Source organism: Populus trichocarpa, chromosome 12 (genome assembly GCF_000002775.5).
Source record: "Populus trichocarpa isolate Nisqually-1 chromosome 12, P.trichocarpa_v4.1, whole genome shotgun sequence".
NCBI classification, from domain to species: Eukaryota; Viridiplantae; Streptophyta; class Magnoliopsida; order Malpighiales; family Salicaceae; genus Populus; species Populus trichocarpa.
In genome coordinates, this window is record NC_037296.2 from 4,025,608 (window position 1) to 4,097,696 (window position 72,089).

At 31.7% G+C, this 72,089-nt stretch overlaps 4 protein-coding genes across 9 annotated transcripts in view; 2 read left to right on the forward strand and 2 right to left on the reverse strand.

The window, feature by feature from the left end:
* Positions 1–8,220: 8,220 nt before the first annotated feature.
* LOC7486714 (probable serine/threonine protein kinase IREH1) lies at positions 8,221–21,697 on the reverse strand. 3 transcript variants are annotated; one of them, XM_024582226.2, is made up of 18 exons: positions 20,720–21,696; positions 18,345–18,409; positions 18,056–18,235; positions 16,567–17,964; positions 15,580–15,752; positions 15,148–15,394; positions 14,353–14,445; positions 14,129–14,269; positions 13,955–14,047; positions 13,576–13,780; positions 13,305–13,390; positions 10,345–10,433; positions 9,980–10,031; positions 9,814–9,870; positions 9,544–9,717; positions 9,367–9,444; positions 8,544–8,734; positions 8,221–8,447 (listed from the first exon to the last, which is right to left on the reverse strand). In XM_024582226.2, exons 1-17 carry the CDS (start codon positions 21,462–21,464, stop codon positions 8,654–8,656), a joined length of 3,957 nt encoding a protein of 1,318 aa, XP_024437994.2. In that variant the 5' UTR covers positions 21,465–21,696; the 3' UTR covers positions 8,221–8,447; positions 8,544–8,653. The 3 variants fall into 3 exon arrangements, with proteins under 3 accessions (XP_024437994.2, XP_052301810.1, XP_052301811.1); XM_052445850.1 differs by having other exon boundaries at positions 8,532–8,734; XM_052445851.1 differs by lacking the exons at positions 8,221–8,447; positions 8,544–8,734; positions 9,367–9,444; positions 10,345–10,433 and having other exon boundaries at positions 9,625–9,717; positions 20,720–21,697.
* Positions 21,698–57,428: 35,731 nt separating this feature from the next.
* Positions 57,429–61,611, forward strand: LOC7493480 (protein TIFY 6B). Of its 2 annotated transcripts, none has more exons than XM_006376647.3 (7): positions 57,429–57,701; positions 59,404–59,606; positions 59,773–60,077; positions 60,177–60,267; positions 60,393–60,699; positions 60,819–60,879; positions 61,207–61,611. In XM_006376647.3, the coding sequence occupies exons 1-7, from the start codon at positions 57,614–57,616 to the stop codon at positions 61,328–61,330; spliced, it is 1,179 nt and encodes a 392-aa protein (XP_006376709.2). In that variant the 5' UTR covers positions 57,429–57,613; the 3' UTR covers positions 61,331–61,611. The 2 variants fall into 2 exon arrangements, with proteins under 2 accessions (XP_006376709.2, XP_024438459.1); XM_024582691.2 differs by lacking the exon at positions 57,429–57,701 and adding an exon at positions 58,867–59,034.
* A 3,804-nt stretch (positions 61,612–65,415) lies between these two features.
* On the forward strand, positions 65,416–69,839 carry LOC7486715 (TPR repeat-containing thioredoxin TDX). 3 transcript variants are annotated; one of them, XM_024581914.2, is made up of 10 exons: positions 65,416–65,529; positions 65,630–65,663; positions 66,443–66,589; positions 66,694–66,781; positions 66,866–66,946; positions 67,079–67,143; positions 67,288–67,428; positions 67,497–67,610; positions 68,355–68,385; positions 69,321–69,839. In XM_024581914.2, exons 3-10 carry the CDS (start codon positions 66,461–66,463, stop codon positions 69,647–69,649), a joined length of 978 nt encoding a protein of 325 aa, XP_024437682.2. In that variant the 5' UTR covers positions 65,416–65,529; positions 65,630–65,663; positions 66,443–66,460; the 3' UTR covers positions 69,650–69,839. The 3 variants fall into 3 exon arrangements, with proteins under 3 accessions (XP_024437682.2, XP_024437683.2, XP_006376711.2); XM_024581915.2 differs by having other exon boundaries at positions 65,418–65,535; positions 65,623–65,663; XM_006376649.3 differs by having other exon boundaries at positions 65,421–65,529; positions 65,630–65,668.
* Positions 69,840–69,949: 110 nt separating this feature from the next.
* The window catches only part of LOC7486716 (ABC transporter G family member STR), a 3,406-nt gene continuing 1,266 nt past the window's right edge, over positions 69,950–72,089 (reverse strand). The window contains exons 3-4 of the mRNA XM_002318473.3: positions 71,985–72,089; positions 69,950–71,874 (exon numbers count right to left, since the gene is read on the reverse strand). The exon at positions 71,985–72,089 is cut by the window's right edge and continues 164 nt beyond it. Coding sequence (XP_002318509.2) covers positions 70,242–71,874; positions 71,985–72,089 — 1,738 coding nt within the window. The 3' untranslated portion in view covers positions 69,950–70,241. The remainder of the gene's footprint in view (positions 71,875–71,984) is intronic.

Genomic DNA, 72,089 nt, shown 5'->3' on the forward strand with positions numbered 1-72,089 from the left:
AATAATAATTGTTATAAATAAAAAAAAAGGTGGGAGTAGGTAGACCTTCCATTTTCTAAAAGGGGATCTGTTTGTCTCGTTGCCTTGTGCTGTCCTATTCTTCCTCGTCTTCATCAGAAGCTGCCCTAGAGTAAGATGAACACACAAATATTTTTATCACATAATACAAAATTTGAACGCTCTACCAAGCAGAACGAGCCCAACATTCACTGCCAGATTTAGTAGAATAATTGTGATTGTTTTTAAAAATAATTTTTATATTAAAATATATTAAAATGATATATTTTTTTATTTTTAAAAATTTATTTTTGATATTAGCACATTAAAACGATTTAAAATACAAAAAAAAATTTGAATTTTCTTGGAAACCTAATCTTCCAGGCTTCATAACGTTACTTGTCTTTGTCACTTAGTGTCAAGCCAAATTAAAATATCTCCACTAATTGAAGGAATTGACTTATGATGACAAAGGTTTTTATTTCTTGATTTTTTAAGTCTCAACTTTGAGATTAAATTTTTTTTTTTTTTTTATTCACGTGAGGTGTCCGGGTCAGCTTACGCGCACCACGACTATTCCCCACGGCCCACTGGACATCCTGCAAGCCCAGGAGCAGGTAAGGCACCGCGAGGGTGACATGCGTGCACATAGAGGGTCCAACCCGGGAGGGGGGGCGGAACAAGTCCACGATGGACCACAGCAGCTAGACCCTCAAGTGCTGGGTACACACGAGAGCTCGAACCAGGGCACTCAGGCAGGGCAAAGCCTGCCAAGGCCACTGAGCTACAAGCCCCGTGTGTTTAAATTTTATTTTATTTTTTTTTGAATGCACTAGAGGATGTGAGGCTTACATATTTAAAATTGTTATGAAAAAAACTATATGGTAAAAAGAACTTCAAAAATAACATCACCATCATGGAAAAAGTCTGTCCTCCCTAGCCCAAATTTTATTGGACCTTCTGTTTAAAAAAATAGCAAAGCCAACTAGCAAGAAAATAGAATTTAAACTCAACAAGTGAGTCGTTTGTATCATTTGTTGTTTCTATTTTTGTTTTCAAATTTTTGGAAACAAAAACAATTTTTTTTAAAAAACAACCAACCATTATCATAGTTTTTAAAGAGAATTTTATTTGGTTTTAAAAAATTATCCACAAGCGATCATCAATTTTTTCTTCGGTTAACAAAACAATAAAAATGATGTTGAAATACCTTTTGGCAACGTGTGTAGACTCATCTGATGGCCAAAATCTTTGGCGAGGTCCATTTCTGCCACCTAACACAACTAGAGCGTGTTTGACAGTGTGGTTGTGGGTGCTTTTCAAATAACTTTTCGTGCCAAAATGCATGCCAATGATGTTTTTTCATTTTTTAAAAATCATTTTTGACATCAGCACATCAAAACAATCCAAAACGTACAAACCATATTAAATTTTAGCAAAAAAAAAAAATACTTTTTCAAATTTTTTGGAAACGCCGGTTGAACCGCGTTTCCAGACGCTTCCCTAATCTTGGTGTCCATATTTTTTTCTTGATTAGGGGAGTTTTATTGGATGCTTAATTTGATTTTTAGAACTTTTGAAATGATTTTTAAGTGTTTTGGATAAAAAAAAAGAGTAAATAAATTGAATTTTAGAAGCCAAAACCTGCATTTTTTTTTTTCAGTTTTCATACAGACCTTTTAATTTCCATACCTTCATATATTTTTATTAGAGATGACAAAAAAACCGAGAAAACCAAGAATTTTTTTTTTATCCGGTCAATTTTCAATGTTTTTTGTTGCTGTTTATCAAATAAATGTCCATATGATTTCTTGTATCTAATTTCTTGTGAATAAAGAACTATAAAAAGATAGAATGTCTTACATATATCTAACAAATATAATCAATGTAATATTTTTTTTAAAAAAGAAACTATGGAAATTATTTTATATATATTGAAAAAATCACAAATTATTTAAAAAACCAAATAAATATTTTAATCTATAAATTCGAATATAAAATCCTATTGATGAATATCATATTCTTTTTTATACTCAAACATGTCAAATATTTTTAATCGTTTTCACCTCCCTCTTCCTAGAACACAAGATCTCTCTTCATTTATCTCCTTCCGATGAATAAAAGAAAATTCCTGACCAAAACATACACAATTTCCATATCTATAACGATTTGTCATAATGATTTTGTTTTCTCTTTTTTATTATCTATTTATTTATTTATTAGATTAAAGCAAATTTTTTTTTTCCTATTCAATTAAAGAAACATGTTTATGCAATATAAGTTCTTAAAAATTTAAAAAAGGGTCTTATTTGATATAAATTGAAAAATAATAAAAGAAATGACCATAAATATTAGATGGACAAACAAGACCCTTATATATTTTTTTTTATAGTAGAAAACTTGGAGAACAACATTTTTAATCTTTTGATAATTGATACATAAATAGTTTTTATTTTCTATTAGTAAAAACTAGTTATGGACCCATGATCTGGTGCAGGCTCAATTGTTTTTCAAAAAAAAAAAAAATGATATTTAGGTGCTGCAAAGGTATTTTAAAGAAGAAACAAAAATCTGTGACTCGGGTTATAAACCCGAGTTGGTCAAATACGTTGTTTTATTTTAATTAGATGATAAAAAAATAGACAATAATAGTAGATGAACTAAATTTAAAAAAAAATATATGATCACAATATCTTATGAAAAAAATTATTTTTTTTCAAAAGACAACAAATAATGTAACTCAATACTCAGCTCATTAAATACGAAATAATAAAATTGGGTAAAAAAATAACCTGAAAAATCAGCCCGAGTCAACCCGAGTTGGCATGACAAATATGTAACCCCGATAATCAAAGCCGAGCCAACCCAAATTATCTCACAAAGCTCGCAACCCAGGTCATGAGATCGGGATAACCCGATAAAAATAAAAAACAAAGAAACCACAAAACCCAGTTTTTTTTAAAAAAAGTCAAATCGCGTTAACTTTTCATACTCATTACCCGAGTCATTAAGTCGAAAGCATCCTATCTGGAAAAACTAAGAGACCCAATTCACAATGAATCAAATGTCGAAGGGTGAAATTGAAAAAATAATTTTAATTATACTAAAGGATTCAAAACAAAAAATAGCAATTAAAAAAATAAGGATCAAGATTGAAATAGAAATAAATTTTATCTTTGATTGAAGGGTAAAATTAAAAAAAAAATCAATTTAACAAATGGACCAAAAACAAAAACAAAAACAAAAAAATCAAAAGAATGACGATCAAAATTGATATAAAAAATACAAACAAATTTTTTATTTAATGGTGAAATTGAAAAGAAAAATGAATTCAACAAAAAATTAAAAAAAAGATCAAAAGAATGAGGAAGAAATTGAAAAAAAATAATATATGATATTTGAGATTGAAAGATAATATTGAAAACAAATAAAACTTCTACAAAAGAACCAAGAACAAAAATGTTAGACGCTTCCAATTGCTAAGGATTGGAATGAAAAACAAACCTACTTTGGGGCAGCTGTCAATTCAAGCAGAAATCAAGTGAGACCGCGTTGGCATGCTCTTGATGTTGATATAGAAATCAAAAGAATAAGAATTGAAATTGAAATATCAACAACAAAAACGATTAAGATGTAATTTTTCAGGGATGAGAGAGAAAAAAAAGGGAAAAAGAAAAAGGTCCACTGACAACAAACCACACCACCACCACCACACACCGCACCAATAAGAAGAGGATGCAGTAGCACTTTAAACGACACAGTGAAATGATATTTTTGGCTGCTTGGAGATCCACATGCTTCTCTTAAAGTGTGCAGGCACTCTCACGCAGCGATGTTTAGGCCACATCTGACAAAACTTTATATATATATAGTCAAATATCAAATTACTTCTAAGTTGACCGAATGATAATGAAAAACCATTATAAAAAGACGAAAAAACCACATGACACCAATTTTAGAATTTTTGCTTGCAAGGAATTTTGATCATTTCACTTAACTTTTTTTTTTTATATATATATTTTTTATATTTCATCAGATATCAAATTGTTTCTCAGCTGAACTGATAGTACTGAAAAAACCATTTTGAAAATACAAAAAAGCTCTTTGACATCAATTTTTTTTTTGTTTTTAATGATATTTTGATTGTTTCACTATATTTTTAATATATAAAAAATGTATTTCTCTTTTAATTTAGTAATGATTAATGAGTTTTGTGAAAAGACTTTAATATCCCCAATATCTAATGTTAATTTTTTTTTATTAAAAGGGTAAATTCATGAAAATACTATGACATGATACAGTGTTTTTTAATGACCAATTATCTTTTGTTAATGTTATCTTTAGTATTCTGTTTGTTTCTGATTTTATTTCCAGAAATTTTGAAAACATTTCCTTAAATAAGCATAACAATGTTGGGAAACATGCACTTTTTATCAATTCGTGTTTCAATAAAATGGCAATTGACAATTAAGAAAAACTCAAGTTAGTTGTGTGTTTTGTCAGTATTGAATATCCGTTCAGAGTATTTGGAAACGCGAGCCAATCCGTGTTTTCAAAAAATTAAAATTTGTTTTTGTTAAAAATTAATTTTTTTATATGTTTTGAATTGTTTTGATGTGCTAATTTTAAAAATAATTTTTTAAAAATAAAAAAAAATATTATTTTGATGCATTTCAGCATAAAAAACACTTTAAAAAGCAACCGTAACCACACTCCAAACAAGCCTGTGCCTGATATTTCTTTCTTGGCAGGTACCCTATCATGTCAGTATGTCTGTAGTAAAAAAAAAAAAAACCAAAAGGGATTAGGGTTTATTGTTTCATTGTACAGAGGAACTCAGTTTATTATGGATAAAACACTAAAATTATCATTAAACTCTTATAAGAAAAAACTCAATAAACTTGGACTTAGGGGTAGAATAGTTTATATATATATATATAGGACTTCACTTATCATCATCAAATTTACTGAGGATAAAAAGATTTATTTTTATTTTTTAGTACACAATAAAATGAGTTAAACACCTTTAAAAAAACAATTATTGAACTTGCTTCTAGAAGCCTTTTGGTACTCTCATTCTAATTTTTTAGTTATAATCAAGTTGGGTTAAAGACAATTTGATATTTTAATAAATAAAAAAAATTGACGTGTGCAATGCTCTTGCCACCGTATAGAGTGCCTATGCTCTTTTCAGGAATGCCAACTTCCGCAATGGTATTGGAAGCACCGCGACGTCTCCTTCTACTTAGGGCAGTAAATGTAGCTATATAAGTGATGGTTTGACATTAACAACCTCTTCTTCCATCTTCTTATCTTTTCTCTTTTCTCCCCTTGAATTTTGCCAAAGTCATTCAAACTTTCAAAGTTGTCCTCTTATTTATTGATATTTCAACTTTGATCCTTACTTTTTATTTCTAATTTTTGTTCTTAGTTTTTTTTTGTCAAATCTTAATTTGTTTTCAATTTCATCCTTGAATCCATAATTATTATTTTTTTTAAATTTGGTCCTCATTCTTTTGATTCTTATTTTTTTCTTTGGATTCTTTTATGAATTTGATTTTTCTTTTCAATTTTCCTTTTAATTTAAAATTCTAGATTGTCTTCTTATTTACTTTTTATTTAAAATTAGGTCCTAATTCTCTTAGTTGTCATTTTTTTATCCTTTTGTATAATTGATTTTTTTTTCTCAATTTCATCCTTCATATTTGATTTATTGAAAGTTGAAATTCATGGTTTTTCTAGCTGAGGTGCTTCTAGTTTAGTGACTTGAGTCACGGATTTGATAAGTTATCATGGGTTGATATTGTTTTTTTTCACTTATTTTTTTTCGATTTCATCCTTCGATGTTGTTTATTTTTTTTCTTTGTTTTTTATTTTCAATCAAGCTATCACGATCTCATAACTTGTGTAGCAAGTTTGGCTGGGTAAATCAAGTTTATTTTTGGGTCGCTTTTTTTATATTTTTTTCGATTTCATCCTTCAAAATTAGATTCTTTTTAAATTAAGCTTAGTTATTTTTTATGTTTTTGTTTCTATTTGGTTATTTTATTTGCATGATCCGGCTCGGGAATTTTAGCAAACTTACTCGGTTTTGCAGTGTTTTGTTTTTTTAAGCTTCTTTCTATGAGGTTGGCTCGACATCACGATCCAGGTTGCGAGTTAGTCATGCTAGCTTGGGTTGACTCAAGAAAATTTATTTTTGTCATTTTTTTTTCAAGTTTCTCCTTTATCATTGAGTTATCTTGGAATTCAACTTTTTAATTTTTTCTCTTTTGGCAAACACTCTGGTTATATTTATTCATTTTAAAAAAAAATTGGTTCATTTACCATTTGTTGTTTTTTCTATTATATAATTGAATGATACCATCTTGTTGGACCTAGTAAGATCTATGACTTCTTAAAGACACTAATAGCACCCGAGCATTTTTTTACGTTATAAAAAAAATTGACTCAACTCACGGCAAAGCACGAACCACAAATATACTATATACCAAATCTTGATCTGAATCTTTACCTAGTTTAGGTTTCAAAATAAACAGTATGGGAGCCTCCAAATGTAACTCAATCAATTTAACGGGTTCAAAGGTAACTCAAAAGACAAGTAAAAACATTGTTTGACTTTAAAAAAAATCTCACATGACATCTTTTTTTAAAAAGAACTATAACATATTGGACCGCCCCCGCCCTTACTTTGTGGCTTATCTAGTCAAAGTCAGATTCCTGATCATAGACTTTACTAGGTTTAATAACTTTTTTAGAAAATAAAACACTACTTTCCACTTAATTGTAGGATAAAAAAAATACTCTCAAAATCATCGGGATATTTGTATTTGTTTAAGACCGCGATAACTCCATAAAAAAACAAATAAAAACCAACAAGATATTTGTTTGAGACCGCATTAACTCCATAAAAAATAAAAAAAACCAGTTATGAAGACCAATTCTCAATCAACCAAAATTAACATATCAAACATGCAATCCAAGTCATGAACGTTTAATAACTTTCTTTTTTAAAACTATTTTTTATTTAATTACACAATAATAAAACTAAACACTTAAAAAATCACATACCGAAATGTTTTCTTGAAACTGTAATAACCTCATAAAAATAAAATCAAAATAAATTATAAATACCAATTTAAAATCTATCAAGTATCGAAGGATAAGATTAAAGAAAACAAGCTTTCAAAAAAAGCAAAAAAAAAAAAAATCAAAGTGAAAAAAAGAAGAGCTTCACTGTTTATATGAACAGTGAAGCACCATTAGCAAAGCCAGATCTTTTAGTGTTTTTTGGGTAACAGAAAATTATTAGATAATAAAACTAAATCACTTGTACAATTAAGCAGTAATTACATACAAGTTTTTTTGTTACATACAAGTTGTCTCTTTAGGTTGTGATAACCTCATAACAAACACCAAATAAATTGTAAAAATCAATTTCAAATCTACCAAATTTCAAGTATAAACTTAGGAAAAAAAAATCTAAGTGTAAAAGAGGACGGGAAGGTGCTTCACTGTTCATATGAACAATGGAAGCACCAATACCAAATCTTTTAGTGTTTTTAGGTAATAGCCTAGCCAGTACAAGATGTAACACCATCATGCAGCATGTAGAATATTGGCCACACAGAACCTCGAATATTTTGTTTTTCTCCCTTCATTTATTTAAAGTGAATGGTGGGGAATCAAACACAAGTTTTCCAAAAACAAAGACCGCAATTTGCCCGCCGTGCATCAAAGATGCAGTAACAGGTCAGGCAACGAGTAGCAAGAGTTTTCATTATAAAAGGATTTGTGAAAACCAAAGGCAAATCAAGGGAAAAGGTGAGGGGAGAAAAGCAGATACGAGAACAGGTAGTACAACAAAAAAGAATCTGACTACTAACAGTAGTAAATACAAGTGTGTATAGTTTTTGCAATTATAATTTAAAAAATAAATAAATTTAAGAAACACTTTTAGTAGCAGTTTTTAAAAAAACTGCTGTGAAATAAAGTAAACAGCGGAAAAAAAATAAATTATTTTAGTTTCTACAAAACCAATGTTTAAAACACAATTATATATGAAATTCAGTATAAAAAGCATAAACTATTTGGCTAACCAAACAAATTTTCCGTTGTGATTGGACAAAAAACAGCAACTGGTCTCTAAACTTCTTACGGTCTTGGATTAAACCACAGGATAACAAAGAATCTTGCAAGTTTGATGATCATATTACACTGAACTTCAAATAGAGGGATGTGTTCTTTCATTGATACGAGGCGAAAATCACAAAAAGTACACCACACATCAAAGAGCGTAGACCAACACTGGGGCATTTAAATAATGGAAAACAATATTCCTCAGCTCAACTAAACAAATAAAATTGAACCCCAACAGTGTGGATGCATTACCTATACTGAACAAAGAGCACATCCCAAAGCAGTTTCAGTCCTCAACTTTTCTTCTATGTCTGCAAGTATCAAAAATGAATTAAATTACCATCTGTAGATCATAGAAGAAATTAAAAGATGTAATGAGGGGAGAAAACACTAACTAGAGTAATTACATGTACAGAGTATATAAACAACACTGGCAAATCAGATGCCCCATATACGTTCAAAATGATTTCAATGCCAAGGAACACGATTCTTCTGGCTTCTGACCGAGGAGAAATGGTCATAAATTAGTTGTTGGTGGATCATCCTTCCAACCCTTAGAGAGAATATCATAGTTGATTGATGCAAGCTGGGAGAGATTCTAAAACCACAGGAAAAAGAAGAAGGTAAGAATGCAGTCATGGACACAACAGAATGGTAAAGGAATAAATATACAGCATAAATTATCCCATAAGAATTAGAGCAATAAATATTGGGGAAAAATATTAAGACGACACACTGCTGTACATATAAGCTATAAGCTAAAGTACATCATGGATCGTATTAAATAAGTTCTGAATTAACTAAGAACAAATGATCCGTGAGCAATACATTGTTTATAAGCATGGAATCATAAATTTTCTTACCTTTTCTTTCCTTTCTTTCCAAACTAGAAAGAAAATCAAGAAAATATTGTTCTTAAAATTTTTATTTGTTCCTGATGATCAAAGAAATATTTTTCTCAATGAAATCTAACAGAATATTTTAAGGTTCTAATATTTTTGTCCTAGCAGACATGAAAATTGTGTTTGGGCTAATAAACATCATTTCTTGATGAGTGTATTAGTTCTTACCCCAATCTAACTTTAGGAACCAAAAATTGAAAGACTGTAAGGAAAAAAGTTCAATAAAGAACAGATAAACAGGACAACTTTACTTGCCAAAAACAAGTCAAACATTCAGATTAGGGAAGAACCAAGGAGTTGTTAATCCAGCTTAGGGGAATGGAAGTACCTTGAATGAAAAATTACTGAAGGAGTAATTGACACCTGAACCAGACTCAAATTCAGCAAGACCTTGACATTCATCTCCCTGTTTATCATTATGGCCCAAGAGTGAGTCACTTTTGCAAAATATGCAGGGGGGGCATAAAAATTTCCCAAGATTGAGAAAAACTTTAGGACATAATACCACTTCATCATGGCGATTGCTTAAGCAGCTACTGCTGCCACTCAAGCTATCTGCATCACTCGAATCCTCAAAGTCACTGGCTGGGTATATTGCATCATCTGAAGTATTCCAAGAGTATCGACTAGTGAAGTAGCTTGTATCAAGTGCACTCTCTGAACTGGGCACAAATGCAGCCTGAAAGATAGCAGATGCAAAAATGATAATTCAATCTACAACCCATTTTGTAAGACTGCATAAAGTCATGCTTATACTCAAGGAAGACAATCACACCTTTTGCCTGGCAAGTGTGTCCCAGTTGATATCTTTAAAGAATACATGCTGCTTTACCTGGATTAAAAGTTCTGCTTTTAGTAGGTTAAAGGTACAATGAAATACATGCATGATCATGAACATGAACAGGCTGGAAAATAAACTAGAAATAAAAGTTAAAGTTCACCTCTGATGCTCCTCCAGCTCCAAGTCTCTGGTAAGGATCTTCAGTTAATAATCTGGAGATGAATAGTATTAGTTCAGACTCAAAAACACATCAATCAATTCACAATCCAAAACTCTACCTCAGGAAATCTAATTTACAGTATATCTTGCAAATTAAGATCCACTAAATACAAAAAAGATAAGAAAGTCTCTAATTCAGGTCTCATAAAATACCAAAGAGATCGCAGGCATTGTATTTTACAGCAAACCAGTTGAAATGGCACCATCCTCATCATAAATGATGACTAAATCAATCAGATCAAATATACATTTCAATAACAACATTAATAGACTAACCATTTATAAGAACTAGGCAAACTCTCTTACCTATCAATTAGATCCTGTGCTTCAGGACTCATTTCCTCAGGCACCCGTGGCCAAGGTATCTTACAGTTGAGAATATTATCAAATATCGTCTAGAAGCAAAAAGGGTAATAAGAATGGAGCAATAGAAACAAAATTGAAAATTAACAAGCCAATAAATAAAAAGAAAAAAAAATCCAAAGCTATTTCAAGCAATCACTAAGAAATAAATAACTTTCCAGAATAGCATTCCAAATCCCACAAGCTTTGTTACAAGATGGTTTGAATGGCTTAATTATACTTGATTAAGAAAAACAGTAAAGGTTAACTTAGTACACCAAACGATCCAAAACACCAGGCACCTGGGTGCCTACTATCATATTTGATATTAATGGTTGTATGACTCGGTGTTTGAAACAATTTTGCAACCAAGTGACCAACCCTGACTAATGTCCACCATGTAAATAGAAGCCAATGCCCTATAGGGACGGTCAGGTAGCAATAGAGGAGCTTGACATAAAAACATGGAGCTATTTAAAAGTATGGAAAACTACATGACTATTCATGCACTATCACCTCAGACCACTCATACACATCCACATGACATGTCACAAACTCACATCTCAGGCCACCCAAGACATTTTGCTGAGCATCATCAACCATTGTAAAGCAACAATTTCTCGCAGCTTCATCAGGAATTTTAAAGTTGGGTATCATTTTTACCCCCATAGATTCATTGATGTTCCACTTCTACCCCTATAATTTAAAGTTTCACAAAATTACCCTTCTAGATCCCAATAAGTTCCATGTTACAATTTAACATTACATGGCCTACTCTTTGAATTTGGTCTTTTGATAGTTTTCTTTTCTTTTTTTTCACTTCACTTTGGGGGGACTATTGTTCTTCTTTGAGAAGGTTTGGCTTCAGCTTATTTTAGTTTGAGGTTTAAGTTTTTTGTGAGATGCTATACATGAATGGGGATTTAGAGAAAATAAGGAAAAAAGAAAAGGTAAGAAAACAGTGAACTTCTCATTAGTAATTTATGGCAAGGGCAAATTGAAACTCTTAAAAACTAAAGGGGTAAAAATGAAAATTTTATAAATTGGGGCTAGAAATGGAAGATTGATGAATCTATTTGTGCAAAAATTAGTTTACCTTTAAAGTTTTTACATTACAGGCTATGGAGCTGTTGCAAATGTAGCACCATCACATAGTGTTAAAAAATTGGAACCAACTGGTCACAGAAAGGACACTAGCACATTGGCTTGGTTTCAGTTAGGTGTTCACATAAGCAGAGCTCCAGATTGTTGAAGGCTACCTACCACCCTCTAAGCTATCTCTTGATATCTAATCTAGAATGCAAACTACCATCCCAAAATTATTGTCCAAGTAAACATCTGTGATATTAACAGCTATAATCATGTCCAATTATCTTTAAGTATAACTCATTGCCTGAGTAGACTGCCTCCATATGTCATAATATCTCACTGAGTCATTTAACCTAAATTATAATACCTCGCACTATCAAGGTCCCTATTGACATCTTAAAAGAATTACCTTGTAATAATCTTTTTTAAGTTTCTGTATTTCCTCGAAATCGAATATAATTGTAAGCGATGATGAAACAAGGTCAGCTATGGAGAACCATTCTAATTCATGTCTTAAAGTAATTATCTGGAAAAAATCAGATTTTCTCAGATTATCTGGCAAAATTCAGATTTTCTCAGAATCTATCTCACGTCTACTGCCTATTTGTAGCTATTCATTCAACAACTTCCTCCCACACTTATCATGAACTGAAGTCTGGAAAGCAAATTAGGAAGTCTCATCCTTTCCTGTTGGTACCAACTCCGAGCAGATTTTAAGCAAATGCTAACCCACAACAGGACATAGAGCATAACTGAATTTCTTTTCCAAGAACATACTATAGCAAGCCAGGGTTTGAAAAATTAGGGATTAATGGGTCTGGGTAAAAGAAGGAGTTCAAATTTTATAAATTGAGTTGAGGATGGATGTATGGTGTTTGGGGGAATACTTGTTTTTGTAAAGATCAAGTCTGGTTACTGAAACTTCTCTGCAGTAATTTAATATTAGAATTTAAAGAAGGTTTAAGGAATAACATCTAGAAATGAAACCTGAGCACCACACCTTGATTCTTAAGAGTTGGACCTAAAATTGATCGCATCTCAAAATCACAAAGGGCATGTTGTCTGGAAATTCTAAAAAAATATTGCATTCCGCCTATTGTAAGATCATATAAGATGTGCATATATAAACCTCTTAAAAACAACTAATTCTAATTTTAGACTTGGAATTCTAAATGAGAATACACTAATATTGTTAATATTAAACAAAAAAACTTAAATCTTCCTATGTAGAAGGTATTTTGTACTTCCCAATTTCAACAATATACACCTATTATGTAGAAAATTATAAAAATTAATGTTTTACTCCTGATACATATTCAACCAAAATTACACTTGCATTGCTCCTAGGCTGTTTCACTGCAAGAAAAAATTAATTAAGAAATGCAGCATATCAACGGGCTAAGAAAATAGGATCAAATGCAACTCTCATTGCTTCAGAGGTGGTTGAGAGAGGAAAGTTCCCATCCCAAAAAACTAACATGTTTAGTAGTATGACAATTATAATATCATCCTGCACTTTCCAGAACCATTTCTTTTAAAACTTTTCCAGCAACTCTCCCTTTCATAAGAGAGGAATACTTCTCATGACCCAAACTAAGCATCTCAAAGTTATCCTTAGTTATTATTGGAGAATACTCTTAGGTTCATAAATCCTAAGCATGAAAATGACTACTCATTGTTTAGAGAATACAATAGAAATATTTTTCAGAAAAAATAAATAAATTAAAGTTCGTAAAAGAAGATAGAAAGAAAAATAATTTATCAGGAGGTAAGTTGAAGAGAGAACATAACAACAAAATTCATAACAATACTGTAGACAGAAGCAAGGAATTAACCTGGGGATGCTCTGCATTAAAGGGTGGAATACCAACAATCAATTCAAATAAAATAACACCCACAGACCACCAATCAGCAGTTGTTCCTGCAGAAAATTATACAGAGTTTATTGTTTCAGGCATTTAAATGCAATTAAGCAATAAGGTTAGCATTACATAAGCTGCTTTAAGGAACGCCAAACATACACTTTTAGTAAACCTAATGTTGCATCACTATACAAATAAAATAAAGGCAATTGTAACACCCTGAGCTAAAACAAGGTATACAAACCATGTCCTGTTCCCAGAAGAATCTCTGGTGCAAGATAATCAGGTGTGCCCACAGCAGAACGTTTTTTCCGCCTTTCTCGCTGATGCTCGGAAGTAGATAGTTGAGGTTCATCATCCACAAGCATGGAAGTCCCGCTAACTGCTGGACCAGATAAATCATCGGTGCTATTGATGAGACCAACCTTGGAAAGACCAAAGTCTGTCAGCTGTTAAAAAGAATGTACACCTTAGTTGGACAAGGGCATCTTGAAATTAAAAAAAAAAATACTGGAACAAGGTCACAGGATAAACAAAATAATGGCAATCAAAAAGTGTAGGTGTTGATAAGAAATAGCAGGACAAGTACAAAAGGATAAGATAAAATAAAATAAAGGAGTTACCTTGATATGTCCATCATGTGCAATCAACAAATTATCTGGCTTCAAATCACGATGAACTACACGCAGTGAGTGCAAATATTCCAAAGCGAGCACCTTAAAAGCAATAATAATTAGATTCTGAAACTGCTCTATATGCAGTATAAGTATTTGTGAGGGAAAAACACTAAAACTTACAACTTCTGCAATGTATACACGAGCAACATCTTCATCTAAGCAGCCCAAATTTCTCAACAATGAATACAGATCGCCACCATTCAAATACTCCATCACAAGATACAAATTCTCACGACAAGTAAATGAATAGAAGAAGCGAACCTGACAAATTACACATACATGTTAGAATGGAAAATGAATTTATGATGACCTGCCAAAATGATATGCAAGCTAGGCATGCTCACCACAAAGGGATTGCGGACTGAAATTAAAATATCTCGTTCTGCTAGTATACTTTCAACAGCATTCTTGCGGATCATATCAGCCTTTTTAAGAACCTGTTGCAAATGCCAAGTATCCAATCAATTCAGACTCAACTTCCTCTTTACTTCCCACTGACAAAAGACGAGCATGGGACACTCAACAACAAGAACCATTAAATTACAGCCTAATATCAGCAACAAACACTGGGTCCACACACACCCACATAAACATATTATCTAAAATTCCATCTATTCAGATAAAATCATAAATTAAGAAACAGGAGTTATATTATTGACTAAAGGGAGATTTGTCATTCCAACTCTTAAAACAAATATCATCATGAATGTCGGCCCTCAAATTCAAACATATAGTTTCCTTAAGATTCCTTGTAAAAAGTGTTTAGACTTCTGAAGGAATTTGATGCATCCTTTGTCTCGTCTTACCCTTTATGTGAACTTGAGGAACTACCATAAAAAATCACAGTTTCTTATTTGACAAAATCCCACTGGGCCTAACTACAGTACCATGACGTCACCCCATTCCATCTTGATCAAAAAATTCTACTTTTGGGGGGCTATTCACGACCTCTTCCTGCATGAGGCACCTAACTTCAAGGCCTCATAAGCCCCAAAATTATAGTTGATTACACACACATTTACATAAATATTGTCTGAACAAAGGAAATTTAAGGAGAAAAAAAAAGCAATCAGTAAAATAAAATGAAGCAAAAGTCAAACTACAAAAGAAATTACAACCACAACATCAAATATTGGTACCTTTATGGCAAAAAGGTCTCCTGTTGCTCTCTTTTTAGCTAAAAACACCCTTCCAAATGCCCCACGACTTATTGGTTTTATTATCTCGAAGTCATCTATGGAGGTACGATCCTTAGAAGAATGTATTGGACTTGTTCTCAAGCTTCGAACAACATCATCTTCCAAAGGTGTATCTTCATGAATTACAGTACTTGCTATATCAACCTTCTCATCTTCCACTAGCTCGCAAAGCTGCAAATATTTCTCCCTGCACAACAAGAAAGAAGAACAAAGTGGCAATCAATTAACTTTCCATAAAAATTCAAAATTGTGAAACTTCTCTAGAAGAAGTGCACACTAAATTTCACTGAAAGCTAAATTCAAACTTCATAATACATGGATGTTCTTTGCATATATAACGAAAACTCCAAAACTTTTCATGCAGATACCCACCGAATAAGCTTCTCAATTCTTGTTCCAAAAGTCTCCACAGTAAGCGCATCAAACTTTCTCCGCTCAATGACAACCCTCAAGTCTCCAAGACAAGTTAGCAAATAGGGAGTGGAGCGATCATCCTCTAGAGGTGTAGTTGCTACACATCTTGCAATATCGGCAAGTTCATTCAGCTGCATCAATACATAGACACCTTCAAAAATAAAACTTAAACAAAAAGTAATCAATTCCAATCAGCAAGAACTGCATTAAGGCCACACCAACTTTCAAGTACTTAATGTTCTTCCAGCTGCCTTAAGAACATTGTATATTACATTTTCTCTTTCTTGTCCCCTCTGAAAGCATGTGCAATTACAAAGAATTTCAGATTGCATTTTTGGAATATGGCCAATATTTAAGATAAAATTCAATTTAAAAATAAGGACAAGTGTTACCGTGCTGATGAGAGACACCCTGTCTATAGTGCAACATTATTTAGTTCTGTAACATCCTAAAGCACAATAGCTAACCCCTTTTTAGGAATGGCAAAATTACCCGCCCTAATGGAAACCCAACAAAACTTGACCCGATAGGAGCAGGTATGGGGGCTTTCCCCTGATATGCAAATGGAAATGGGGGCGGGGTACATGCCCCCGCTCCGTGGAGAACCCGAACCTGATCATATATATCCATATATATTGTTTTTGATCTTTTGTCTGTATATTTCTTGAATAACTCACCTTTTAAAATCAATTTATACTTCAATATTAATGAGAGTTACTATAAAATTCAATATTCATATGAAATTAATATCAATTTTTCATCAGATATTAACTGCCAAGTATTAATTGTACATACAAATATTATACTTTTTTTTATTAATGGGGAATCCCCATAACCTTATGAACTCAATTAATACGGGAAGGGGCCAGAGAAGTATAACCCGCCCCGTTTCAAAGGGATTCATAACCCATTTATCTATAAGAAAACAGAAAAATAGACAACTACCTGAGGAAGATCATCATGCTCGGAAAAAGCACTCTTCCCTGCTAAAAGCAAGTCTATATGACTGGTCTTTGGTGTCAATAATGGAGATCTAGGAGTCATGCTACCAGCTGATGATGTGGCCATTCCTTGATCAGACTTGGGACCAAATCGGGTTTTACATGACATGGAAGGCAACCCTTTCAGGTCATCCATAAAAACAGCATTGTCAGCTTCAGGGAAGCAGTCAAGCATGTCCTCTGACCCTCTATGAGACCAATCACTGAGTTTTGGAGAGAGAACATCAGATTCTTCAGTCACACTAGAATTTGATACTTTAGCAACGTCTGGGCTTCCCACTGCATGATGAATATCCTTCTGGACTATCATCTTCTCAAGTGTTTCGGAAATTCTGATCAAGCGCTCGTTGACACTTAGACCCTTCTGATCACATCGATCTGCAATTGCACAAATTCTTAAATGATCTTCTACATGTAAAGTCGGAACTTCCTCCTCACAAATGCGACAAATTATTGAACTCTCATCAGCAATATTCTGCTGATCGCCCCAGTTTCCCCAAGAAATTTTAGGTTGGTGCTTCGTAGAATTTTCATGCACATCTTTCACCATTGGAAGGTCAGAAACCTTTGCAGCAGCCAGATGCACGTCAGAGGCTCCTCTCCTGTCATTTGAAGTTTTCAAAGGTTCAATCTTACTGTCATTCTGCTCCTCTACAGGAACAACTTCCTTTGTGCTTTTGCCAGGAGGAGATGGGAGTGGCTTCCAAGAAGATATCCGATCCCTGCCTGTGGGAGACTCGTCACTCTTAAGAGCGTTATCAGCAAGAGAGAGCAGTTTTCCTGGCAGTATATCTTGTTCTCTGCTCCAATCACGCTGCTCTTGACTGTATGATTTTCTTACTAATGCAGCCTTATGCTCTTGACTATATGATTTCCTTCCTGAAGCTGCCTTCTTTGCAGCACTAGAAACTTTCCCATCCCTACCAACAAAAGAAGGAATTCGTTTATCTACAGGATGCAAAAGCCTAGATTGACGAAGCCCGAAAACATTTTCATTCTCATCCAGCACCCTTTCCTTGTGGAATTGCAATAATCTGGTACACCTTGTTAGGATGAAAAGCATTCGGGTATGAAGTTGCTTCAAAATTCCTGGGGGAAGTTCTTGGCGTCTATCATCCAGTTCTTGGACTATAACTTCACACTGAAGCCAAAACTCTCCAGGTGATGTCATAGCGCAACTCCGAGCCAAAACCAACAAGTCTTCAATAGTTTCCTGCCACTCAGGATGACTATCCGCATTTTTTTCAAGAATTCCAACCAGATCCGCTGCAAAGATAGCCAGGTCAGAATTCACTTCTTCCTTTGCTTTGTCAAATTTTGCACGTATGACAACCAAGATTTCCTGTACCAAAACTAGAAGATTAATCAGGAGGCAAACTTCATAGAGCACATTGCATCATCTAGAAGAGATATAACGCAATTGAATAAGTTACCTCCAAGTTATTTAGCCCTCGAGGCTTCCAAAATGGGAAAGGCCGTACACCTTTGGAATTTAATTCATGTGAGAAACTTTTTATGTCAGCAGGAAACCTCTTTCTAGGGGCACTTGTCAAACGGAGTATTGCTTGAAACCTGGGAGATTCAGATTCCTTTGGGTTTTCACAATCATAAGTCTAGAAAAACAAACATTTAAAACGCCATTGTGAGGAAAGCTAGCAGAAGAACAATCGACTAGGTAGGAGACAAGTGAGGGAATATCAATAAAAATATCTTGACTAGTACCTCAGGTGTGATAGCATCAGAACTTCGTAAGCCTCCAGAGTGACCCCGTGATGAATTATGTTGACCTGCCATGGTAACAAAATATCAGAAATGTGTTTTTGCGAAGGAAGACATAATGAACATTGCATGCAAGTTAAAACATTCCATGAGCAAAAACCATTTCTACATTGACAAAGTTTAAACTTGTATGAATTTCAGACTTTGTCCCATGGAAAAGGCCTTCTATCTATGCAAATGTAACAAAAAGAAAAGTGAAGGGCATTGCAACTGCACGCACTGTTTTTTTTTTTTTTTTTCCAGCACACAATCACTTCCCAACTATGAAACCATAGCATCCCAGGCCCCCAATATGTACAGCCATCCAACTTCTAAACAACATCAACAGGAATTTAGGCACAATTGTACACTGACCAGATTGATGAAGTTTAACAGCAATTCTGCTACAATTGAATAGTTAAATAAAGAAGACCTCCCTTATTCTTTTTACACATAAAATAAAGACATATAGTGTGACTTCTCACCAAGAATTTTGTCATTACAAAACATGAATTAATTTGCTGTCCAAACATGTTCCTCGCATAATTATCCCTATTAACACAGCGTCCATCTGGTCCCCCACAAATGCATGCAACAAATTCAGTACCTCATGTTGAACAGACCCTGATGTTCTGGCATGATGAAGAACCTGCTAGGATATATCTCTTTCAAACTAGTTTTTTATATAATTTAGTCATCCAAGGCATATTGCTTCATCTCCAATAACTCCACAAATTTTCTTTGCAGAAATTGGAAACTCTTTTGCAAAACCTGTCAACTAAATCACAATTCTGAAAGTTCCACCAAAATTGGACAGCTTTTCCAGAAAGTGTACACTTCTTCATGTAAAATGTTGTGGATACAAATTCATATTAGACATTGTTTCTGTCAAAAAACCATCTCAACCCAAAAACTTAAATTGTTAGGTGAGGTTCCAATATATGATTTATACTATTTCCACACTCCCTCAAGTGAGAGTCTTGGGGTGATGAGATTCGAACTCATGATCACTTAATCAACAAGGCTCTAATACCATGTCAAAAAATCATCTCAACCCAACCCAAAAGCTAAAATTATCAGGTGAGGTCCCAAGATTGACTTATACTATTCTCTAATAGTTTGGATACCATATATCTGGCAAAACAAACATGACTTAGTTAACTACGTCGCGGAGCATATTGCATGATGGAACATCTCAAAAGCAAATACACAAATATGATCCCAATGCAATTTCCAGTCCAATTCTTTCCATCATTCTTAATAAATTGAATGTGAGGTCAGATCCAGGAATACATTAAGCAAAAAAAAAAAAAATTGCAAACGCTTTACCACATAAATATCACCGTTATTATTTCCATACAATCTTGAAAATCCACACATCTTACCAGTACCTGTAATAAAGCTCTTTGAGGAGCCATGCATGATTTAGAAGTTCATTGCTAAAGGTATCATCCTCCTTTCAGATTTAATTGTTATGAAGTTTTAATTATCAGTTCATTGCAGACAACGGATTTGCAATCCAAGGATGAGATTTGAAACCTCTTAGTATTTAAGAACCTTAGCTACTGAAAAAGTGGACTTTTAGTCATCTATCTCCAATGGATGGAAAGCTGGTGCATTGGACAAATTTTGAAATCTGAATATGGTCCCAAAATTATGCCACTTTAGCAAAATTTAAGATTTAAGTTGGAGGCACCCTTCAAGCTATGTTATTTTAGGCAAGATTTCCCAACCATGGAAGTTAAAAAACATCACCTTGTAGTGTTTTCAACAAAAGGATTGAGGGCCTTCTTCCAAGCCTTTGCATGATCTATACAGCAAAGAGTAAAGCTTTTGCATGAACAATATACTTCACCAATCCTTGAGTGGATATGAATAGCTCCTCCAGACAATTCCTTATTAAAATGACCTACCTTTTAGGTTTGAGGATGTAAGGAGCTAGACATTGCTTAAGATTGAGCAAATCCTATTTCAGTTGATTTTATGGAAGAACCAAGCCCTTACTTATTAAACACCTGAAAGGAGCTAGACATTGCTTAAGATTGAGCAAATCCTATTTCAGTTGATTTTATGGAAGAACCAAGCCCTTACTTATTAAACACCTGAAAGGAGCTAGACATTGCTTAAGATTGAGCAAATCCTATTTCAGTTGATTTTATGGAAGAACCAAGCCCTTATTAAACACCTGAAAGGATGTCACACTTTAACAAATTTTCCAATAGTCAACTACACTTTGAAACAACAAATATGTGAGCAACACCAAATATTAAAACAAGTAAAAGCAAGCAACCACGACCTTCAAAACTATAACCAGTAAGAAAAAAGGGTAACTAACTTACCTGCTTCGCTTGATGACTCTCCACTTTGCAACCTAGTTCTTGCCTGCAAATTCGGACTAACTTCTCTAGACTGTCCTCCACTTCCAGTAGACATACTATCCGAATTATCACCTCCGTTACCACTCTCTTGAAACACCCTCAACTTACTCTGCCCCAATATTCCTTCCTTCTTCTTTCCTGACCCTAAAGAACTTGAATTCGAACTCGACCCCCCATCCCCACTACTAGCACTAGGCCTTGACAAATTACTAGACCCCAATACACCACTCCCTTTATCACCTTTAAAACTAAAGAAAGTCTCTTGTGGCAATGGCCCTGATCTTGTTTTGATCCTATTCAACCCCAAAGATGAAGCTAAAATCGGCGAAACAGAATACTTTTCTGCTTCTTTCTCCTTATTATCAACCAAGACACCACCTTTTTTGGATTTTAAATCCGACCCAGAATTTGAAATCCCTGGTTTGGTAGGAGTTCGAGGTTGGCTCACAGTTTCTTTGCCTTTAAAAAATGAGTCTTTCTTTTTTACCCCATCTTTAACTTGGGTTTGCTTGCAAGTAGAATTATTAGAAGAAGCAGTGCTAGCTGGAGTAGTAGGTGTTGAATCTTTAGATTTGGCGGGTTTTTTCTTCTCGGACCGGATCGGTGAATTTGACCCGATTGATCTTGGACTGTTGTTGGATCCATCAGGACTTGAAGTCTCTGATTTCTTTGAAGATGAGAAAAATAGCTTGTTCTTGAACACCATTTTGTTTTAGGGTTTGTTATCTTTTTCTCTTGTTTTGGTGCAGCAGCGGACTGCTAAAGAGAGAGTAGTGACGTTTGAAGGGGAATGTGTGTGTTTTGAGTTTTTTAGAAAGAGAGGGACAGGGCAGTTGGTGGTGGTTTTTTTGTAAGGAGACTGATTGGATGGACAAGAGAAAGAGAAAGAGGGGGAGAGGGGGAGAGGGGGAGAGAGAGAGAGAGAAGGGTTGAATGTCTGAAGAGAATGAGAGCAGAATATTAACTGACGTAGAAAGAGGGGACGGGAAAAAGAAAAAAAAAAGGTGATTTTTGTGTTTTTTCATTTTTTGGTAAATGGTAAAAAAAAAAATATATTTTTAAGCCTTATATTAAAATGAATTCATCTGTTTAAATATTTAACTACATGAAAATGTAAAATTTGAAGTTTCAAACATCTACGTGAAGTCAACTTAAAATGCTTTAGATATGACTAGTTTATTTGTATGCATTTCATTGTAGAATGAATTATATTTTTAAAAATATTAAGAATATGAAAAAAATTTGCAATACTATAAATTTAGACAAAAGGATAAATTTTTAAAAACTAATTTTATGTAAATTAATTTATTTAATAGATTTAAAGGAAATATGAATGATTTTTTTATTTTTAAAAATCAATGTTAAACGATAAAATTTAAAAAAATAATAAGATAAAAAATAAAAGAAAATATCGAGCCATGTAAACTTTTCAAACCAGTAATCCGAGATATTAGATAAAAAATATCATATATAAAAACACAATGAAACTTAATTCTCAGCAAATCTAACATCGAATGATGAATTATCACTATTATTATTATTATAACAATTATTATTCTCATCGTTATTATTATCATTACTAATATTATCATTATTATTACAGTTATCACCATTACTACTATTATCAATAAGTAATATCATAATTATTATTAGTATTATTATCGTGATCAGTATTATTATCATTATTATCGTTATTGTTGTTATCGCAATTATTATTACTGTTTATATTATTGTTATAATTATTATCACCACCTTTATAACTAATATTACCATTATTTTTATTCTTATCGGTATTATTATTATTATTATTACTTACATAACCACAATTATTATTATTATTATTATTATTGTGATCACAATCATAATCACTATTATTATCATCATCATCATCATCACCATAATTATTGATATCATAACCACTACATATACACAAATTAATATTGAAGGACTAAATTATAAACAAATAAAACTCTAACAAAAAACAAAAGGACTAAAATCAAAAATCAAAACTAAAAGAATAGATTCTAAAACACCAACAAAAAATAAGGTGGATTTAAGATGACTGAAACTATAAAAGGAATAAAAATAAAATAAGAAATTAAAAGAATAGGAACTAAAATGAAAAACAAAATATATGAGAAATTGTAATTAAAGGACAAAATTGAAAAAAAAAAAAACAAAACTTCTATAAAAGGAATAAGAAATTCAAAGAATGGGGACTGAAATTGAAAAACAACAAACAAAGAGGTCAATTGTATATTTTAACTGTCGGGAGAGAGAAAAGAAAGAAAAAACAAAAACAATCGAACACCGGTGGCAATTCAACCATCATAAACCTACACGCGCCACACCATGTGGAAGAGAACACGACTGTGCATCTACGGAGATGGCGGATGGCCAGATTTAGCCATCGGGTGGTGTCACACGTGCCACCTGAAAGGCACGGATGTCACTCACTCGCCGACGTATATGGAACACGCGCCTGTAACTTTTCGATTCAGAAATTAAAAACCAAACATGAAAATATCAAAATGCCCTCATAGCCTTCTTACTTACACAAAATACCCATGTGAAAAATACCAAAATACCCCCAAAAGCAAAATTTCTTTTTTGTCTTTTCTAAGGTTAAAAATGTTCTTTTACTGTACATGTAAAGTGAAAAAACCTGAAACACCCTTGTCCAGCAGCTCCATATTTTTTTGATCTTGGGAGCAAATAAGTATTTTTACCGTTACGAAGCTTGTGAAAAGTCAAGAAAACCCTTGGTCACCAATTCTAAATTTTGTTGACTCTAAAGGTAAAAGAATATTTTTAATGTGTTAAAAAAATTGAAAAGATGCACACACCCCCAAATAATCTTTTAATGATCACTAAGCGAGAGGAAAAGACAAAAAAAAAACCCAGCTTAAAGGCTTAAATTTTCTTCACTCAAGGGTAAAAAGGTAATTTCACTATAGCAATCCACAGTAATCTATGTGTAAAGCTACAGTGAAACCACTACGTGTTTTAGCTTTTCTTTTAATATGTGATATTAGATATTTTATTTTAAGTTCTATGATTTTTAAAGATAAGAAATTGTTATATAATGAAAAAAAGGATTCTATTAATTAAAAAAAACAAACAAAAATTCTAATAGCATTTAAAAAAATAATAACTCAAATATATTTCAAATTAATTTAAGAAATTAATAAAACAATATATATATATATATATATATATATATATATATATATAACTATTTAATTTAAAATCAAACAAACATAGGATGTAGAAATGTTTTTTTAAAAAAAGAAAAAACAAAGGCATGACAAAACAAACTAGCTTGTCTTGGCCATATAATATTTTTAAGTATTATCATTTTGTTTTTTAAAGGAGCAGTGGTGGTTGAAAAATCAGAACAATAGGTTTTCTTTATAAAATAAAAAAACATGATTTTCACGAGAAATTTTATGGTGTTCAAGTTATAACTAGTGGTATTCCATTAGTTATAGCTTGGCCTCATTTATTAGAATGCCATGTCTTTAAAAATCCATATCATCAACATCAAAACAAAAAAAAATCCACTACTTTTTTCATCCTTGTTTATAGAGAAATCCTTAAAAATTGCATCCCATCAACCTTCATTTCTCCCATAAAATAACAACCACCCTTCTTCTTCTCTCCCAACAAAATCAAATCACAGCTCCACCCATTATGTTACTGCAAGTATAAAAACTAAAATTATCTTTATAGTCTTGTATTAATCTAGTTCCAAGCAATAGAGAGGGGAATGGAGAAGGCTTTGATCATGTATGTTTGTTTATCAATAAGTTTGTCTTTGATCATGTTTTGACTTAGGCATTTTAGTGCAAATGCAATTACTTCCTATATACACACAACCTCAAACTATATAAGGCTTACCAAATATTCAATTGCTTAAGCCATGAAACTCGGGTGAATTCAAAATATACCAAGATCATCTAAATCTTTTTGAAGATGGAGTATCTAAATCCTTTTGAAGATTGAGTGTTTAGTTTGAAGATGATTTTTTAGAGAAAATGACAGGTATCTTCCTTTATTCTAAAATGTGTTTAATTTGAACTACAAAGCTAAAGAATGCAAATTTCATTTTAAAATCTTCATTTGCTTTGATTTTGAAATGGAAAGTGTTATAAGATATGAAACATAAAGATAGTCCTAATAGGGAGGTATAGAGTTATAATTATAAACTACTTGAGCAATTTGAGTTCAAAATCTTTATAATTTACTACACACAAAACAATCATCCTTTAGACACAAAAAATTTTATGGAGAAATTATTAATCAAGTTGTAAAAGCACTTAAAAGTAAGCATTTTTGTCAATGTAATAAATCACATAACAAAGAAAGAAAATAGTTCAAACATGAAAATGTCATCTCCAGTGCTCCTTCACATACAACCATGTTTGAAGGAAATTAAACAAATTCTCATCCACGTATTTTTTTCAATAAAATCATGGAATGCATCTCTCATCCTTTCATCAAGTTCTCTATCAATAAAGGAACAATTTGTTGAATCCATTAAATTTGTAACCTTGAAAAACTCAACACTATCTAGCTTTGGACTTAAAGAAAAATGGTGAATTCCTAACATATATGGATAAAGTCCGCAAAGAAAATATAGAGATTTATCTTGCTCAGGCTTCAAAACATCCACATGAAGGAACAAATGATGCATGTTTTTATCAGCCATCATTTGTTCTTTATAAATAAAAAATGCATTTCAACATAAATAACTTAATTCATCACTAATAAAGCTGTTAATTAGTCATATACATGTACAAGAAAAACATAATGGTGAATTTCTTACTTCAATCCTTCCAAAAAAGGGAATTAGAATCTCTCCTCTAACAACCAAAAGAAAAATCCTTCCAAAAAGGGCAATAGAATCTCTATTCCATGAATTTTGATTTTAAAATATGGGAAAACACAATTAGAGAAGTGAAGACTCAAGTGTTCAACAATTCTTTTGAGTTTTAACCGACAAGTTTTGTCAATGAGAGTAGAAAAAAACAAAATAAAAATTAGGATTTTGCTGGAGAGGTGGTGGTTCCTCAACAATGTATCTAGTTTGGAAAAGAGCTATTGAGGATGAAAAGATGGGTAGTAAAGGAGAGGGTTGTTGAAAGAGAAGAGATTGACGATGATGTTTTTCTTTATGGTGATTTTTTTTATGTTGCCAACATGGATTTTTAATGACATGGCATACTAATAAATGAAACCAAGTTTTAACTAATATCAAGTCACCAGCTATAACTTGAGTATCATAAAATTTCTCAATTTTCACATAAAAAACACTCATATGACCTAAAAAAACAATCCCTTTAGTAAAAAAACTAAATTGGATAAAAAAACACAAGATCAACCCGAAACAAACCCTCCCAACCTTGATCCTACTTTTTCAAATGATATAAAATCTTAGAAACACCACAATGACACTCATTTTGTCAAGAAAAACACTTTGACACTAACTTTGACTATTTTTTCCAACAAAATTAAACCAACCAATGACACAGTCCTAACTTTAAAACCAAGAGATCTATTTTAAGGTTTCATTGAGTCCAATCACAAGACTTAGAGCAAAGACGTTTAAGGAGACAATCAATAGACTTCTTTAAGATACATGTGTTAAAGTAGACTTCGAGAGAATATCAAAGAATTAAGAACAAGCCTTGATTAAATTGATCAAGAAAGGCTTGTAGGGGAGCATTCAGACATTACAGAAGGATTAGAATAAGAAGATTCAAATTTGTCATCTTTGACCTCTTTTTGTTTTTTTAGCCACAACTAGAGATACAAAATTAATTTTGATTTGATTTTAGTTGTATTGAAAAGTAGACATCCACATATTTCTAGTGATATATGGTAGACCATCTAATTCTTTAAGACGAGAGAAAGGAAGAGTTATTTGTTTGAAGTTGAGTTTCATATCTGCAAGCAGATTATAAAATTCAACTATGGTCTTGTTTTAATTAGTTAGGCTATTATTTATTTATCTTTTAATTTATTTTAGGGTCCGTGGCATTTAAGGGTTTATTTGGGTTAGGTTTTATCTTGTTATTTTAGTTATTTTGGCCTTTTAATGTGTTAAGGTTTATTTATCAAGTTTGGGTCCACTAAGCTAAGTTAGAGTTAGTTTTCTACTATATAAACCAATTGTTAACATTATTATAGGGTTTATGAAATTTTCTCTAAAGTTGTTTCATATTATGTGTTTTGTTTCTCTTTGTGTGGTTGAATGATTCTCATATTAAGTTCTTCATTAAAGTTGCAAACTCTTTGAAGGATTGATCAACTTCGTTGTGATTTATATTTCTCATTCATATCTCGTTATAGGCAAAGGGTGGGGGTGATCAATTGCATACAACTTTGGTTCTTTAAGGCAAGGTTGTTAGGTCAAGTTGCAAATTTTTTCTTCAAACATCAAATTAGCAATCTAAGGGAAAATTCTACATTAGTTTGGTATCCGAGCATGACTAATTTCATGTTATATCTTTTTAATTTTTATTGTTATGAGTAATTCTTGGGTTTTCTTTAGATCTTGCCATATCTATGGATTGTTTTCTTGTTTTTCTTAGTTTCTTTCTCTCTAGGGTTTAGACTAATACAAAAAAAGGAAGAAAATATTAATTCTTGATTAATCTTGGTTGCATGTTTAATTTTTTTATTTAAAAAGGAAGAATAAAATCGATTTTGATAGGGACAAGTATTAAAGTTGCCGAAAAAATACATACAAAACAACAATTTGTGTTCATCTTTTTTACTTGAGAAATTCAACGCACGCGTGCACACACACACACACACACATATATATAAAAGGAATAAAAGAAAGAAGAATCAAAATCACAATCTTGAAAGAATTCTTGGAGAAGAAATTCAGAAATTTTGGATCTTGCATGAATTAGGGTTTAACCAACACTTATCTTGGAAATTCTTAGTGATCTTGATTGATTTCTTGTAAATTTAGGTAGAATAGAATTATCTTGCATCTTTGTTTTAGTTTCTTTATTTCTTGCATCATTTTTTATTTTATTTTCTTAAATTCTATAGTTTTCAAAGTTTCTTAATAATAATTCTTGCTTTTATCTCATATCTTTGTTTTCATCATATTCACATAAATTTAAATTGTTAGTCATAAGTTTATCCTCAAGATTTGTTTTAAGAAGTTTGAGTGTTTTTTTTATTCTTGAGTCTTTAAACATAAAATAAGTCATTGCATAGTTTAGTTAATTGTTTGATAAGTTGCTAAGTTACTTTTAAGAACCAAAATATAAGAATAAAGTTGTAAAAAGCATAGTAAGACTATTAGAGTGAAAAACCTAATAAATTATGTGAGACACGAGAGGAATGGATTTTACTGTGAAAGTAAATATATGAGCTTTTTGTGAGAAAAAATATTCTTTACTACTAACCTTTATTTCAGGTATAACAATGTTTTTTAAAAGTGTTGAACAAAAAAAAGGCTAGAATGGTAGAGTAAAGGCAGGATAGAATAGAGGTTATGATGGAGGTGTTAATCAGTATGTTTAGTAAGATAATTAGTAGTTAAAAGATTTGTAGTCGTAAGGAAAAGGAAGTTGAAATGCATATTATTAAGGCTACAATGAATGATAAGAGTGTGAGTGATAATTCTAAAGAAGAGGAGGAGGAAGATGTAGTTGATTATGGTAGAAAATTTTGAATTTAATAAAGTCATGCGTATAAGTCATGACCTAGGAGAAGAATGGGAGACCGGTCATGGTTTAGATAATAATTCGAGTGGTATTAAACTCAAAATTTCAGGGTTTCAGGGAAAGAGTAATTAGGAGGCTTACTTGGATTGAGAAAAGAAAATAGAGTTTATGTTTTATTGCCATAGGTATTCAAAAGAAAAAAAAGGTTACATTGCTTGTGATTGAATTCACTAATTATACAATTAGGGTGGGATCAGCTTGTTACAAGTAGAAGAAGTAATAGGGAAAGGCTAAAAGAAACTTGAGAGAAGATGAAGATAATTATGAGGAAAGGGTTTGTACCTACTCATTAATATAAAGAGATCTATAATAAATTGCAAACCTTATCTTAGGGTTCTAGGAGTGTGGATGAGTACCTTAAGGAGATGAAATTAATTATGATTAGAGCTAATATTTCTAGGAATAGAGGAGCCATAATGGCTAGGTTTTTAATGGATTAAACAAAGATATTGCTAATGTGGTAGAATTGCAACAATATATGGAGATTGAGGATATGGTATACATGGCTGTAAAAGTGAAGAAATAATTGAGGAGAAAGGGTAGTATAAAACCTGGTAGATATTTGAGTTTCTTTTCGGGCTGGAAGTCAAATTTTAGGAGAGAGAGTAATGCATAGGTGAAACCAATTACTACACCTAAAGTAGCTAAACCTTTCTTTATTAGGAAGTAAGTTATGGCTTTGTAGGAAAAAAAGAAAAAAAAACTGTTAAGCTAAAGCATAAACAAAAGATTAGGTATTTTTTATGTCAAGGGTTTGGGCATTATGCACGTGAATGTCCAAATAAGAGAATTATGTTTATAAAAGATGATGGTGAGGTGGAATCGACTAGTGAGGATGATTTAGAGGGGATGTCAAAACTTGATGACTGTAGTGACATGGAGTATGTTGCGCAAAGAGAATCCATGATTATAAGAAGATCTTTGAGTGTTCAGGTTTATGAGAGAATGTAAAGTAATAAAAGGAGAATATCTTTCATACTAGGTGCTTCATTGATAATAAGATATGTAGTATGATGATTGATAATGATAGTTGTACTAATATTACTAGCTCAATTTTGGTTAGAAAGTTGAACCTAATTACATTTAAGCATGTTAAACCATATAAGCTTAAATGATTAAATAAATATGGAGAAATTAAGGTGACTAAACAGATTTTGGTTTCATTCATAATAGAAAGATTTAAGAATAAGGTTGTATGTGATGTTAGTCCTATGTATGCTACACACCTCTTGTTAAGAAGACCTTGGTAGTTTGATAAGAAGACCAAATATGATGGGTTTAGAAATAAGTATACTATGGAGAAAGATTTATACATTTGCTCCATTAACACCAAGGCAAGTGTATGAGGATTAATTGAAGTTTAAGAAAACTAAGGAAGCTGAATAATTTTTTTTGAAAAAATATTGTTGTAAGGCCGAGTGAAAATAAGTTAAGCCATAAGTGTGAAACAATTAAGAGGGAAGTTTCGACAATTAGAAATAGGTTTAAAGATTTCAGCAAAAAAAAAAACATGGGGAAGGTTGAGAGTGGAGAGAATAAAGTAAGGGTGAGAAAAAAAAGTGTGTAGAAAAATTAGGGAAACACCTTAGTTTTTGTACAAAACAAAGTGACCTTACTCGTGCATATTAGTCTAATATGCCTATGATTTTACTTTTTTATAAAGAGGCATATTTTAATTCTGATTATTTGAATTCTTGTATTCCTATTGTTGCTAAAGTTCTTTTGTAAGAATTTGATGATATCTTTCCTGAAAAGATCCTTAGTAGTTTGCCACCAATTTAAGGGATTGAGATCAAATTGATTCCGTGCTAGTAGCATCAATTCAAAATTAGTCAGCCTATAAAAGTAATCTCAAAGAGACTAAAGAGTTTCAAAGGAAAGTAGAAGAGTTGACGTTGAAAAGATACATTTAAGAAAGTATTAGTCCCTGTGCAGTTCTATTGTTACTTGTTCCTAAAAAGGATAATACTTGGCATATATGCGTTGATTGTAGAGCCATTAACAACATTATAGTAAAGTATATATATTTTATCCCTAAATTATATGGTATACTTGACGAGTTGCATGGTTCTTTTATGTTATCTAAAATTGATTTGAAAGTGGTTATCATCGAATTAGAATGAAAGAAGAAGATGAATGGAAGGCAACATCCAAAACTAAATATGAATTGTATGAATGGTTATTGATGCCTTTTAGTTTGACTAATGCCCCTAGTGCATTCATGAGGTTAATGAATCATGTGTTGAGATCTTTCATTAGAAAATTTGTTATTGATTATTTTGATGATTTCTTGATTTATAACAAATGATTAAATGAGCATATTAATAATTTAAGATAAGTTCTTGAAATACTTAGAAAGGAAAGATTATAGGTTAATCTAATCTAATTAATTATGATTTTTGCATGGAAAGAATTATGTTCTTAGGTTATGTTGTTAGTTTAAAAAAGATTGAGATGGATGAGGTAAAGATTAAGGCTATTCAAGAATGGCCTACACCTAAGATGATAAGTGAGGTAAGAAGTTTTCATAGTTTAGCTAGTTCTTATAGAAGATTTATCAAAGATTTTAGTACTCTAACTGCACCATTGACTGAAATTGTAAAGAAAACAATTGGATTTAAATGGGATGATGATCAAGAAAATGTTTTTAACTTGTTAAAAGAAAGGTTGATTTTGGCCTCATTATTTGCTTTACCTGACTTTACAAAAAAAAAAAAAAATGAGATTGAGTGTGATGTCTCAGGTATATGTATTAGAGCATTTTTGTTGTGGATGCATTGTCTTAAAGGTATGTTCTTCTTAATACCTTGAACATTAAACTTTTAGGATTTGAACATGAGACACAATTATATATGATGATGACGACTTTGGTCAAGTATATGGACAATGTAAGCATTCGTAAGGCATGATGAATTTTTTTAAAGATAAGAGATTGTGTGTGCCTAGATATTTGTTGTGTGAATTGCTTGTAAGAGAAGCTCATGAAGTGGTTTAATAGGATATTTTGGTGTAGTTAAGACTTTGGATATGTTATGTCGCACCCTCGTGAGAGCGCGACGTCGCGACAACCCTTCCCGAAGCGGGGAATGAAGTCAGGGTTTTTGTTTTGTGAGTAAGGGAGTCGCCACCTAGTATTATGGTCACTAGAAAACCTAATTGGTCTTTCAGAGATTCTAAGGCAAAGGACTCGTTGCGTAAAAGGAAGGTTTTAGCACCCCTAGTACGCCCTACCTAAGGTAAGCTGCTTGGTGTTTGGTTTGCCTTATAATTGATATGGTGTTGGTGTTTTCTAATCCCATCAGTTTCCCTATGATAGGTTTACTATGATGAAAAAAAAACTTGGGCTCAAAGTCTAAAAGAAAGAACCCTTGTTCATTATCGATCATACCTTTAGATATGTCTATAGAGTGCCAAAGAGATATGTGTTTGATTTGAACTAAATTTATAACCTATGAATTAAGAGATAGTTAAGATAGAAATCTAAAGAGATTCAATGCGCTTAAAAGCTCATTTTTCCCTTGGTATTTTAAATGTTCACGACTCGTAAATCGCAAAGAAAAAAGAAACAAAAAAACTAAGTTTAGAAATCTAAGGAAATTCAAGGTGCTTTAAAAGCCCATTTTTGCCTTAGTATTTCATACTTTCATGACTCATAAACCGTTGAGCAAAAATTGAAATGTCCCCAATTATAATCAAGGTTTCTTTTAAAGATGTGCAATTAAATTGTTCTAAATAACATTTTGGGCATGAATCTACCCTTATGTTAAAAATAAACATGTTGTATTACCCTCAACAATATTTTGGACGTTCACCTTTCATATGTTTCTTTGTCCTTACATTATTAAAGGATAATGACTTATTATACCTAGAAAAATATTTTGGATAATAACCACTTGGGGTTTTTTTTTTATCGAAATATTAATAGTGAATAATAGCAAATTATTCCCAATAATATTTTGGATATTAACCCCTTTGAGATTTCTTTATCCAAATATTAATAGTGAATAAAAAAATTATTCTGAATAATATTTTGGATATTAACCATTTTGGGATTTCTTTATCCAACTATTAATGGTGAATAAAGATGAATTCCTCAAAAATAAGATTTTTATATTTTTTGAATATTGGCAAACACCCTTTGGAATTTACAAACATGTTGCAAAATCCAAATTCAAGAAAATAATTTTTGTGTTTAAGAAATCCATGCTAAAACACGTTTTCTTTTAAACTTCGAATATTTGTTTTTTTAAGAGAAATGTTCAAAATATATTAGGGTATTGGCCGAATGCAACACACAAGAAAACAATTTTTTTTTTTGGCTGGGTCCAGCTCGGCCCATATGGCTGGGCTGAACACAGCAGGCCTAGCCGGGTCACTTGCCTAAACCAGTGACCCGGCTGGGTAAACAAAAGGCACACGTGAGTTTCCTCATGCATGTATGCACAGTTACTATTCAAGTGAATTATAATTCACTTGAACAATACAAACACAACTGAAAATGCATGCAAAGAGCTGGGGAGACAAACCTGGAGGCGGAAATGAAGGAACGACAATAATGTTGAAGGCATGCTGGCTGGTCTATCAATATTCTTGTCTGTTTTTAGCCCTTTTTCCTCTATTCTCTATTGGCGTCCGTCTGCTGATTTTATCTCTACATCTTCGTCCCTCTCTCTCTACTGGTTTTAGCTCTTTTGTTCTCCCCTGTTCTGCAGATCTTGTTTGCAGAAAATGGAGCAAAGACCGAAAGGCAGTCCCTGCTTGCTTTGGCTCTCGATGATCTTAAGAAAACTTAGTCTTTTCCGTTGTTCCTTTCTAATCTCCACCTCTTTCCTCTCCCCTGTTCTCTCTTCTTTCTTTATGTTTTTTTTCTCTGCCTAGTGTTGTCTACCTCTCTCTCATTTTTCTTCTCTCTTTGTTTTCCTTTCTCGTCCCCTTCTTTTTTCTTTTTTTTAGGTCAGCAACGGAGGTTTATATAGCCTAAATGTAGCTCTATTTAGGAAACAAAATACACTAATCTAGGATACAATTTCGGGTGTCTTACAATCAGATAAAGCACATTAGAAAACCAGAATATTCTGATTGATATTCTGATGATTCCAGTGATTATTTTTTAGTGATTAGAGGATGGTGCGACTCCTTTCTGTCCTTCCACAGCTGGCACTGTGAGGCACCAACTGTTTCCTTTAGATTGAGGTAGGAAAAAAACATGATATGCAGCTCAAAAATCAGGCGAGAGAATCATGGAAACCAGCGGGAATAGTTGTGCAGAGAAAAGGAAAGAATTGCAGACGGGGAGGGTTGTATAGAGAAAAGGAAAGAATTTCAGACGGGGAGGGGTAATGTTCAAAACACAAATGAACAGTACCATGCTGCAAAGTCGTATTTTCTTATCCGGCGTGGTAGAATTCCTGTCATTTTCTGATGATCCAGTCCCCCTCTTCAACTTCTTAAAAACCAGCCCATTTCCTTCTAATTTCATCTTCAATTAAATCCCTTATTTTAGCACTTTTCAATTCAGTCCTTGGTCTAAAAAAAGTCCTTCAAACCGGTCCGTAATCCCTCGAATCAGACTTGCGAACTCGGGCTAGAACCCTTCTCGCGATAGGATTCTCTACTTACATGCTAGACCTTCAAACGATAATATCTTGAGCTTCTGATATCAAAATTAGGCGATTCAAAAACCCAAATTCATCTAAACGTATAGGAATACAACTTTTATGAAGGGTTCAAAGTGAGATAAATTCGTTTTGAAGAACAGAATCTGACCGCAATCTAGTTGGTAAAAAAGATCTCCTGATTTGATTCGGAAACTGACAATGTCAAGCATCCCAATCTGACTGAGAGTCTGACATAAAAATAATGAGCCCTAGGACCCAATAAAGGTGCATGTCAATTATTTAACATGTCATGATTGATGGAATATAATTGGGATGATCAGATATTGCATGAAACTAAGTCAGAATCAAGGTCTAAGTTGGAACAAAATTGGTATTACAACAGAATTGAGATAGCAGCAGAATCAGTTTTTTAGTGCAAATTCTGAGGGATTTATCCAACCTTAAATACCAGATAAAGAAGGAAAGAATTTAGCATTATGATGACTCCTAATTAGCCTAAGAAACCTGACGATCTCGACAGCAAAAGGGGGAGGATAAAGAGAGCAGAAAATAGCTGAAACAAGGTTCGAAAAACACTTCTTTCTTCTTTGTTTTTGTCAATTCCTCAACAATCACGAACTAAACTCATGCATTTGGTTCAAAAGAGGTACACACCATCTCCAGCACGTGGGGCCCAAAAATATGTAACAACATGTTACATGAGTATTTTTACTAGCCTAACATGAAAATGGATGTTTAAAGAATATATGATAGATGTATAACATGCAAACCAACCAAGTCGAAAGCCATGCCTCATAGTTTGTATACACCTTTACCAGTACCTAAGGAACCTTGAGTTGATATATTCATAGATTTTGTTTTAGGGTTACTTAGGTCTAAAAAAGATAGAGATTTAATATTTGTTGTTATAGATATGTTTTCTAAAATGATGCATTTCATATTATATCATAAAACTGATGATGCATTTCATATTATATTATAAAACCGATGATACAACAAATATAACGGATCTTTTCTTTAAGGAAATAGTTTGGTTACATAGTGTTCCAAGAAGCATTGTATCTGATAGAGATGTTAAATGTCTAAGCTACTTTTGGAAAGTTTTATGGGGGTAAGTTAGGAACTAAATTGTTATTTTCAACTACTTGTCATTCACAGATAAATGACCAAACAAAGGTGGCAGATAAAACTTTAACTCAATTATTGAGAACTATTATCCAAAATAATCTTCAAAATTAAAAAGATTGTTTGTCATTCATTGAGTTTGCATATAATAGAAGTGTGTATTCCACAAGAAAGTTTTCTCCTTTTAAAATTGTGTATAGTTTTAATCCCCTAACTCCATTGGATTTATTACATTACCTGTTGATGAAAAAGTTAGTTTTGATAGGAATAGAAAAGCACAGGTTGTCAAAGATTTGTGTACCAAGGTACGACAACATATTGAAAAGATGAATGAACAATATGCATTTAAAGCCAATAAGGGAAATAATAGATGATATTTGAACTAGGAGACTGGGTTTGGATGTATGTGAAAAAAAAGATATTTCATGTTTAAAGGAGATCTAAGTTGATGCCAAAAGAAGATGGACCATTCCAAATCATTGAGAAAATTAATAGTAATGCTTATAAAGTGGAATTACCAAGTGAATATAGAGTTACTACTACATTTAATGAATATGAGTTTTCTTTGTTTGATATGAGTGATGATTTGATGAAGAATCATTTCGAGGAGAGAGGGAATGATATGATCCTAGCTTCAATACCAAGAGATGCATTTGAGACTTATTGGGTCCAATTACAAGACTTAGAGAAAAAAATTCAACGAGGCAATTAATAGATTTCTTCAAGATACATGGGTTAATGTGGACTTTGAGAGGATATCAAAGAATGAAGAACAAGCCTTGATTAATTTGATTCGTGTTCAAGAAGAGTTTGTAGGAGAGCATCCAAACATACAGAAAGATTAGAATAAAAATATTCAAATATGCCAGTTTTGACTTTTCTCTACTGTTTTGGCCATAACTGGAGCTACAAAATGAATTTTGATGTGATTCTAGTTGAATTAGAAAGTAAACACCCATATATTTCTAGTGTTATATGGTAAACCTTTCAATTCATTAACACAAGGGAGAACCATCCATTTGAAGTTAGGCTATGATTCTGCCAATAGATTATAAAATTTAACTTTGGTCTTGTTTTAATTAGTTTGTCTATTATTTATTTATCTTTTAGTTTATTTTAGGGCTTGCATCATTTAAAGGTTTATTTGGGTTATGTTTTATTTTATTATTTTAGTTATTTTAGGCTTTTAATGTGTTAAGACCTATTTATCAAGTTTGGGTTTATTAAGTCAAATTAGGGTTCTTGTTGGTTCAAGTTACAAACTTTTCTTCAAACCTCAAATTATAAATCTAAGGGACAATTTTGAATCAACCAATCTCTTTCTCTCTTTCACCATTTTGCAGTAACGCTCTCTCATCTCTCAAGTTTAGTGATTAAAACGTGAAAAAATAAAGTCTTTAACCAAAATGTAAAAACCTTTCAAACAAGGATTAAAAATTAAAAAATAATTTGGGGACTAAAAATGCTAAAAACACTCCTCAACTATAATAAACACAAAAAAAGTATGGGATTTTTTTATAGTGTTAATTTTTATCCTTTAGTTTTAATTATATTTGATCAAGAAAATTGAATTTGATTTTGTCAAATCAAGCATCGATTTAATGCTAAAACCTTTTTAAACATTACAAGAACCTTTTCAAAGTTAACCAAGACAAATCATGCTGAACCAAATTAAGTAACTAAATGTGGAAGGATCATGTTAAAAAGGAATTAAGTAACTAAAAAAAAAAGACCAGAAAAAAAAACATTATTGTGGTCTATAATGTTATTTGAGTGTGTCTACAATAAAAATGGCATGCCTTTAGTTGTGTTTTATATATATATATATAATCTTAATTTTAATATCCAAGTGTTAGCAATTATGAGTATTTTTAGGTATTACTATTGATTATATTAACAAAATGTTCCCTTCCACATATGTAATTGATCTTTTTATACAATTATGTTTGAATCCAATAATGTATAGTAATTGATCTTTCTATACAACACATTAATTTTTGTTGTTGTTGAAGTTACGTGTATTAGGTTTCCTATCTCTTTCCACTTCCAGCTATTTCATCTCTCTTGATGACAAACAACAACAACAAAAAATACCTTTGTCATCCCTATAATGTTTTATTTTCAACTATAATTTTGTTACTTGGGATCCATTTTTTTTCACTAAAGTTTTAGATTTTATTATATAATTTGCCCATGCTTCTTTGCTTCATTGCGAATTAGGTTAAAAATATTTTGAACATAAACAAATATGTAGGTGTTGCTAATATGTTTTCTAGTTGCAAGAAAAAACTTGATCGTGAACTAAAAATCTAATGTATACATTTAATAAAATAGATTGAGAATTCAATGTTAAAAAGAGATTTTAACACCAACTAAAGACCAAGTCGTTAAGCTTAGGAAAAAATATAGATTAAGACATTTGATCGTGTTGTGAGAATAATATAAAGGTTTTTTATATGACACAAATTGTTTTACGAGGAGTAATAACTAAAACAAACTACTTTACTTGTATAAGTCTTCCTTTTCTTATTAACATCTTTAATTTCAACAAAAGAAAAATCTAACATTTTACTCAATGTTATTTATCTATTAAAAATAAAAAGTAATTAAAACCAACAAAAATTGAATTGAATGATTGAAATAAGAATAAAAACATATTTCTCAAATTAGAACTCCTTTATCTAATTAACATTCTCATTTTTTTTTTTTGAAATTTCCTTATGAAAATTTATTTTTAGACAACATCTTATAATTATTCTAAAAACAAGTTTGAATTATAAGAAAATAACATTTTCATAATTTTAGACTTGAGTGTACTAAAAAAACATAAAAATAAATAACGCTCATATGCAGCAGTGAAGGACTCTTTGGCAATGTATTAAAATTTGAATAATTATAAATAAAATAATATCTAAATACATTCTTAATTAGTTTTATAATTTAATAAAATAATATATCTAATATTTTTTTAATTAATTAATTTTTAAGTATTACATCTAAAGTTTTAGGGAAAGGCAAAAAAAGAAAAGCTAATGGCGCAGGCTTAATGGCCCAGCATGTCTATGAATTGTAATAGTTAAATTTTTTAAAAAAAAACTTTAATCTGGTTCTTGAACTTTTGTTTTTCACAATTAAACCATTTTGAACCCAAATTAACACTTAATTACATATTTTTTTTAGGGAATGACTAAATTGAAAGATAGAGGACTAAAGTGTAAAGGGCATGTAAAATAAATGATGTCTTAGAATTTCATTTGAAAAGCTCAGTTTAGTCTCCCATATTTTTTAGCTATTAGGTAACCAATTTCTTTAGTTTTTTAAAATTCAATTTTAGTACCAAACTTCAGTTCTCTAATTTCCAATCCTTTTTTTTTTCGTGAGAGGAGAGAGAGAGGTTCACTAGATTTCAATATAGAGAGAAAATTCATCGTTGATGACGTTTCCGGCCACAAAAATAGTTGATTTTGGTATCATTGGGTTCCATTTTATAAGAGTGGTTTGACCTAAATATTTTTTTCCTTCTTGCTAAAGAAGGTAGGTCTAACTGTGGGAGTTATTTTAGCTTCGTGTTGATTTTAGTTTTTTGAGTTGTTTTTTGGGTTTATTAGTGTCTATTGATAGGTTTATCAAGCTATTTGATGTGTTTTCTGGGTTTTTGGGTCAAAATAGATTGAAAATAGGTTTTAAATTGGAAAAAAAAATGAACCCCTAATTTTCCAGCGACCCTTGTTGCTGAAATTTGCAAAAAGCAAATGACATGTCGTCTGTTGTCTTTTTTATTAAAAAAAGTGTTGTTCACCCTTTTAATAAGTAAAGAAAAATAAGATAGACCCTAACACATAGGTTGAGCTGGAAGGCCCATGTTTTTGGGCTATTTTTTTTTAATGCGCAGGCCCACACAACTAGGCTTTTTTTTTCCCTACTGGTTTTAAAAAAATTGATAAAACAAATCATTAAACCCAATTAAGTTCATTATCAAAGTGATAGGTTTAACGAGTTAATCCATAACATATGGGGTATTTTTTTTTTGGTTTAATGATTTTTTTATCCCTTAATTTTTTTAAAAAAATACAATTTCCCTTAAATTTTTTTAAAATACAATTTTCACCCTTTGTTATTTAACAGAACCTAAAAGAATGAAATTTCACCTTTTGTTGTCAATGATCTACCTTTGCTATTTCAACTCCATGTATCTATCACGGTTTTTTTACTTTAAAAAATATATTGTTTCATACAAAAAATATCATGCGCTTTTTTTAAAGCTAAACTACACTTTACCAATCGTTCGAGTTGTCTTTGAACCCGTTAAGTTAATTAGGTCACTTAGAGTTAACTTTCATGTGGGTTGATTTTAAACTTATGCTAGGCAAGTAGTTGGGTCGGAAGGTTAACAATGCCAAATAGTTTTTTTTTTAATTCCATCTTTTAATTTTTTCTTTCAATTAAATTCTTTTTTATTTATCAATCTCATCCTTCAACATTTGATTGATTTTGAATTGACATTCGTAATTTATTTTGATTTTCTTTCTTTGAGGTTATTGTAGTTTTAAACAAATATCTTGATATTTGATTGATGTTTAATTTTGCAAGCGTCTATTTTTGTTATCATATTATTAAGTAACAAAATAGTTTAAAATAACAAAGTTGTTAAACTCAGTGGAGTCCATCATCTGGGTCGTGGGTTTGGTGGGTTAAGCTGTGAAGCCCGGGTCGATCTGATATGTCGTCGTCTTAATATTAAAAAAAAGATGTCATCTTGATTTTTTTTTAAAAAAAACTAAACCATACTTTTTACTGGTTGTCCAAATTATTTTTGGACTTGTCAAGTCGTCTGGATCATATTAAACCAACTCTTATCAAGTTAATTTTAAATCAGGGCTAGGTAAAAAATTATGTTGGAAGAATTCAATGTTGTGCTGCTAGGTTGGGTTTAATAACAATACCATCTGAATATTTTTTTAATTTTAATGTTTTTTATCTAACTCGCAACATAACACAAGTTAGAAAAATAGTAAAAACTAATCACCATTTTTAAAACGAACAAATCTATATTTAATATTATTATCTTGAAATCTTTTCAAAAACCCTTCACGATTGAACAAAAAGAAATAACTAAACAAAATATAAAGACTCTTTTTTTAGACAAACTTAAATAACAAGGCTATTAAGCCCCCTTATTGGAAAGCATTTTTTCAATTAAAGAAAAGACGAGTTGCATGGAAAATGTTTTTTCACTTTAAAAAGGTGAAAAACACTTTTTAGCGGTATGCTACTTCATCATTCTTAACATGCACACATACACATTAAGTAATAAGCTAAAGGGTGTGGGTGATTCATTGTTCACCCACACTCAATGCATTGTGGATTACAATCCACAGTGCATTCCTCTCTTTTTTTGTTTTTTTTTCATTTTTTTATTTTTTTTCCAACTTTCCCCCTTTTTTTCATTTATTTTTTTTAAAATTATCTTTGTCGATTTTACTTTTTTAATATTAAGCTGGTTAAAAATTTCACTTTGTAATTTTTTTCCTTTAAAATACTGTGGATTACTACAGTGTTTTCCCGCATGGTTTTTCTTTTTTCTTTTTTTATTTTTTAAAATTATTTTTGTTGATTTTATTTTTTTAATATTGAGCTGATTGAGAATTTAGTTTTGTAATTTTTTTTAAAACATTGTTAATTGCTACAGTGTTTCTCCGCATGGTTTTTTTTTGTTTTTTGATGATCTTCTCCGAAATTATCTTTTTTTATTTTATTTTTTAATATTGAGCTGGTTAAAAATTACAGTTACAATATGTGAGAAAAGCAATGTAACTTTCTTCATAAATTACTGTGAATTGCCGTAGTATTTTTTTCCACATGGTTTTTTTCCAGTTTCTTTTGTATTTTCTTTTTTTGTAATATTTTTTTTCAAAATTATCTTTGTCGATTTTATTTTTTTAATATTAAGCTGGTTAGAATTTAACTTTGTAATAAAACTTAATCATTTGGGGAAAGCATTGTAGCTTTCCTCACAAAACACTGTGGATTGCTAGAGCGTCTCTCAACATAGTTTTTTTTTTCTTATGATTTTTTCAAAATTATCTTTGTCAATTTTATTTTTTTAATATTGAGCTGGTTAAGAATTACAATTACAAGTCATTACAAATAAGGCTAAATCATGTGGGGAAGCACTGTACCTTTCATCACAAATCACTGCGAATTGCTACAGTGTTTCCAACATGGTTTTTTTCCTGTTTTTGTTTTTGTATTTTTTTTGTTATTTTTTTTCTAAAATTGTCTCTGTCGATTTTTTTTTAATATTAGGCTTATTAAGAATTTAGCTTTGTTATTTTTTTTCTTTTAAAACACTGTGAATTGTTGCAATATTTTCCCATATGATTTTTTCCAAAATTATCTTTGTCGATTTTTTTTTAATATTGAGTTAGTTAAGAATTATAATTACAATAAAGCTAAATCATATGGAGAAAAAGTTGTAGCTTTTCTCACAAAACACTGTGAATTGCTACAGTATTTGTCTAAATGGTTTTTTTTATATGATTTTTTCTAAAATTATCTTTGTCGATTTTATTGGAGAAAGCATTGTAGTTTTCCGCATAAAACATTGTCAATTGTTACAATATTTTTCCTCATGGGTTTTTTTCCTTCCAAAATTATTTTTGTTGGTTTTTTTTAATATTAAGTTGGTAGAGAATTTAGCTTTGTAATATTTTTTGCTTTTTATTAATAGAAAAGCTAAATCATGTGGTGAAAGCACTGTATCTTTCCTCACAAAACACTGTGGATTGCTACAAATCATTTTGTTCAGTCTCTAAGTTTTTGATCACCAACATAACTTTTTTTTTCCTGTCCTGAAATATTGGCTCCATCATACCTTTAGTTTTTATTACTTATCTAGCGCTGATTCACAATTATAACACTATCAAGTACATTTGTTTTATAAGTCTGCGGCAGCGCGCGAGCATGCCATCTCGTTCTATAAATACAATGAAATATATAATATTATTAGAGAATAATAAACTACCAACACAACAAGAGGAAATTAATTAACAAATTTTAAGCCATGTGACCTATTCACTGTAGCATTTTTACTTTTCATCGTCTCATAAATCACTTTGGATTGTAATAGTTAAATTTTTTAAAAATTTCAATTTAGTGCTGAAATGTTTTTTTTTTTTGCACAATTAAGTTATTTTGAACCCAAATTAACACTAAATTGCATATTTATTTTTGAAGAAATTACTAAATTGAAAGATAGAGGACTAAAGTACAAAAGATTGGTAAAATAGATGATGTTTTAGAATTTCATTTGAATAACTCAATTTAATCCCCCATCTTTTTTAGTTATTAGGTAATTGGTCCCTTTCGTTTTTTAAAATTCAATTTTAGTATAAAACTTCATTTCTTTTATTTTCAATCTTTTTTTATGATAGGAGAGAGAGAGAGGCTCATTGGATTTTAATGTAGAGAGAGAATTCATCGTTGATGACGTTTTTTGCCACAAAAATAGCCAATTTTGGTGTCAATGAGTTCTAATTCATAAAGGGAGTTTGACCTAAATGTTTTTTCCCTTCTTCTTGCTCGAGAAGGTAGGTCTGACCACGAGAATTATTTTAGCTTCGAGTTGATTTTGGTTTTTTGAGCTGTTTTTTTAGTTTATTTTGTGTCCATTAATATATTTATCAAGGTGTTTTGGGTCAAAATGGATTGAAAATAAATTTTAAATTGAAAAAAATAAACCCCTAATTTTCCAGCGACCCTTGTCGCTCGAATTTGTAGAAACCAGATAATGTGTCATTTATTGTCTTTTTTTAAGAAAAAAAATGTTGTCCCTGCACCTTTAAGAAGTAAAAAAAATTAAGATAGGCCCAAACACATAGGTTGAGCTAGAAGACCCATATGTTTGGGCTATTTGTTTTTATATGACTAGGCTTTTTTGTTCTTATTGGTTTTAAAAAAATTAATAAAATAAATCATTGAATCTAACTTTATGAAGAAACCAAATACAGAACTGACCTTGACTCCGAGGACCTGGACTGGTTAAGGGCTTTTCATCAGTTGGGGGCTTCTTTGGTCCAGAATCTTTATCACAAACACGAAGTATAGACTCCGCACACACATATATAAACACATACGTCTCTTCTGCTTCAAGGGGAAAAAGAAGACAGCAGTTAAAAGAGACAGAAATAAGATTACCAAGCGATGATGGCGTGGAGAAATACTTGTTTTCCAAATGCAAAAGGTCTTTGCTTGAAGAACCCATTTCTGTTTAAAAACTGTGACAGTAAACAACAAGAGTTTCGTAGAAATTGTAAGGTTTTGTTGCAGAGAGGACAAAGCAGAAAGTCTTTGTTTTGGGTTCTATTGATATACCAAAATGTTGGTAACTAAACACCATACTTGTCACAACGGAAATTCAGAACTCATTTCCATGCATTTGAACAGACAAAATAAAAGAACTGTACTGCAATAAGCTCCCAAAACTCAGCAGAAAACTCACACAAGCAGACCTTAACAGACCTAATTAACATGTACTTGAACAAAAGAATCCATACAGAGCCTGTTTTAAACCTTTCTTCATCCACAATAAAAAAATAATCCATTATGACCCTCTTGTTCAAACGACCTGAAACACCACAGCCCCATCAAAATGCACATGAAACTCGAAGATCAAACAAAAACTGAATCAAGGCAAGTCCAAAAAACCATGCCAACAGAAGCTGCTAATACTTCTAACAGAAACTTTGGCATCCGAAATTACAAACAAGTTCAGTGTGTGCGAAAGCCCACACCTGACACCACAATAGACAAGCTCAAAAACAACAAGATAAAGACAGAGAAAAAGTTATACCTTTGCAGGTCTTGGTTGGTTTAGACCTAAAAACAAAACTTGGGTTGCTTTCCCTTTTGCTTGAAAAGCTTTTGTGCTGGAGCTACCTTCGATTTCTTCTGTTGTTCTATCTTCTTGGAGCTTCTCTCAAAACCTCAGGTCCTGTCCAGTGGCATAAAACCATTTTCAATTTTCTTCTCTCTATCCAGTTTTCTTTTTCCAATGGAAAATCAGAAAACTTGTTCATTCCTTGAAGTTTCAGAACATTTTTCCAACTCAGAAAACTAGAAAATAAGTTCATATTATATTGTATTTTAGTTGGAGAAAAATGACAATGGAAATCATGTTCAAATTAACTTGTTTTCTAGGATATTCTTTATATTTTGACATCAATAAATATTTTTTTCTCATCTTAAAGGTATTGTTTTTATTTTTATTATTATCATTGTTTCAAGAGAGAAATTTTAATTAAATATCAATTTTAACAAAAAAAAAAAACTCTACTTCTCCTGCTTTGAAGGTGGGAAAATTCTTTCGATCATAGACCTCATCTATTCCTCACTTCATCTACACAACTGCCATTAATTGATCCCAATAAAAACTGCTACAAGACTCCCTATCTGATCAGAAAGATACTGATCTAGCACCCTGCGCCCTTCAACTGTCAATATATTTTCAAAATTATTTAGGATGTATTCGCCTATTATAAATAAGATTATTTAGATTTTACTTATGTTTTTAGCTTTCAGCTATGATGTTTTGAATAAGCTTGTGTTTTGCGTGTTGCAACACCTTTTTCTTTAGTTAAACAAAGAATAATCGAACTTATCAAAATATAACTGACTTTGTGGTATTCTTTTTTATGCTTCTCATTTGTGAATTATATTCGTAAGGTGAGAGTTCTTATTCTAATAATGCTAGTCTCTTGGGATAGGTTTTCATTGTATCACACTCCTATGAAACTTGATTCCTAGGCTTTTCAAAATTTATCCTTTTTGCACTTGAGTTGCATTACGTGACCATATAATCACGATCTCAGTATTATGTATTATTTTTATTTTCATGAAATAAATTATTTAACAAATAATTATCGTATAATTCAACATTATATAAAACAAGTTCTAAACATAAAAAGATCGATCTTTGAATTATTCATATGTTAATCCTATTAGTCACTGACGATCTATTACTAGTAAAGTTTAATGACATAATTTTAAATAATGTGATTTTGTGAAGTGCTTCAAGAAATTATAATGTGATTATTACCTTGAACATAACTTAAAAAATAAGATTATTAAATATGAAATGTTTTGCATCGATTTATTATAATGTGATTTTGTGAAGTGCTTCAAGAAATTTGAACACATAATTTAAGAGAAAAACTTTAAAAATCTTAGTACTTGGGGGCACGTGATGAGTGAAGAAATTCCTCCATCGAACTCGGTCTGCAGGAGATAGTCATAGGTGTGTACTGGGTTGAATGCAGATACATAAAAATCTCTTCGTTGTCATCCCTACATTATTTGAAAACAGAAAAAGGGCAAAATTACAAGTTCGAATCCGAGATGTGTTCTCTAGAACATGAGGTAAATAACAAACCGGAAGGCAAAATTACTGTGATTATTACAGTGCAATAACTTGCCTTCAGAGGAGGTAATAACTGTAACTTTTAGCCTATTATGAGTGTGTTTGGTATTGAGGTTGCTGTTGTGGTTGTGGTTTTAAAAAAGTTGTTTTATAAAAAGTACTTTTAGTTGAGGTTGGTTTGAAAAAATATATGTTTGGTTAAAACTGTGGTTGAAATTGAGGTTGAACAAAAAGTAGTTTAATGTGTTTGGTTAAAAAAATGCTTTTCAAATTGAGGTTATAAAATAATTAAATATATATATATATATATATATATATATATTAATATTAATGATTTTTAATTTAAATATTATAGATTTAACTATTGTTATTACATCATGAAATAAATAATATTGATATCAAATATTTTTTATTATTCTATTAAACTATGTGCAATGTCATCACATACGAAATTTAATAACAAAAAATTTAGTTTCGATATATATATATATATATATATATAAACTGGTTTAAAGTTATTTTACACTATTGTTAATGAAGAAAAATTTGACAAAAAAAATGTTTTGTAACATTTATAAAAACTTGGTTGAACAGAATAGGATTGTGGTTAAAAAAAAATGATAAAATGAGTTTAATTTCGGGCATTCTTCTTTATATATATTAATCACAAAATTACAATTTGCAATACTATATTTTTTTGACAGTGGATGAGGCCGTTTGAATTGATTTGCTGGGAGAGGAGTAATTAATTATCCAACGGTTTTTTTTTTTAGGAGTTTAAAATTTGTTGACATTGTTGGTGGATGACAAAAGTTGAGGTTGCTGCAAGTTAGAAGCAGGTATTGCTAGCTTTTTGCTAACCACAGGTTCGGCCACTATAATGATGGGTCCCACCAATTTCAACTTACGTTCTAAACATAACCAAACAGATATATATTGCGGTTTGACTGCACCTCAGTTCCTGCCGCATTACCAAACGGCCTCTATGTCAAATAAATAAACATGGTTTTAAAATCTGGCCTGACTCAATGGGTCGACCCAGCTAACCCGGGACTGAAATTAAACTGAGTTTAAGAGAAAATAAAGGAAGTCAAAAACCTGGTTGACCCGATAAGATCCAGTTGCAACCCGTTAACTATATAATTTTTTTTATCAAAATGATGTTATTTTGATTTATTAAAAAAATTATGGTTGATCCGGGTTACCTAATGACCCAATCAAAACCTGGTAACCCTGGCAAAACCTGTGGCATGGGCCTTGGACTGGGTCAACCACCGGGTCGGATTTAAAAACTCTGCAAATAAGCCTCATTAACTTATTTTTTTCATTCAATTAATTTTATATGATAAACTAGAAAGGTTTTCAATCCTTATTTTAAACATTTTATCACATTAAAAAAAAAAAACAACGTTCATATTTTTTTAATATAATTATTAAATTTTGATCTGGCTTATAACGTAACGAATCAGGCCTGGCCCACTCTACATGACGGTGGGATGTAAAAGGGCTTGGAAGCTGAGAGGTATTGATGCGTGTTGGGCTTAGAAGTGGGCTTGAACTACATGTCCTGAATAACGTATAAATGATCATATGCTATTTTATATCTTGATGTGTGAATTATTGGTGAAGTACAATGGAGTCTTGTGAGTAACATACAACAAAAAAGAAAAGTGATGTAGACATGTGATTACCGATTTCCAGTACAAGTTTCAATATAATAATGTTTTTTTTAAAAAAAAAAAAAGTTTCAAGAGGATAATAATAAAAAAAAAAGAAAAAAAAAAGTAGTGGATAGCTGTAATCTTGGACCACTTCCAACTTCCCAAGTTCAATTAAACCTTGGTTCTTGGAATTTCCTTTAATTTATTGCCAACCCCCCTTCGTGCAAACCAAAGGCCAAAACTATTTACATATTTTATTTTTTAATATATTTTGCATTTATCAAACAAAGTTAATTATGATAGTATTAGGAAAAAAATCACAATTATTCTAGATATATATTAAAAATTATAAAAGCAGTAAATTATTTAAATATATATAAATTCACGTATAGATAATATCACCACCACCATCATTATCATCATCTCTGTAAATCAGATAATTTTTTTTATCTCTGTTTTTTGCGAAGGAAAAAAATCCTCACATGCCTGCACTCATTTTGATAATTACAGGCAGAGCTCCATTAAGGGGAATACAATTATCATTCCTACTTCTTTTTTTGTGTGGTGGTAAACACGTATTGCTGATGATTTTAAAGAGTCTATTGACAGAAGAATAAGTGTGTGATATTGTTGATACGGTGATGTGTGTTTTTCGAAAATATATTAAAATATTTTTTTATTTTTAATATTAGTATATTAAAATTATCAAAAAATACTTGAAAAAAATATCAATTTTATATTTTTTAAAAAAATATTCTTTTAAAACACATCTAAATACAATTGAAAATGCAATACCAAATATCCATTAAATGGGATTCATAGCTAACCTAACATGTCGAGTTGATGGACTTAGCACCCGTTTGGTATTGTAGTAGCAGTTGTTTTTTAAAGTGTTTTTTACTTGGAAATGTATCGAATTAATATTTTTATTTATTTTTTAAAACAATTTAAAAACGCAAAAATAATTTAAAAATACTTCAAAATAAAAAACAGGCTTTAAATCTTAAAATCTAGATGAGTACATGATATCCCACTCCTTATAATATATATAAAAAAAGATCTCTCGTAAGAAGGTAAACGAATTTGAATTTAAATCTAAAATATCAACATGAAAAGCAAAATCATCACCCTTTTGAACCAACACATAAAATATCCAATATTAAAATCACACATGCAATATAAAAACTTGGGAGAAAGCTGAATTCTTGTCGTGGAGGAGATTCTCAAGAACACACACACACACATACACATATAAATATAAATATAAATATAAATACAAACCATCAATCATCGAGAGAAAATAAACTAGCTTTGACATTATTTATTGTGACAGGTGGGCGCACGAAGGAATACAAAATTCTTATATATAGCATGTAGAACGTGGGGTTTTGCTTGGCACTCATACTCAATGATCCTCGCAATATTAGCCATTGTTGGCAGAAAAATACAAGCCCTAGTCGGCCATTCTTTTTTTTAGTTTAACATTGGTGTCCGGACCAACTTACAGGCACCTCAACTAATCTCATGGGCCCTGAAGTTAACGACCATGTAAGCCTCCAGTGGCCATCATATGAGCAACCACAAAGCTCAAACCTGAGACCACAGAGGGAGCAAACATTTTGGTCCCAAGCTTTTAACACTGGCCACCACCTAGATGATTCCTAGTCGGCCATTCTTGAAAAATCAAAAGTAGGGACAATTTTTCTCAGCCTCTATTGTTTTTAATGGACAGTAGCGCTTGGCTTGCTTTTTTATCGTGGCATCCACATGCACTCTTATCTGAATAAAAATGTGAATTTAAATTTCTTTATTTTTTAGAAAAATATAATTAAAGTTAGTGCCACACGCTACAGAATCTTGTGCCATTTTCAACTCGATTGATTAAGACTGGAAGATTAGAAAATTAAAAATTAAAATATAAAATCAGGACCACATGACCAGAAAAAACACAAACCGCCGCAATTAATTACAGGGAAAGTGAGTTGAATGAGAGAGGGGGTGTTCCTGGTGAAAAGGAATTCTGATTGAGTGGTGGCTGAGTCGAGTGCACAAATTAACGAGTTGTCACTTTACATGCCCGGTGGTTTTGTGAAGATGAAAATGAAAACGATGTGCCGAAATAAGAGTGGAGAGTCGTATTTAATTGATTTAATACAAATAAAATAAAATAAAATAAAAATCAATGATGGTTACTTCTCTCGGTTAGAGAGAACACAACTCCCTGTTCTCAACCTCCACCTCTCTTCTTTTACCAGTGCGCGGATCCATCAAGAAAGATCATTATCTTATATGCATCTATGAATAAAAAATGATAAATTAATAATTTGTTAAATTTATAAAATAATATATTTTTAAAAAAATTATATGGGTTCCACTTGATATTTAAATTAATAATCTCATTGTAAGTCAAAGTTCTATATTTATATATGATTCAAATTCTTATTTGTTTTCTTTTAAAATTGATGACTTCTGGAGCTTCATCTCTAACTTCATCTCTAAATTGATGATATTTAAATTATACTGTTTTTTAGCATACTTGCTAATAAATTATAAATGGATTTTCTAAAAATTATAATTTTTTCTATATAAATGATAGAAAATTGGAACTAATGGAGAGGGAAAAAAAACAAGTTTCTTAGGCTATAGATACATGATAAAAGATTATAAAATTTGATAACTTATTCCTAATGAATCAAAGTTTGTTAGTAAAAGCATTACCTTTAATGAGATTAAATGCTGAATTTGAAGAATGTAGTTGGTGTGGATTCTGTTTTAAAAGCAATTTTTTTTTCCTAACAAAGAAATTATTGTAGGATTAAGATCATGGTCACCTTACCATCCATTATAATTATGATATATTCTATATAAATAGTAAATTATAGAGAAATGCACCTTCCTTGATTATAAATGTATCAATAACTTAATCATATAAAATTATTAGTGTTTTCTGATTTTTTTTCCCATTTAAATATGGTATTTTCTGGATTATTGGATCTAAGAACCTGGTCACGCCTAACACCAATCATATTAAATGAGATTAAAAATTTTCTAGGTTATTAGTGTTTTCTAATCACAAGACTTTTTTTTTATTAAAAAATATTTTAAAAAATAATCATTATCATAATCTATAAACTAAAATAACACATAAGCATGATGAATGGGATTAAAAATTCAATACAGCCCTCAAACAAAAACACACACACATATATATATATATATATATATATATATATATATATATATATATATATATATATATAATTGACCCACCGACAGGGCGAGAGGAAGGTGGGTGTGACATTAATATCTCTACAGTATTCTTGACTAAATATTTTTCATTTGCACTATTGTTCCTTTAATTTTCATACAGAGCTAGGAAGCCGCATGTTTTCATACCTAAAATAGACAGGGTAGATATGATAAATGACTATAAATAGAATCTAGAGAGAAGCATGTGTACGAGGAAGAGAAGACAAAAATGAATTGGTCCATGGATATTCATAAATGAAACTGTAAATAATGTCAGGAAATTATTTTTCTTGAACTTCAAACGTTTTCTGTCCTGACCGAAAGATCCAAAAAAGTTGTCCTTTTATGGAATATTTTATTTTGCTGCATCTCTGAAATCATGTTTAAAAAATCAAATTGCAAACGAAACAAATTGAAGTACTTAAAATATGGTTAATCACATCATTTTCTCGTATTATAGAATTTTTAATCAATCAATTCTTTCAAAAAAACATTTTTCTTAAACGAGTTGGAAAGTCAATTCGATCGTTTTCTAAATATTTATCCAAGTATACCTCTAATTAATTCTTATCCAAGTAGACACTATGCTGTATATATTGTTAAAAAAATATAAACTAACAAAAAAATCCATTACTTGATATTTTAATTAAATCTGATCCAAAAATTTAAAGCTTTTTAATCTGATTTCTTATCTAATCTATATTTAAAATTAAATAAGATAGAATTTAGTTTGATGTGACTAAGTAGACTTAGATGATTTAAAGATATCTTGATCGACCAGCAAAAAAATTATAAGGATGAAAATAAATAAAAAATTGACATAAAAACTTACTATCCAACTTTTTGCATAACTTGAATTTAAAATGAAACTATGTGGGAGTTGTCTTGATATAATTCAGTCAACTTGAACGGTCGGAAGATATTTTGACCGACCAATAAAAAGGTTTAACAATATAATTGAGAAAAATAATAATGAAATTGACATAAAAAAACCTACTGACTCAATTTCTTACGTAACTCGGGTTTAAAATTAAATGTTTTTTTCTACATGTTTTTTTGTTTGCTATTATTGTCTTTTTTTCTCATATAATTTAAATAAAGACAACTTATTTAGTAAGTCGGGATTTTAACTCAAATTATTGGATTTCTTTATAAAAAAAACATTCTAGTAACACTTAAATATTTTAATGGAAAAATAATATGAAATATAATAATATAGTGAGGACACCAACCCAGTAAATTACTAAAGGGAACATTTGAGGTTGAGAGGAAAGAGATTAATTAGTGTTTAAATTAAAATAGGCTAACAAAAGTCAAAGAAATATATGTTTTTAAATTCGAAGATTAAGTTACAATTGTATTCTAAACTTAAGGACTGAAGAATAATTTGCTCTTATTAATTTCATGGCTGCTGATTGGCCAAGCTAGCAACTCCGATCATAAAGAGCATGATGGCTTCAATTTTTTCTCAAGTCAATGATAAAATTTTCTTTTAATTAAGATTGTTCTTGCATTTAATTATTAGTTAATTATAATTAAGCTCTTCGTTTTTACTCCATAATGTTTCATGATAATATTCCATGACCGGCCGGGGTAGGTGGGAAATCAACATATGACTGACTTTATTTATTTGTTGGAAGTATTTTAAATATTAGTTTTGATATAATTATGATCAAGTTTCCTTCAAATACATGCAGCATAAAATTTCTATTTTTTTTAATTAATATAATCCAATCATTAATTCTTCACCCAGGAAGCTAAAACAAGCAGGGGATAATAATTGATTATTTTTTTTATTTTTCTCTTTCTGTTCCATGCATATACATTTAAAATATTTTAATTACATATTAAATGATGCGAAAGTGGAGAAATCAATTATAAACTCTTCTTCTCTGGTTAATTAATATATAATTAAAATTTGTTTTGAGGGGCTTTTTTTTAGTATTCTTAATTATTGATTGAATGATTGTTTTAAGTTTTTATCATATTTATTTATTATTATTCTTGACGGATTATGCATCATGACCAAGTCTCTACTGCCATCCTTTTATTCTCCTTGTGCAGAACATATTTTATAATCCCATAATGCAGGTATTATGATCAACAAATCTGCTTTATTTTTCAAGAGAGGTTATGGGATTATTATTATTATTATTATTATTATTATAGGGCTTTTGGAAGATTTATGTGGTTCTGGTTTTTTGCTTAATAAATGGGAATGCAAGATTAAAAAAAAAAGTCATTGTGATGCTTGGACTAACTGTTTAAAATCTAATTAAAGAAAAATTTAGAAAAAACCTAACCGGGGATTTATATATTTACCGCAGAAAAGGAAGAAAAATAGAAGAAAAAAAAAACAAATGATGAGCATGGATGAAACAGAAAATTAACTAAACATCTGCACATTAACAAAACCTAATTGGTATTGAAAAATTACTATAGCTCTCAGCTCATTAACTATATTTACTAGAATAATGTAATAAAATTTTTGTTTCTCAATCCAAAAAACTTTACACTGGCTTTTAAGGGTATTAAATTCTTTTTATATGGTCTATTTGTTATTTTTAAATTAACTAGAGATAAATAAATATTTTTCTATCTTAATTGCATAATGAAATGACCAGAATATCTTTGAAAGCAAAAAAAAAAAATTGATGTTAAAGGGTATTTTTGTGTTTTCATAATGTTTTTTTCACTGATAATTTAAGTTGAGGGGTAATTTGGCATTTGATCAAACATAAAGAATAATAAACAATTAAAATGCACAGTAAAACAATGAAAATACCCCTAAATAAAAAAAATTAAGCCTGTGTTTAGGGGGTGTTTTTATTTTTTCACAATAATTTTTTTTTTCATTAGAAAGTTAGCTTATGGAAACTTTTTTATTTAACTAAAAAAAAGGACAAAAAAAGGACATGCTTGTGTGGCATACCTGGAGATGCATGAAAGTCTTCTGAGCCATTCGGGCTACACATGCGACGCCTCTTAGGGTCTAAAAATACCTTTTTGTTGTATCATTTTCCTGTTGGTATGACGTGTGTCTATGATTTGTCACTTGTGAATCTTTATTTTTCTTTTTTTTTTCTCTCTCTCCTCCCATGAAAATTATAGTTTGGCTCTCTTTGTTGTTAGTTTTTCAACTTTAGTCCATATTCTTTTGATTTCTCATTTCTTGTCTTAGTTCTTTTATAGAAGTTTTATTTGTTTTTAATTTTATCATTGAATCACAATTTACCAAATATTATATTCTCTAATTTAGTCCTCGTTCTTTGGATTTTTAATTTTTTACCTTGATCATTTTGTAAAAGTTTTATTGATTTTTAATTGTATCATTCAATTTAAATTGTTGGCATTATGTTCTTTAATTTGGTCCTTATTATTTTGATCTCTAATTTTTTTTCTATCTTTTTGTAAAAGTTATTATTCTTTTCAATTTCATCCTCTAATTACAACATTGTTTTTAATATTTTATGTCAATTATGAGCCTCATTCTTTTTATTTTTGGTCCTTTTACTAAATTGATTTTTTTTTCAATTTCACCCTTCAATTAAATATAAAATTTATTTTTTATTTTTATTTTGATCTTTGTTCTTTTAATTGCTATTTTATAAACCATTTTGTATAATTGAAATTTTGTTTTTTCAATTTCATCTTTCAATAAATGATTAATTAATAATTGGATTTCATGATTTTTCCAGATGAGGTGTTTTGGGTTTATTGACTCAGGTCACGGGTTTGAAAAGTTAAGTTAATTTTTTTTATAGCAAAAAAGTACTTCATAATTTTCTTTAGTTTTTTTTTATTCTGTTATTTCAATCACATGATCTAGGTCACAGGTTCGACGAGATATTCTGGATTGGTTCAACCCTAATTAGTGTGACTACAGATTTGTCATGACCAATTTTTTATGTTTTTTTTACCCCATCTCAGAACCCGAACATCTTTTTTTACACAAAAAATAGTCTGACCGTGCGGCGAAGCATGAGCATTGAGGCTAGTCTCCTGCTATACTATATTAAGATTTATCTCTTTCATTCCACATCCCTTCCTTTCTCCCCGTTTGAACCTTCATTAGGCTCAAGTGAGATGAAGTTCGGAACTAAAATAAAGAGCTATACAAGAATAAAGGACCAAATAAAAAAATAGTTATCAATTAATACAGACTAAATGAAAAAACAAAAATATGATGAGGGATCAAATTTAAAAAAAGGCTAGCATGTTCTAGCATGTGAGGAAACCACCATGTTTAGATGGAGCATGTGGCTTTTTCTGGGACCCAATACTGTTTATCTTTGATGTCTTCAAAATAGTCCCGATAGCCTCTCCATTCCAAGACAGCACGTGTTGTTGGTTAAGACAAGACATATCTTTGACGATCCTTTTTTTTTTTTTTTTATCTCTTATTTTCCTTTTATTCTCTCCTTCACTTCCTCAATTTTCATATAAGACTTAAAATACTACTAGTGGTTGTCCATAATAGTTTGAGAGGGAGGCTACAATGTATCTTTTTATAAGAATTAGGTTTTTTTTATAAGACATGTAAGACTTCCTCTAGGACTCAATATCATCTATATTTGATGTCTTTAGAATTGTCTCATCAACCCTTCCATTCAAGATGATGTGTGTCATCCATTAAGACACGACGCGATCTTGACAACTTTTTTTTTTTTCCTTTCTTTCTCTCGCTCTTGATTTTTGTGTAAGACTTGAAAAAAAAAAACTATTGTGACCCATGACAGTAGTTTATGAGGGAGGCCACAATTTATCTTCTATAAGAGTTATTATTTTTTATATAATTTGTAATTGTAATTGTAAAGTGATAACTAGATACCTTTTCTAAGATGTCTCAAACACAGTATGCTTTGATGTTTATAATGGTAGATAATAAAGTGTTACCTTGTTGTTTTATTTTGATCCACACAACCTATACATTATCAAGGAAATTTGTTAGTGCAATTATGGTATAGAAGATCAAAACAATTAGCGAACATAGTTAGGTAATACTATAATAAGTAAATTTTTTTATTAAACCTAGTTAACCTGGCTCATAACCTGGTTTAAAACGCAACAAATTGACGTATTAGTGTGTAATTTCTCCTATCTTTACAATATATATATATATATATATATATATATAAACAATTTATGAATTTATCTGATTTCCTTTTTAGCATATATATATTTTTTTGTTCGGAAATCTTGTTCCAAAAAGGCTAATTAGAATTCAAAAAAGCGATTACTGCTAACTAAATTAGTTAAATTAATATCCCCACAATTCAATTCTTAATTTCTTGAAATTAATCCAATTTTTTTAACCCAAACTACTTCCCCATACACCGACTTGAAGCCCGTGCATAATTTAACCATATAGCCACGTGGTGTAATATTATTGCGCCTTGAGAAGATCCCCGTGTCACCTGTTAAGGATAATATATCTCCTAGAACTAAAAAAAAAAGGAAGGAAACAAAAGATTCTTCTTGAAATTATATATTTTTTAAAAATGTTTCTCGTGAATTGATATTTCAAAGTCACAAACAACTAATTACAAGAGCTAAAATAAATCAGGAGCCTGCCACGTGTTACTCAAAGCAGCCAATATGACTTTGGTTACGCAGGTGGTGTCTCACCGGCAACACCAGGTGGTCCCAATCGAACTTAATTTCTTTACTGTAGAAAGGAATCTTTGATCAACGGCCTAGATCTTGTGTGAAGCATAAAGTTACAAGAAATGCAATTCACTCTACTATTTTTCAATGGCTTATCAATCCCAACATCCGAACTCCAAGTCTTGCTAGTTAGTCCTTCAACTTAAAGGTGAAATTATAATTTATTTAAGAAGTTGTGTTCACTAAATTGATTTTTTAAAATTAATTAAAACGATTATCATATATATATATATATATATATATATATATATATATAAAATGTGTGATCATAGCCTTGTAATATTCACTTAATTTTGATGTTGAAATCATATTTAAGAAATTAAAAAGTTGTGCTGACTAAATTGATTGTTTTAAAATAATCAAAATGATTATAATTTATATTAAAATTTAATTTTCATACAATAATGTAATAGTTATAAATACGATGGTGTTGAATCGAATTATTCAATCCATATATGTTATGGGCCAGTCTTGCAAAATAAGAATGAAAATGGAGTCTTTCATACAAATATTAATGGATTATATCCCTTAGATAGATTATATTAATCTTAATCTACCCTAATTATATCCATTTCTTTAATTAAAGAGCCAATAAAAATAAAAAAAAAGAGATAATATCTATATAATCAAATCCTCAACTAATATTAATAACCGAACAAACCCTATGAATTTATGGAACTTATTTGTGAACCCTATGAATTTATGGAGCTTATTTGTGAAACCTAACTTAGGCTTGAATGAAAATTAATTAATTTATTATCTTTAACTTCTCATTATATAATTCTTAAAAGGGTCTCAATTGTTAAGCTGTTTAATATCCTGTAAAAAAATCTTCATTAAAATAGAATTAATATAATACTTGAATGTAGTAGTGTTTGATATTTGCAATAACGGTTATTTTTTAAAGTGATTTTTTTATATAAAAATATATTAATATTTTTAAAATTTATTTTTAATATTAGTACATCAAAATAATTCATAAAAATAAAAATAAAAATAAATTTTTTTTTAATTTTTTTGAAAAGCACGGCCGCCCTAAAACAGACCGGCTCTATAAGTTACAGGACTGATTTAGGAAGTCCTTCAGAAATTGGTGACAGCTTTGAAAGTTGATCCAAAGCAAGAAACTGATTTGATAGTTAAAAAAAAAAAAAACCCTTGTATTTCTGACACTCAAAGTTGCCATAAAAAACCAGTCTGTGTCCCCATCTGTTACTCTTTTGTCTTTCTCTCCCTTCTTTGCTTTCTCTGCTTAAAGAAGCAAGCAAACATCATTTTTCTCTCGTGTGTTCTTCTTTGTAGTGAAGAGAATTAATTATTTGGTTTGAATTAACAAAAAGTTGTGTAAGCTCCTGATTGGCTCAGTGATGGAGAGAGATTTCCTAGGTCTGGGTACGATAAATAATCCTCTTACAATCAAAGAAGCGACCACTGATACTCCCAACAAGGATTCTGGTATGCTATCATAGTTTCATGTCTCTTTTTGTTGAATTCTTTTTTTTTTCTTTTTTATTCCAAATTATATCCAACCTTGTGTCGTGCACTGATATTTTTATCTTAATAACCCTAAGCAATATCCTTATATTCTTCTTTTTTTGTTGAATATATTGTGATTCTTGAGTTTGCTCTCCTGGTTGCACATAAATAGAGAAAATGAAAGAGAGAAGGAGTGTTTTTCTCTTCTTTTCGACCTAATTCTTATCTTTCCTATCTCGGTGTGCGTTTATTTGGTTTCTTGAGTTCCATGTCGAGATGGGTTTTGCGTTTCTTCTCTTGCCTTGGAGAACTAGTTATATGTGGAGGTGAAACTGCAATTAACCCTTTTCTTTTCGTTTTTTTTTTTTTTTAATTTTTGGGGTTTGTTTTCTTTTATTTTAGATTTCTGAGGAGTCAAACGAGGGCTAAGCACATGCTTTTTCTTCCTTCAAGAAGAAACCTCGTGGTGAAAACTAATAAAAAATAAAAATTAAAAGTTTAGGGCACATGGTACAAATGTTAGAAGCGAATGGTACAATCACTTTAAAGGGAGTGTGGTGTTTTTTTTTTCTTTTTTTAATATAGGAATATTAAAGTCATAAGTACTCAGGCGTTAAATTTACAACTGCTCGTTTTTTTCCCCAAAGGTGGCCTTGGAATCAGATTTTTCTCCATTAACTTGTGGTGAGTGCTAACTTGCGTATGGGCGGTGTGTTTCACTTGTGGGTCAGGTCAGGGGGTCAAATTGATTGGCGTTCTTGTATTGCTTGGAGTTGGAGACTTGGTTGTTGAAACATGGCTTTTCTATTATTATTATTATTATTATTATTATTATTATTATAGTAATTATCATATTCAGTCTACTTTCTTGACTTTTCAAGCTTGGTTGTGTTGGGGTAAGAAAATAAGAATAAGATAATGTTTTTGGTAACATGCACATGAGCTGTTAAATGTAATAATATAAAGGTTCATCTTCAGGTTTGCCTTTAAAAAATATTAAAAAATTGTGTTTTTGAATGGTAGTGGCAGACAGATACAATGTGATTGAAATATGTCCGTATCAGGTGGGATTAAAATGTTTTTTTTTTGGTTTTTATAACTTTAAAATGTGCTTATTCTGATAAGCAGTAGTGCTTGCCCAGGTGCAACCAACTTGTTTATTAAAATAATCGCAAATGTAACATGGGGCATGAGGCTTAATTGTTGTAGCCCATGGTTTTGAATTTTTTAGAGGCTTCATTGTTTTATTTTTTACTTTGAATGCAAGCTCGTGAGATCATCAATTCTTCTCTTTCACAGTCTTTATTGAAAGGTATCATTAAACAATTCCCTTTAGATGCTTAATTATTGGATTTAAATTATTGTTTATTCATGTGTGTACTCTGTGTCGTGTGCCTGTCTATAGTTGTTTCTGTGGAAAAAGTTTTAATAATATTTTTCTACCTCGCCCGCATACGATTTCTCTTTGATTATATCAAGATTCTTTATAGCCATATTGTTAATGTAATCTACTGTTCTCCTTCAATGAACAGTGGCTGGCAATTTTCTATTCGGTTCTTGGTTTTGAGTGTTTAAAATAGATTTTATTTATTTTATCAGATCAGATCTTAAGTTTAATTGGAGATTACAATCATTAACACAGCTAATAGGACATCTTTGCCAAATTTCTTTGGTGTTGCAGTAGCCATGAGAGGTTCAGGGATGCAGTGGTCTTTTTCAAACAAGGTTTCTGCCATTCCTCAATTCTTGTCATTCAAGTCTTCTCTGGAAGATAAACCAAGAAAGGCTGTTCATGATCCTGTAGCATCTTCCTCTGGCCTTATGTCTATTTCAACTGCTGATGCTTTTGATTCTAACCAGAAAACATACTCTGGCTTGGTTCAGGTTTGTTGCTAATTCCCTTCTTCAGGGTATAAAGACCACTTGTATTCCCTTCTTCCGAGTAAATGGATATGAAGTGGTGAAAATCTTAACCTTCTTCAGGATCAATATATGTTTTTATTTTGTTTTGCTGATTGTTTGACCATTGCCTTCCTTCTACAAATTGTAGAAAAACATGGCTATTGATAAACAAGCTGGAAACCATTATCCTGTGACAACCTATGGTACACAGCAGTTCGATGCCTACTCTGTTAATCGGCCACAGGATACGAGGATGTTCTCAATCTCCGGCCAACAAAATCAAACAATCACCGTTTCTATGAGCTCCCCCATCCTGCAGTCCCATTTTCCTCCCACAGGACATAATATGCTTTCTAATTCAATAGTCCCAAAACCTCTGGGAGGAGTTCCAGTCATAACCCCTACATCTGCTCTTCCCACTCTGAGTTCGATCATTGGCACCACTGATCTTAGGTATCTCAAAGTCTGTTTCTTTTTTCTACGTGCTGTTTTATTCAATAATCCCTTAGACATGGCCGGAACTGGAGAGTTAAACTTGAATCTGTTTTGTAGGGATGGTACTAAATCCTCTGGAGCACCTGCTCAGTTGACCATATTCTATGCTGGTTCAGTGTGCGTGTATGATGATGTTTCTCCTGAGAAGGTATCTATCCACTTCAGAGCCTTTTGAATCTTCAAAGGTTTTTTTTTCCAGTGGAGGTGGATTATTATTAGTATTATTATTATTATTTATTTACTTATTTCATTAATAATTTACTGTGTATCTAGGCTCAGGCCATTATGTTTTTGGCTGGAAACGGTGGGTCTTCTGGAACGCCGAACAAGCCAATCTCTACACCTCAAGCACAGGCACCAATTCGTAGACCACCTGTCAGCGATATTTTTGCTGGGAACAAAAGCAACACTACAGCTCCAATCTCATGCATTCCCAGCCCTATTTCTGTGACCTCTAGTAACACCAACGATTTAGCAACAGTTAAGCCAGTAGTATCTTTAGCTTCTTCTGTTAAACAAACAGAGCCCCCCAAACCACTTAATTCACCAGGGCCTACTTCTGCCACGCTTGTTCCAGCAGGTATGACATTGTTGGCTTTGTCCATGCTTTACTTTTAAAATCTATGTTTCATACAATTATTGAGTGTGTTTATGATAAATTGATAGTATTATGATGGAAAATCGCTTCTCTCTTTGCAGTGGCTGTACCTCAGGCTCGTAAAGCATCGTTGGCTCGGTTTCTGGAGAAGCGCAAGGAAAGGTTTGTAGCTGTGACTTCAATCTATGGCAATAACTTGACTCAGTTTTCCATCAGATGTTAAAGGCTCGTCTTGATCAGAGAACTATTAAAAAAATAAAATGCTTTTGATGGCCGTCAAACCCCAAGGGGCAATGTTGGCAGAAAAGATAATTTGAAACGATGTGAAAGAAAAGACATGGTCATTGAGGATATCATGGGGGAAAAATGAGAAATCATGCTTTTAGGATCTGATTCTAACTAATAATAGAGTTTTTTTCATCTTTTTTTCTCACTTTGGTGCTGGTACTTGAGTTTCATGCTAAAATGATATTCTGTGGGTGCATGCAGGGTGACGCAAACTTCGCCATATAATGTAAGCAAGAGGTCTCCCGAGAGTGGTTCCCATGGATGTGATGGTGCAAGTTTATCTATGAATTTCTCTAGCTCTTACCCTCTCCCAGCCAGCAACTAGCAGTGAAAACGGGCCGGGGACTCTGACCGAAGGGATTGAAACCGAAGTATAAGAAAGAGTGATCTTCAACGTCTATTTTCTGTTCTAAGTTGTAAGCTCAATTCTTTTAAGGAGATAGAATCTTTACTTTAGATATATGGTTCTTATTATTAGTAGAAATTTGGTAAATTTTGTTTATGATAAATGTTTTAATCCGACAACACCCTAGACCACTTGTAACTTGTCTTAGCTTCCATTATGCTGTAAAAGTAGCATTTCTCATAGTGGAAGATATTTCTATATTTCCGTCTCTTTATTTCTAGTTCTACATTTGATCAATGGAGCAGTGCATTTTTCCAGTAGATGTCCAAAGAGCAACTGGAGAGGTTCATCATTAAATCAGCAACTGCAAGCTGCAATCTTCCACATTGTATTCCGATAAGATTTTTCTTTTCTTTTCTAATGGGGAAGAGGTTCAAGACCAATTACGTTATCTCATGAGCCAAAGAGGAAGAGTTTTTCCTTTGTTTTAGCTTTTTCATATTTTAGCCGACCATTACCGCCTTTTCTCAACATGCGTCGATATCTGTTACAATCAGCTGAATTTCAACTGCTAACCTACGGGATATTTTGATCATTTCGAATTTCAACCATTAAATTTATGGCCAAGGAGAGGGACCCTTTTGGGACGGCGTGGCCACTTGCTGCCTGTCAATTTCGGATGGGACTACACTAGAGCGATTTGACGCCATTGTTAGCAAATGAAGAATGCAGAAGATTTCGACCAAGAAACCATTTTCAAGGAGCCACAATCTTCCCCAGAATCAAGGAAGATGGTGATGTATATACCTGCTGCATGGCTTCATCAGGATTCACTTGTTTTGGTGGGCAAGGTATGGCACGGAATGCAAGTCCAATTTGTTTCCCATGAGCTTCCATCTTTAGTTTCTGACGCACTTCAGCTTGAAAGGTGTTTAATACTTCTATACATATTTAATACTTGAATTATAAATTAACAATTAAAATCTTTTCAAACACATCCCTTTATGAAGCTTTATTTATTTTGGGTCGGGGAGAGAATCGAATCAAACTCTCTATAGTTAAAAGGGATTTTAGGCTTTAAAGTGAATACTGATTGTGCAAGCAAGGGGAATCCACAGGTAGAATTTTTAGGGCTTTTGCCTGCAAAAGAGGTGCTTGCCCCTTCGTGAAGGCATAACTATGGGGTTATTATCCACGGCTTTGAGTTAGCATGGGAAAAGGGCTACAGGAAAGTGATTTCCAGGCAGTAATTAGCTAGCCTGTTGCTTTAAAAAACTTGGTCTTGAGACTCGAATGCTCCCCTTCTTTGCGAAATTCACTTCACCAACTAGGTTAAAGGCCATGGGAGGACATGTACCACGCAGCATGTATACATAGAGGGTACTGCATGTGCTGATCGGCTTGCTAGATATGTAGCTGCTAGGGATAAGGATTAAGCCGAGAGTGGTTGAAAGTGTGATAGTGGTTGTTTTTTAAAGTGTTTTTTTTATCTGTATCAAAATAATATTTTTATTTTATTTTTTAAGAATAATTTTTATACCAGCACATCAAAATAATTTAGAAACACAAAAAAATATTAATTTAAAATAAATAAAAAATTAAAATTTTAAAAAATATTTTTAAAACACAAAAATAAATATCTTAAATAATTTGGTTGGGTATGGTTCCTCTTTGTTATGAGCAGATAATATGAGGCTTCGAACCATAGTGTTTGTGTTGTGTGGGTGTTGCTGTGTCTTGTGTCTTGGCCTTTGGCTTTGCCCTTTTTCATTATCAAAAATTGTAAAAGGATTTTAGGCTATAGTATGTGGAATCAAGATGACTTTTTTATAAAAAAAACTTATAAAATTAGTCGAAATAGATGTAAATTGACTCAAATATTCATAATAATAATAATAATAATAATAATAATAATAATAAAAAGATGGCTCTTCCATTATATCTAAATCACCACAAACTTATTAGGGTCTAACTTATCATAAGTCATTCTCTTGTAGGTTAGAATGGAAAGTGTCAAAAAAACATTTTTATCATGCAATATTAGTGAATATACACTTGATTATGTTATAATTGATAGAATGATATTTATATATATATATATATATATATATATATATATATATATATATATATATATATATATATATATATATATAAACTCTCAATCTCTCACTTTTTTTGAAAATTCGATTATGACAAACTTTGTTATTCCATTACTTGTAATTATCATTTGTCATCTCCCAATGACGTTAAAGGAATAAAGTCATGCTAAGATTTGGCTATTAGTGTTACTCGATTTCATAAAATTTGCTGTAAATTGTATCAATTTTTTTTAATATAAAAAGAATTAAAAATACATGGATGTGTTAATGTATTTTCTATATGCTGGAAATTTTTTTTATTATGAGTTTAAAAAAGTAATGTATACAAAGTAATTTTTTAAAATATTAAAAAAATAACAACTTTAATTGATCCGAGCTAACCCGAGTTAATTCATTAAATCCGCTACTCAAGCCATAACCTGATTTGCCCAATAACATTGTTTTTTTTTTTAAATAATTTTATTTGAGGTTTTTTCACTCATGTAGAAAGAGAAACGATGCACATAAGAAGTGAGAGGGATTATTATGTTCATTGAGTTTGCAATGTATCATATACGAGGATAGTAATGTCATTATACATAATTTGAAAATTTAGTTTGATCAGGAATTAAAAATGTAATTTTTCAAATAATGGAGATAAAACAAAAAAACAATCAAGAGACTCAATGTGATTTTTCCGTTGGTTAAATTACTTGTTTTGCATGTCTTTCTAAAATATTCTTTTATATATCAAAATTATTATAATTTAAGAATTATGTTTCATCACGATTAACTTCTTAGATTTCTCTATACAAATTCAATAATTTCTTTTTTTTTTTTTAAAAAGAAAAATTCGCATCACTTATTATTTTCCATTTTAGGTTCATATGAATTATTTCATTTAAGGTTTCACTGAAAAAAATTACTTTCTTCCATGCAATGAACTAATTTGTGATTATTTTATGGTGTTAAAACCTAGATATTTTCTTCAATTATTTTAATATCTTATAATTAATGTGTCTTTGTTTTATTAAATTTAATTATTTATCATGTATAAATCTATGATGTATTTACAAATCACAATGTGTGTGTGTGTGTATATATATATATAAACTTATAAAATAGTTGCATTCTTTATTTTTAAGAGATAAAAATTCTCAAACCCACTAGAACCCGATGTCAGACAATGTAATTTAACGTTTGTTTGTTTTTATATTTTAAAAATATCTTTTTAAAAAATTAAAATTTTACTATTTTTTTCTTTACTTTGTTTTCAGATCATTTTGATATGCTGCTATCAAAAATAATTTTTTAAAAATAAAAAAATATTATTTTGATATATTTTCAAGTAAACAATTCTTTGAAAAACAACCATTATTATACTCTCATTCACTCCCTAGCCTACATTATCTTGACTCAATTGAGAACTAAATTGAGAATCAAAAAATAGTTAGAGGATCTGCTTGTTGTTTCCCACTAACATGATTCGGGAATGCGGTGCAAACCACGTTCCATCAAATTTTTTTTAAAGAAATTTGGTTTAAATTTATTTATTTTTATGTTTTCAGATCGTTTTGATATACTTATATTAAAAATAATTTTTAAAAAATAAAAAAAATTATTTTAATACATTTCTAAACAAAAAACACTTTAAAAAACAATTACTGTTACATTGCCAAATACACACAAAACATGTTGAAAACAAAAGCATATGAGTATCTGAGAGTGTGATATTAATTACTTTTTAAAGTATTTTTCATTCAAAAATATATTAAAATAATATATTTTTTTATTTTTAAAAATTATTTTTAACATTAATACATTAAAATAATTTGAAAACATAAAAAATATATTAATTTAAAAATAAATAAATAAATAAATTTAAAAATTTTGCAAAACACTGCCTTAGCAGTAGAAGGTTCTAAGTGCTCACTCGCTTTCTAGATTCTCCGTTGATAAAGAAAAAAAGAAAGAAAGAGAAGCATATAATATTATTCCAAATGGATGCCGCTAAAATAACAGAACTCAAACACTTTATTGATCAGTGCAAGACTTGCCCTTCAATTCTCCACTCCCCATCTCTTGTTTTCTTCAAAGGTATGAATTTCCTACCTCTATCTCTCTAATCATCTTAGTATTTTTTGTTTCTTGTCTTGAGGATTTATTAGTGTTTTGTTTTATTTTGATGTGTTTGCAGCCTAGGTGCTCGAGTTCCTCCAGAGACAAAACCGGTGAGGCATGGTTCCTTCACTTCTAGTTTATAAATTTTTAGTTTTTTTTAGCATGCTTTTGCTTCTGGGTTATGTAATAATGCAGAAATCTTCCGGCCCCATAGGATTTCGACTTATATTGTTGTCACAGGAAATGAGCTGTAACTTCATCTCTTGTAGTTGCATATTGTTGAAGTATTTTAAAGGATGGTTTTCTATACTAATTTACTGGGAAGATGAGGAGTCTTTTCCATTTTCTTATGATCATTTCTTGAAATGGAAACAAATGAGGAAAAAAAGAGAAAAGTTACAATTTTTGAACAGAATATATATACAAACTAATCAATGTACTACAGAAATTTCTCCTAACTGATGAAATATTGAGCTGTAAATGATAATATATGGAGTTATTAAAATAGAGGAAAAAGTGAAGGATTCTGTAGTTGAAACATTTCATTAATCTCTTCCTTTCCTTGCGATTTTTACTCTGGAATATCACGCTGTCTTTTATTTCATAAAGAATGTCTTCTTCTTTAGTATTTTTTTCTATACTGTTTGATTCTCTGGCAGAAATAGTGCTTCTGGGTTTTGGACTCTAGCCTTGTGGATTATGAGTTCACGTGTCCATAACTTACTTGGCACAAGAGAGAGATCAGTAGCACTCATTCTTTTTTATTATGACTATCGAGCTTCTTCTTCTTTTTTTTAAGAATTTTTTTTTTATAGCTTGAAGGGTAATTTGCCTTTTACTTGTTCATATGGAAATAGTTATGTGCTGATAGAAGCATGCTCTTATGCAGGAGAAAGGTGATATTAACATGTCTGACTCTGGGGAATGCTATGATTCCAAAAGACCAATTGAAGATGATGATGATGATATTGTTGAGTCTGATATTGACTTGGATAATACTGATGTTGTGGAACCTGATAATGATCCTCCACAAAAGGTGATGGAAAGTGTCTGTTGAGTTCAACCACTCACATTTAGTTGGTACAGAGGCCTTTATAATGTCTTATAAATCGGCTAAGCATACATGTTTTGTGATTACAGATGGGAGATCCTGCAGTTGAAGTTACAGAAGAAAAGCGGGATGCTGCTCAAACTGAAAAGGCAAAAGCTATGGATGCAATTTCTGAAGGTACACCATAGGCCTTTGCAATTAGATTTTCTGATTGAGATTTATCCCATAGTGTTCCTTGCCAAGTTTTGTCTTACTTTCCAGGTAACCTGGATGAAGCCATAGATCATTTAACAGAAGCCATCATGTTGAATCCAATTTCAGCTATATTATATGCCACGCGAGGTAGGTTTTCTTTTTTACAAAATGATATGTTATCTAATTTGAAATCCAATTTTCAGTTCTCATTTGATGCCTGGCCTTACCCTGTTACTTCATTGTTTTCTCAATGTCCTAAGATGCTTTTTATTTTTCCAGCTAGTGTCTTTGTTAAACTGAAGAAACCTCATGCTGCAATTCGTGACGCTGATGCTGCTCTGGCAGTAAGTCTTTGGCTGAGTCCTTTCCACAACCTATTTTGTACAGGCAGCTGAAAAGTTTTAAGATTTTAGATTAATCAGTTGTCATATGTCTGTATTTATCCCATTGGAAAAACATGACTTACAGAGGTGAGTTTTATTCATTAGATCAATCCAGACTCTGCAAAAGGATATAAAGTACGAGGTATGGCCAGAGCCATGTTAGGCCAATGGGAACAAGCAGCAAGTGAGCTGCAAATGGCATCAAAGTTGGATTATGATGATGAGATTGGTTCAGTGCTGAAAAAGGTAATCTGCCGTTCTGTATCATGAGTTGGTACAGTAAATGCTTTCTGATAGTACAATTAAATCCACAGGTTGAACCTAATGCACGCAAAATTGAAGAGCATCGCATAAAATATGAACGCCTGCAGAAAGAAAGGGAGCTAAGGAAAGCTGAACGTGAAAGAAAACAAGAAGCTGAACCCCAAGTAAGTTTATTTTTTTCCTTAAAAAAAACTAATAGTTGTACTTTTCTTGTTCATTGGGATGAAAAATAATTACTCTTTTTGTTGACCTACACTTGTTTCTTATCAGAAAGTTTGTGTTTATGATGCATAATGCTTCATTCAAGCTAATATATGACATTTCACAAGTTTAGTGAAAAGATCACGGCTGCTCTTGAGTGATTCATGAGCATTTTGGGTAAAGTTATAGGTGATGTTAATTAGAAGAACTGGCAACCCAAAGTCACAAATGAAACAATACTCAGGCAAAACTTGAAATTAGTCTATAATGTTCTCGCATCATTTAATATGGCTGGCTATCCCCTATTCATATGAATTATTGATTCTTATCTAAGTTTTTCTATTTATGATTTCATGAAATTATTCTAGATATATACTCGTTTATAGGACAAGCAAATGCTAGTCAGATCAGCAAGATTAATCAACAAAGTTGATTTGACTTATCACTTTGATTTATTATCATGCAGGGAAATAGAGTTTAAGGTATATTATAGGTTTGTAATACGGGCATTTGAATAGAAATAACATAAGTTCAAATTAGTAGATTTATCTCATGCATGCTCACGAGTGCTTAGACTTCTTTGGCAGTTCTTATAGAAACTGATGCTATACAACCAACACTGCTTTCTCTTATTCCGCATGGTTTTCTAAATTATGGTTTGTTTGTATTTGATTGCTGTGTACTGAAATACCCTTGATTCAATGCAGGAAAGAGAAGCCTTATCTGCTCTGAATGAAGGTATGGGTTTCTATTCTCTTCTGTCTCGTCTGCATTGCGCGCATGCACACACAAGCAATCCAGCAGTGCATCAGACAAAATTTTCATTTTGGATCAAGTGATGCTAAATTTAACATGATTTCACTGTATGACATTTACACTCTTAGGCATTGGAATATCTTTTCCCTGAATCACTCCTATGCGGATGGTAGTTTGGTATTATTACTCTTAGTACCGAGTACTTATCTAGCCAGTGTTTAGATTAAGCACTTCTGGGTCAGTCCTACCTTTTTTGAAACATCACACGTCCCTTCTCAGTTTAGGGCATTTATTTCTTCTTCTTCTTCTTCTTCTTCTTTGTTGGGGGAGGGGGTGGATTGTATTGGTGCAACCAGGAAGAAGAAATTCATGGATAATGCGGGCCTTTTTCTTTAAGTGATTAAATAGCATAAAAGAATGCTAACAGCGAAGAGACTTGCTCTTTGCTAAATGTCTCCAGTCTTCTTATGTCATTTCTGTTCTTGTGTTTGGTTTATGTATGTGTCAAGTGTTGTAGTTCGTCTGTCATTTAGTGTATTGCTGTAATTGTCTGTGTTTTAGTATATTTTTCAATCAGTTTTTGATGTCCAGCACCAATAACTTACGTATATTTGTCATGCATAGGTTCAAGTACAGTGAAGGGTGAGAGAATAATCATAGTACCATTGTTAGGGCAGAACCAGGAGCAGTGAAATATGTGAACATAAAAAAGCCGTTGCTTGCTCTTAAGTATGTTTATGACCACTATAGTTATTGAAGAGTCAAAAGAGACTAGGATATCTCTTGTAACCTTCTGAGTGGAGGAGATCACCTGATAAAGTTTTTAGATATACTTGTCATTTTTATGGTGTTCCAAGGAGAATGGTGACTATATATAGGTCACCTTATATTGTTTTTTATTTTTTTTATATGAACAGGGCAAGTTATAGGCATTCATTCTGCTAGGGAACTAGATCCCAAACTAAATGCTGCATCAAAAACTTCTCGCCTTGCAATCTTGTACTTCACGGCAACATGGTGTGGGCCATGTCGTATGATTTCTCCCATTTTCACAAGCTTAGCTGCAAAGTACCCGAAAGTTGTTTTCTTGAAAGTTGACATAGACGAGGCAAGGGATGTTGCTTCAAGCTGGAATATCAGCAGTGTTCCTACCTTCTACTTTACAAAGAATGGCAAGGAGATTGACAAGGTTGTGGGGGCTGATAAAAATGGACTGGAAAGGAAAATTGAACAACATGCAGGCTAGTCTCGAGCTAATCTACTGCGAGAGCATTGTATGTGTTTTCGGTAATCAAACTTAACAACGATATTAAGACGTGAGAAATGTATGAGATTATTATATTTTTAATAGAACTGACATGCTCAAGCTATGCTTCTTTTGGGATTTATACTTGTTTGTACGGACAAAGCATAATAATTATGGTTTTTCTATCGAAGTCCTAGTTGAGTCTCCAAATAAGGTTGGGAACTTGGTATGGAAGCTATCCTGATTTAAGTATGGTAATGATATAGCAGAGAGAATACATTTTGTTCATGTTGAAAAATGTTTATTTATGTTTATAAGAATATTTACATCTGTCATTGCCTTAATTTTCATTTCTAAGAGCTACAAAAACAAAGAGCTTCGTTGTTTGAAAATCCCACCATGCTTTGCATGCTTCCATGATTTCCAATTATGTTCTAAATAAGCAAACAAGAAATCCCTAAACATTCAACTACATAATGGTCATAGTATATGGATTATATATTGTATTGGTCATGGCCTAGAGTTTAAGACAAAGCGTTGATTTGGAACAAAAACAAATGCAAACGGCAAAACAACAGTAAAAAAGGCAGCTTCATTTCCTCTGATTGTTGGAGTAGAATCTAAGAACCAGGTAGAAGAAGAATCGGTAAAGAACTCCCCAAGCTAACAAGATAGCAATGTCATACCAAATACTGTCCATCTTAATATCCATGGAGAATAGAATATCTTGCCCAATCAACATGCAGTTTGGCTCTAATTTTGAGTCATTATGCAGTTGGCTGAGTCTAATCTCTCCGAGAGGGCCTGGTGAAAGTTCTGAAGGGTTCCCTGAATAGCATCTTGAGCCTTTAAACTCATTTGATAGCATTCCCTCAAAGGGATATTTAATTGCAGATATGTAATGGAGCCACCTCCAGTAGACCGGTATCTGCAAGCGCTTCAAAAAGAACCCACAGGTCAGGAAGAATAGAGCAGTTGTCGCAATCACGACGGCATAACCTGTGATGTAACTCGGGACAAGCGCGCTAACAAGCATCACATAGGCATTAGTAGTTATGAGGGATGCATAAAGAATCAACCAAAAGTTGAAGAGATTGCTTTTCAGATGAAGCAAGAATCTGGTGATGGCAGCAAATGTCAAGCCTTGTACAGCGAAAAAAGGGAGATACACTATGAGTGAGGAGATGACATAGGAAGAAGCGCGGTAGGAATTGTGGGCGGTTTCTCTGATGAAGATGAACCTTTCTTGGATGAAAGTTGGGACAGCATCATTGGATGAAAAGAAAACAAGACAAACTGCGAAGATGTAGAAATTGAGAAGCCTGTTAATGTCTTGGAAAGATGGATGACCCAGGTTCTTGAAAAGTGAGGATAGAATGAGTGCCATAACAGCTAATACGATCTCTCTCGAGAGGAAAAGCTCAGGAGTGCGAACCACGTTAAGTACTGTGCGCCATGAAAGAACTGCTACCTCCCGGAGCCATGGGTTTGCAAATTTAGGACCGTGATCTGACTCATCAAGCTCTTCCTCACAACTGAATTCTTCGTAAGAAGGGGAATATGGGTCAAGCGAGGGGTTAGAAAATTCTGGGGGTTTTGGACGCGAAACAACATGCTGTGGTGTTGAGAATCGGCTTGAAGATTGGCTTCTTGGCCCAGTCATTGGTGTTTTCCCGGGTGTCCTTCCTGGAGTTCTCGCAGGAGTCCATGACGGTGCTCGGCGAGGAGTTCCTTTGATACCATGGTAGACCCAGACTGGAAACTCTTTGTAGAATTGAGAAGCCAAACGAGGATTATGAACACCACTTTGCATTGGTGTGCGTGCAGGTTTCCGTTCCAGGGAGTTGTCAAATTCCTCGTCATCATCTTCGTCATAGTAATCAAATTGACCAGAGTCCGCTTGAGATGTCATATCCCCTGTACCCGAGAATCCTTGGCTTCGGAGGCTGATGGCATACTTTGACAGAGGGGTCTTCATGTAAGGAGTACGTGGTGTCCTGGCAGTTCTTGGTGTTTTGCGGACTGGTGTCTGTGCCGCTTGATCCGGTTTGATACCATCGCGTTGGTAAAACACAAGGGGATCAAGTCCCACGGTTGATTCATCATACTCCTTGATCACGTCCAGGAAATACTCAATGCTGTTTTCACCATCAGGAAGAGGCCTTCCAAATCTAGAAAGATAGTTAGGAAGAGCAACTGGGCTTCCCATATATATCAGTCTTCCCCTGTTTGCATAATTTGATGTCTTAGCAAGCAAGATGTAATAATACTAGCGGAGAATCTGATGGATACAATTCCAGGGTTTTCTAGGAATTGAGTTTTTCAAGCATTTTACCTTGCAAGAATCGTGATACGGTCCAAGAGCATTTGAATCCTGAAAGATGGCTGGTGGATGGTCATCAAGATTATACTACCACCCCGAGCTATGTCCTTCACCTTT

Bases quoted from the DNA above. Each gene is read 5' to 3' on its own strand.
- LOC7486714 (XM_024582226.2), bottom strand. From the start codon at position 21,464: ATGGTGTTCAAGAACAAGCTATTTTTCTCATCTTCAAAGAAATCAGAG. The intron at 17,965-18,055 runs GTAACTTATTCA...GTTTTGGTACAG, and splicing joins GAGGGCTAAATAACTTGGAG to GAAATCTTGGTTGTCATACG. The intron at 14,446-15,147 runs GTACCAATATTT...CATTTGCAACAG, and splicing joins GAGACCTTTTTGCCATAAAG to GTTCTTAAAAAGGCTGATAT.
- LOC7493480 (XM_006376647.3), top strand. From the start codon at position 57,614: ATGGAGAGAGATTTCCTAGGTCTGGGTACGATAAATAATCCTCTTACA. The intron at 60,078-60,176 runs GTATCTCAAAGT...TCTGTTTTGTAG, and splicing joins ATTGGCACCACTGATCTTAG to GGATGGTACTAAATCCTCTG. The intron at 60,700-60,818 runs GTATGACATTGT...CTCTCTTTGCAG, and splicing joins TGCCACGCTTGTTCCAGCAG to TGGCTGTACCTCAGGCTCGT.
- LOC7486715 (XM_024581915.2), top strand. From the start codon at position 65,433: ATGGATGCCGCTAAAATAACAGAACTCAAACACTTTATTGATCAGTGC. The intron at 65,664-66,442 runs GTGAGGCATGGT...GCTCTTATGCAG, and splicing joins TTCCTCCAGAGACAAAACCG to GAGAAAGGTGATATTAACAT. The intron at 68,386-69,320 runs GTATGGGTTTCT...TTATATGAACAG, and splicing joins CTTATCTGCTCTGAATGAAG to GGCAAGTTATAGGCATTCAT.